Raw genomic sequence first — 71,400 nt, forward strand, 5'->3', positions numbered from 1 at the left:
GAATTTCGTTGTGTTGTGGCTTAATTTCGTTGTGTTGTGGCTTAATTTCGTTGTGTTGTGAGAATTTCGTTGTGTTGTGGCTTAATGTCGTTGTGTTGTGAGCTTATGTTTGCTTTTTTAATGTCGTTGTGTTGTGCACTACTGGGCCACTGTAGGTTAGGCTGTGGATTAACCACAAACTTTATATGATACCTAAGCTTTAATATTTAATGTTAAGGATATGTGCAAGATGCATAAAACTAGTGTTGTAGTAAATGCCTTATGTTTTTCTTGTAATTGTTCTTTTTGAGTACATAAAATTCTCTCAAGTTTTAATTGAATTAACTAGAATTTTTATTTTACTTGTTTGTTTGTTTGTTTACTCATAATCTTTCTCTGTGACTTAATTGTTTGTGAGAATTTTAGTGTACTTAGAGTTTAAAATAATTAAAAAAGATACATTTTATGTAACGATTTATAAATATATAAATATATATATGCAAATATTTAGAACTGCTACTTTCCAAATCAATAAGTAATTTATATCTATTACTCTGCTAGTATACTTTAAAATATATTATAGAATAGAAAGAGGTACAAAAAATAACAGCATTTGTCTATGTAAAAAAAAAAAAGATCAAAGTTTAGAAGATGTCGTAGATTTTTCTTAAATCTAACTAAGTCCTATCTCATCTGACCTAAATCTACCGGGGCCGTCTCCAATCGACGATCCCTAACGTCTCCAATCAACACTTGATAAATACCTATTTATCTAAACTATCTCACCTGCTGCGCAGCAGAAAATGACAGGCAGACTTCAGCAAATGCCCTTTGAGTTCTTTATTTACGGCCGGGAGAGTACTCGAGCAATTCTCAGAGAATCTCTCTCCAGAAAAAGAATACATCAGGTTTTATAGGACAAATACAGACACATCAAAATAAACTCAGCATGACTAAAATCACTAACATAACGTCACCTTTTATCAATATGATTGGTTCAATTTATAAAGCGAGCCCCTCACTTCTTTACCCTCTGTTACTGGCATATGCAAAATCATCAAAAACATTGTACAGGGTTAACAGTCAGTTGATTACTCAATATATATCATGACATAATGCAGGCTAAAAACGAAAGGTTAGTAAGACCTGTTCCGAAAAGAAGAAGTAGAATTTAGTTTGTTATTTTTGTTAGACCTAGAGGAGGAAGTTAGGTAAGTGTTTGTCATAATGTTAGACTCAAAAGAGAAGTCAGGTTAAAAGTTTAACAAGTTGAATTAAGGTTAGAATTTTAACACAGGTTAGATTCAGAAAAAATAGTTCACTATCTTATTTATTAAAAATCCACCACAAAGATCAAATACTTTTTGTACTTTTTTGACATTACTTAAATTGTTAAAAATATTAAAAGATTCATGAGAGGGACAAAAGCTTTTCCTTTCTCCACTAGATTGTATACTTTGTATTTTCAGCAAATGTTTATTCATTCTATCCGTGAGCCTTCAGCAAAATGTACTATTCCAATAAACAACAACATTTTGAACTGTTTAGCACTGTTATTGTTATAATAGATGCTGTTTAACATAAAAGCATGCTTTCCTGTTCCTAATAACACCCAGACTCAAGCACGAAATAGATGCAAATGCTCTTACCATAAGTAGTGTATAAAAAGAAAGCGTTATTTTATACTAAGAAATTCTGAATTATAATGCATTGAACAACTCCCATTTCTCAGTTCCTCAATGATCACAGTGCCCATAGTCCAGCATTTTTAAGGAGATCTCTTGGAAAAAAATATATAAGGGAGAAACAAAACCGATGAGAAAATCTAGAATCATTTCTGTGCTGATTAAGAGGCCTGTGCCTCAGTATGCAAATATAAAGTTTCGAGTGTGTACAAGACTGAGAGGGCTGACACGCTGTGAGATGCACAATGCATTTTCAATTCTTTAAAGAAATTTCACATGGGCCTCACATCGAGCCAAAGTAAACTCATTTATCCTTAGAACACAGTGTTTCTCTTAACAAAATATTTTTCTGTTTCATCCAATATGAGGATGTTTCCACATAGGCCTGTGCAGAGAACTGATGAAGACAAGTGGATAAAAAAGCAATGAAACGATTCAGCTTTTTAAAGTAAAATTAATTTCTACTAAAATCCCCATTTGATTGAAGCAGACAATGGCTTTATACCCATTCCCTCTCTGACTTCTGACCGGTTACCCCCTCCAGGCTAAACAAATTTAGCATGCCCGCAACATATTCAGTCATTTGCTACACTAAAATAAAATCACTGCTGTCCAAGGGAACAAGAGACTTGACAGGAGGAGAGATTTCACAGGCCTTTTGACATTAATGGCCCTTGGCTCTGTAAACTCCATATGAGCATAATTCTCTAAGGAATACAAACTCATTTGGGCTGTTGATTTAAATGCATAGTTCAGAGTGAAAAGGCAGTTTTTGTATTATGAAACATCCATTTTTTTTAGAAAGTGTTGTTGAAGGGATAGTTCAAAAATCTATCATCATTTATTCACTTCCATGTCATTGCAAACCTGTCTGACATTGACAAATTGTTCTACAGCTTTTCTGTCTATACAATGAAAGTCAGTTGACGTTTGGACCCAACTAACTTTTTGAGAAAAATTGGCATTACACTGCCCATTAATTAAAACAGGTAACTTTTACAACTTATATCAATGAAAATAGAAAAGAACAGTGATATAAAACGATGTTAAAAGCTCAAAAATTGTCCATGTTTATACTAAACAACGGGCAAAATACATACATTTAATTTGACGTCACTCATAACCAATCAATCACTTTTTATCTCTCGTTGCAGGCCTGGAGAATTATTCAAATACAGTTTTATTTAGGACAGAAATCAGCATATAAATGAAACACTGAAACATCTGGGAGATCAGAAGTTTGAACATCAACAACATGCATGTCATAACTCCCATGAAATAGGCACCTGATTCTGTCGTCTGTTCCCTTTGAGTTTGGCAGCCTGAAATATTTTTTAGACTCTCGTATTTGACCCAACTCAACCTTGAGTTTTGACGCTGCTAGAAAATGTACATTAAATCTGACTTATACTAATATCTTTGGCCAGGAGAAGCTCTTAAAGAGATTAGAGGGGGGTTTTTTTTTTAGAGCAGAGCGAATTCCTTCAAGCTGTCAGGAGTTTCTCCAGTTGTATTAAACCTTTTTATTAGGTCAAACTGACTCTGGATTTATTGATACAACGTGACACAATATGCATGACAATCCAAATTAGCTTTGTGATATTTGCCAGGATGCTTTAATCTTACTCTCAGGAAAAAATAAAACAGCACTGAAGTGTCCTTGTGTCTGTCTTTGCTCAGTATTACCAGAGACTGTGCCAAGCTCTTAGACTGCCAAGACCAAAAGAGCATACTTTCGCTGTTTGAGTCCACAGAGACCACACGAGAGTCAGTTATAGTATAGCCTCCGAAATTTAGTAGTCACTTAGTATTTTAACAAAACATGTAAAAGAAGATTCATACCAGGGTCATCATTTGCACTAAAAACATACTAGTAAGCTTACTAAAAAGCCATTAAAAAAGTCTAGTGTAGTCAAAAATAAACACTGGACCCTGGTAAATGTTATTCTATGGATATGTATCAAAATATCTTCTTTGTTCTAAAGAAGAAGAACAGGTTTGGAATGTAAATGGGTGAGTAAATGATAGCAAAACTGGCTGAACTAGCCCTTTATGCGTGGTGGAGGGTCTCAGAATCAGCTGTCACTGAGGGGGACCTGGTTTATTATAGTATTTACAAATTGATTCATCTACAGGAAATTACATCATTGGTATGCTCAACATTGTGTTAGCATGTTTGCCAGCATTTCTGCTGCTGTTCATTAGACTTAAGGCAGTAACTTAGGTTATTGGAGGGACAGTGCAGCCCATAAACAGAGATGGTCTTTATGTGCTCTCTTGAAACTGTCTAACATCCCCTACAGGAAACAGGGGGGAGCTGTGATTTTCACTGAATCATGAGAATGTATGCCTTTGAATCATCTGTTTGAAGGTCACATGTGTCCAGCACTTGTGTTTATTAAATAGCATCGTCTACGTTCCTGGGCCTCCATATGATTCATGTGGTCCTTGGCAGAGAGTCTTGAATGTCTCTTGTGCTCTTCCACCATTGGTGTGTATCTAGTGTGTTTAGGGCAGCTCCTGCTAAATTAATTAAACCATTAATGCAAGAATGCAAAATTAATGACAAAACAAATATATGAACAACTTACATCACTCTATAAGATGCCAGATTCAGCAGAGGAAAATTAAGGGACAAAGCTTCTTTACATGAAATATTCCATTTGAGATTCAAGATAAGCATTGATGCCAGCCTATAATTTACTAAGCCTGCAGCTATGTATGTCTACTTAAATAGTTGCTAAATACATTTGAGATTCACTTGCTGACACACGACTGCATTGCTGTTGAAAAGATAAATCAATTTTAATGTCGTACTTAAGTGTCACAGACCATTACACACATCTCAACTTAGCTTCTAGGCAAATTATAATAGTGGAAAATGTCTGTAAATAAATGTTTCAGAAGGAATGACTCACACTTTGCCATGCTTCGTATTTCAGATATTTTAATTAATGTAGGAACAAATTCAGTTGAAAAATGTGTACCAATGAAATTAAGTAGAAAAAATGTCTTTGCATTTCTCCATTTCCAAAAATACAACTGAAAGGGCAAAAAGCATATAAATAAAGTGCAGTATCTGTGTAGCAAGAAGCAACATCCAATTTTAGCGCCTTCATCTGGTTTAAAAGGTGTCTGAGTACCACATGAATTCGGCATACTTTCGGTTTACATTCTAGTATGTATTTTAACCTATATTTTGAAGCTAAATGACAAATTGAGTCCCATTAAATATAGGACAAATTGATTCCTGTATTGATTTAATAGAGAATGCAACCCTGTTTTGTTAAATACAGACTCAAATTCTCTCATGAATTCTTTAAAAAGTCAGGAAAATAAAAGAGGTAGCTGAAGATAAATTTTTATCATGATTCATGATGCCAAAAAAATAACTGCAGAACACATTATAATGGTTTGTTGTACAAATGACAAAAATTTTTATTTATATATATATATATATATATATATATATATATATATATATATATGTATACAGTACAGACCAAAAGTTTAGAAACATTACTATTTTTAATGTTTTTGAAAGAAGTTTCTTCTGCTCATCAAGCCTGCATTTATGTGATCAAAAATACAGAAAAAGACAGTAGCTAATATTGTGAAATATTATTACAACTTAAAATAATACTTTTCTATTTGAATATACTTTAAAAAAAAAAATTTATTCCTGTGATGCAAAGCTGAATTTTCAGCATCATTACTCCAGCCTTCAGTGTCACATGTAACATCCAGTCTATCACATGATCCTTTAGAAATCATTCCAATATTCTGATTTATTATGAGTGTTGGAAACAGTTCTGCTGTCTAATATATTTGATGAATAAAAGGTTAAAAAGAACTGCATTTATTCAAAATATAAAAAAAATTCTAATAAAATATATTCTAATAATATATTTTCTTTACTATCACTTTTTATTAATTTAACACATCCTTGCTGAATAAAAGTAATGATTTTATTAAAAAAAAAGAAAGAAAAAAAATTACTGACCAGTAGTGTATATTGTTATTACAAAATATTTATATTTTAAAAACATAGCTTCTTTTTTTTTTTTTTTTTTACTTTTTATTCATCAAAGTATCCTAAAAAAATTTCACATGTTCTGAAAAAATATTAAGCAGCAGAACTGTTTCCAACTTTGATAATGAATCATCATATTAGAATAATTTCTAAAGGATCATGTGATAATGATCCTAAAAATTCAGCTTTGCATCATGGAAATAAATGATAATTTAAAATATAATACATTTAAATACAATTATTTTAAATTGTAATGATATATCACAATATTATTTTTTTTTTCTGTATTTTTGATCAAATAAATGTAGGCTTGATGAGCAGAAGAAATTTCTTTCAAAAACATTATATATATATATATATATATATATATATATATTCCAGAAGAATCATCTAATATTGCGTAATTCAGATCTTTTGAGATACTGATGCACTTCCCAAAATATGGAGTTTCTTATTAGAAGGCATTTTGCTCTTTTACTGCAGGCTTGCTGGTGCACATATAGACAAAACTGCTTGAGATAATAGGAGGGGGTTTCATAGGGCAAACAGCTACAGCTAGAGTAAAAATAGGCCTTACATGATTCGAAGAAACGAGTCCCTGTGCCAAACCACAGGTCAGAGCAATCACTCAAGTTAGCTGTCAGAGTGATTAAAAGATGAAGAGAGATATGATCCTGTATCTGCTGGCCAGGCTGACTGCACCTGATAAGAGATCAGTGCATGTGACAAAACTGGCCAATAGGGTTATGTTCATTAATTGTAGGGTTTTTATTATTTTTTAAGATGTTTGGAAAACACCAACCACTGTTTCAGCATATGACACAGTTTAAAAGGTTCGATTAATCAAAAATGAAATGAGAATATATACTCACCCTTGTGTCATTGCAAATATTTGTGACTTTCTCTCTTCTGCAGAACAGAAAGGAATATATTTTGAGAAATGTCTTTTTTGTCCATGCAATGGAAAGTTGTTTGGAACTATCATTCTTCAAAATATTGTGTTGCAGCAGAAGAAAGAAATTCATACAGGTTTGAAATGACACGAGGATCGTTAAAATAGATAATTCACCAAAAATTTAACTGTTGTTTTCAAATCCATGGGACAGACGTTCTTTCAATATGTTACACGGGATGTTTATACTTTTCCATAATGAAAATGAATTGTCACCAGGGGCTGTTAAGCTCCAAAAATGATGAAAAGCCCCATAAAAGCACCATAGGTTAATTATGTTTGCATAAATACTTGCCAAATATATGTCTCAACAGGTTTGAGGTCAAAGATGCCAAAAATGTTATTGATTTTCATGTAAAGTGAACTTAACTATGAATAAATGCATATTTAAAATTTAGTGTGGAAGAGGATTTTTTTCAGTTAATAATGAATACTTAGAAATGTAATGCCATTTTACATGTCCTTTTTGACCTTTTTGGATCGTGACAGCCCCTGGTCATCATTAACTTCCACTGTGTAAAAAGAGCATGAAGATGTTCTGTTTAACATTTCCTTTTATGTTTGACAGAAGACAGTCAGTCATATAGGTTGGAACAACATAAGGATTAATATAATTTTGGGGTGAACGACTGTATTCCTTTAATGAACATTCTGAATAACACCTGGGTAACCCTTTGATTGAATCAACATATTCTGCATTTATTATAAAAATAACACATGATAACAGCATCACATGCTAACAGATGAGAAACAGCCACAGCGAATTAAAATTATAAATCTTGTTTTATGTCTTTAACAGATTTCACTTGTTCACTTGGGAAGTTGTGGCCTAGTGGTTAGAGAGAGTGACTCCTTTTTGTGGGTTCAATTCTTGGGCTGGCAATACCATGACTGAGGTGCCCTTGAGCAAGGCACTGAACCCCCAACTGCTCCCTGGGTGCCACAGCATAAATGATGTCCACTGCTCCAGGTGTGTGTGATCACTTTGGATGGGTTAAATGCAGAGCACAAATTTTGAGTATGGGTCGCCATACTTGGCTGTGTGTCATGTCACTTTCATCTATTGTTTGTCATTCTGAGATGGAGCTCTGTTCCCGATCAATAAAAGTTCATACAGAGTGAACTGTTGGCACGCTTGAAGTGAAAAGATAAGAAAATATATATATTTGGAAAAACATTCATTAATTTCCTTGCTTGAAATCTCATGACATCACAGATGGCATCAAAGACATATCTTGATATCACAAACCCACCATGCAAGCACCTTTTTGTAAGGTGGACGTGTTGAAATTACTGGCTGTTTACTAGATTACATCTACAGCAGCTAAAATTACTCAAATGGTTTCTATGTTGTATTTATAGCTTCAGCCTCCACAGTGAGCAGCTTCTCCTGATGAACAAATGTGCAAAGCTCGCAACAGTGATAAAATAGCAACCTGCACAGTAAGCAGTGTGGCTTATGAGCATGTGTAATTCATATTAATGTATCTCAGGTGCATTATGAACTACCTGTGTCTTATGTGCCATATTGGGATGAGGTTTATCTCCTTGGCCTTATTAAGCCAAAACAGAGCCTGGATTTATACCACCTGCAGAATGCTGACTTTGAGGTTTTTTTCCAGTTCAAAGCACTTTTTTTCAGTTCAATGGCCTTATTTCTGTAGGTTTAGTCATATATGACCTTATACAGAAAAGAAACCAAAATAAATTCATGCAAAAGTGACAACTACTCAATGCTTTAAATAAATTATATTTAATTGATGTTTCATAAGAAATACTGTTCATTACATCTATATAGTTTCCCCCTACATTTTTTAGTTTTACCCATATATAACATATATATATATATATATATATATATATATATATATATATATATACATACATATATAACATAATAGCAACCCGAGGCCTGAAAGCCTAACGTAATAGACAGTTACTTTTATCACTTTTAGAGATTCTATTTTAAAGCCCCACGACTCTTGTTCAACACTAAAACCGTCGCTGTGCCACACACTGGTTGAAAATGTCACTGTCTTATTGATGATATCCCTGAAGCTTTTACATTAATTGGCTCGTTTACGACCGCAGTGAGTGGGGGACGATGGACATTGTGTCTAGAATCTGGAAAGCTCCCAGATCGAACATTGCATTAAACCAGGGCACTCAGCCCAGTTAAGCAGCTCTGAAAGAAATTCAATGTCTTTACACTAATAGCAGTTCAACAAAACACTTTCAAATAAAAGATGAACTAAATCTACTGCAAAATTTTAACTTACTTTAAAAAATAGAGTTAGACCTTAAACATGTTGCTAATGAAGACATCACTGTTGCCAGTGAGTTTCCATGTAGCATGATTCCCAGCAGAGTACCACTAGTTCCTCACTATACTCTTAAATAATTTCAAGAAACAATCAATGTAGTCTACTGAATGTGTCAAAGAGTGTTGAAAACTCCATCTGATATTACTTCCTGTTAATATATCACACTGGAAATGGAACGTCAAGCACACTGCATTGCTAAATACAGTAATCTACGTCATGTTATCTGACATATACAGCACATTTTAACAAATGTGGCATACTAATAGATATACGCATACATATACAAATGTATACTCTGGCAACCGCTCTAGCAACCACCCCAAGTAACCTAGCAACCACATAGCAACATCCTAACAACCACCCCGATTACCCTAGCAACCTACCCTGTGTACCCTAGCAACAGTCCTAGCAACCATCGTGGGTACCCTAGCCACCGCCCTAGCAACTGCCTAGAAACACCTTAGCAAATGAGGACAGAGTTCCCTTTCGATACTTCACTCATACTGCGTATGGGGAAAAGCTCCTTTTTTCCTCGATATTGAAGCCTTTTTTCAATAACGCAGTGCAACTGTACTGCCATTGGTTTAATCTGTAAACTTTTTTTAACCAATGACAGCGCTGTGTAGCTGCACGAGCCTGTGGCGAGTGGGCCCCCCCTGAAGAGCCGATGCGCAGCAGGCTGGTCCCCCACCAGCGCTCTGCACCATTCTTCCCTGAGGTTCATGACGAGCTGACCAAGTCGTGGCGCGCCCCCTACTCGGCCCGCCTTCGCACTTCCTCTGCAGCTCTCACCTCTGTAGACGGCTCTCTGGAGAAGGGCTATGAGCAACTGCCGCCCCTAGACGAGGCCGTGGCTGCTCCCCCCCCCCCCCTTCAGTTCGCCTGAAGACCCCCGCGTTTCCGCGGGCCGATTCCCACTTTGGTAGAGCCGGACGACGCTCAGGTCCTCCGCACCTAAGTGATGATGTTGTTAAGGAAGGGAGCTATAGAAATAGTTCCTCCCTCAGAAAGCGGTTCGGGGTACTACAGCCGTTATTTCCTTGTCTCCAAGAAAGATGGCGGTCTCAGACCCATCTTAGACCTCAGACTCCTGAACCTCTCCCTCATGAAACAGATGTTCAGGATGTTGATATTGAAGCAGATCCTCACGCAGATTTGCCCCGAGGACTGGTTCTTCTCGCTGGACCTGAAAGACGCTTACTTTCACATCCAGATAGCCCCCCATCAGAGGCATTTCTTGAGATTCGCGTTCGAGGGTGTGGCTTACCAATATAAACTCCTTCCCTTTGGGCTGTCTCTAGCTCCTCGCACTTTCATGAAGTGCATGAACGAGGTGCTTTCCCCTCTAAGACAGATGGGAATCCGCGTTCTGAACTATCTCAACAACTGGCCCATTCTAGCCCAGTCGCAAACTGAGGTAGACCACCACAGATCTGTGCTCCTGAGCCACTTGCTCAGGAGTGCCTAGGACTCAGGGTCAATTTTGCCAAGAGCTCACTGGTCCCCAGCCAACGCATTACGTTCCTGGGAGCAGTTTTCGACTCAGTCCATATGAGGGCGGTCATATCACCAGAGCGCGCTCTGGTACTTCAGCAGCTCACGGCCTCCGTCAGGAACAAAGTCTGTTTCCCTCTGAAGTTCTTTCAGAGGATGCTAGGGCTGATAGCTTCCGCATCCCCAGTTTTGCAGCTCGGCCTCCTACGAATGCGGCCCCTGCAATACTGGCTGAAACTCCGGGGTCCCAAATCATGATTGGCGGCACGGCCGCTTTCGCATCAGGGTCAACCAGAGCCTTGGATGATCCCTGTTTGGTTCAGTCGTGAAGTACCCCTACAGGCGGTTTCCAGAAGGATGGTTCTCTCAACAGATCGTCCAACATGGGTTGTGGCGCTCTGTGCGAGGGCAGACCAGCCTTCGGCTCATGGCCGCACGAGGAGAGCCATCTCAATATCAAGTGCATCGAGATGCTGGCAGTAGAATGAGCCCTTCAATCCTTTCAGGCAATCCGGAAAGGGCACCACGTCCTAGTCCAGTTGGACAGCATGACAGTGGTGTCCTACATAAATCACCAAGGCGGCCTTTCGTCCAGCCGCCTCTGCACACTGGCAAAGTGCCTCTTGGAATGGGAACTACCCAGGTTGCCATCGCTCAAGGCAACACATATACCTGGCAAGATGAATCTGGAAGCAGACATGCTTTCGCGGAGCAATGTCCCTTCGGACGAGTGGATGCTCCATCCCCAGACGGTTCTCAAAATCTGGGAGATTTTCGGGAAGGCAGAGGTCGACCTCTTCGCCTCAGAAAGCAACTCTCATTGCCCAACTTATTTTTGAAGGACACAGATGTGCTGGCCCACGACTGGCCCAGCCTCCTTCTTTACGCTTTTCCCCTGATCGCTCTGATCCCTCAGGTCATCAGACGAGTCTGGGAAGACAGGCACAGAGTACTCCTGGTGGCCCCACTCTGGAGGAGCCAAGTTTGGTCCTCGGAGCTATTCAGGCTTTCCATGAAAGCCCCATGGCCGATCCCCCTGAGGCGGGACCTCCTCTCTCAGGCGAACAGGACAATCGGGCATCCGCAGCCAGAACTCTGTGGACATCTGTGGGGCGGCCGGCTGGTCCTCGCCGTCCACTTTTGTCAGATTCTCTAACCTGGACATCCCGACCTTGCACGCTCTGGTTCTTTCGGTTTGATACGACGGCCTTTATCAGACTCCGTCTTAATGCCACCTCCAGGAAGCTAGCTCCCTCTTAGTAGCGTCAAGGGTTCGACGGCTCCGGCCCCTCACTTATCCCCCTGGACCCCAAGGTGTTCAAGATAAGTCTTGTCGTTCCCTACCATGGCACGGCACGGTTGAATTCGTTCCCCATACGCAGTATGAGTGAAGTATCGAAAGGGAACGTACTCGGTTACGAACATAACCTCGGTTCCCTGAGATACGGAACGAGTACTGCGTTTTATGCTGTGCCACGAGGCTGCGGCTTCAGTGATTTCCACTGGCGATTTTCCTGCTTATATAGCCATTCGCCCCGCCCATTTTGGCAGGCTTTGGCGCGCTGCATCGCCACAGGCTCGCGCAGCTACGCAGCGCTGTCATTGGTTTAAAAACGTTTACAGATTAAACCAATGGCAGTGCAGTTGCATGGCTTTATTGAAAAAAGGCTTCAGTATCGAGGAAAAAAGGAGCTTTTCCCCATACGCAGTACTCGTTCCGTATCTCAGGGAACCAAGGTTACGTTCATAACTGAGTACGTTTTGCCTGCAAGCACCACTCACATTTTCTTCAGGAAATGTACATTCATATATATATATATATATATATATATATATATATATATATATATATATATATAGATAGATAGATATATATATAGATATATAGATATAGATATATAGATATATATACTATCAAAATTTAGAATATTAAGAATTTGGATTATTTGGAATTTCACTACCAAGCAGCAAAAACTACTTTGAATATTGATGATAATAATAATAACCATTTTTCATAACTGAGCACCAATAATAATTTAACACCAAATCGGCATATTAGAAGGATCATGTGACACTGAAGACTGGAGTATTGGCTACTGAAATTCAGCTTTGCCATCACAGGAATCAATGAAATTTTACAAATTAACATAGAAAACTGTTATTTGAAATTGTAATAATGTTTCTTAGTCTGTTACTTTCTTTCAGGTGATGTTCATTGTAATTTCCTTTGCTGATTTTTTCAGAGGCCTTGGGCAACTTGTTAATTTAATGTATGGCTGCAATATCCCGAGATAGTGAAGTTCACATCACCATTCCATGTAATTAATTTTCAGAGCACCTATAAATGGTGACTTTGTTTTACAAAGGTTTTTCATAAATGAGGCACTACTTTGCATGTGAATATGCAGGAACTGGAAATATCTCAGCACACAGAGCAGTTTGCGTTGGGATGAATCACGTGTCTAGTGATCTCCGTAATAACTGACTTCCCTGTAGCAATATCGCACACAAGGGAAATGAAAGTCGTTTCAGTGATTCTAGGATGTTCACTATAAATAATGCAATAATCCTCAGTTAATTAATAATTCAGACTATCGAATTGCAAAGTCAAGCAAAAAGCAGACATACAACAACTTTCTCAGCACAAAGACCCTTCTTGCATCTGGAAATATGCTGATTGTGTGTTAATAATGGAAACATTAACAAACAGGTTGCTGTGGAATATTAAAAAGCATTTCTGAAAATAAATAATGGCTGAAGAAAATTTCTGTAACATTTCACTATATTCTATTTATTACTTTATACACACTACCGTTCAAAAAGTTACAATAATAATAATAATAATACTTTTATTAAGAAAACACGCATTAAATTGATTAAAAGTGACAGTAAATATTTTTTTGTTACAAAACATTCATATTTCAAATAAAGGCTGTTCTTTTGAAAGTTTATTCATTAAAGAATCCTGAATTTTTTTTTTTTTATAAATCAGCATATCAGCTGCTTTCCAATCACAGGAATAAAGTACATTTTAAAGTATATTAAAATAGAAAACAGTTATTTGAAATTGTAACATCATTTCAGAATATGACTGTTTTTACTGTATCTATAATCAAATAAATGCAGCCTTGGTGAGCTTAAGAGACTTCTTTTAAAAACATTTTTAAAAATTGTACTGACCACAACGGTTGTGAATACATATATTACTTATACGTTACTTATTACTTATATAATACATATATATATATATACAACCCGAATTCCGGAAAAGTTGGGATGTTTTTTAAATTTTAATAAAATGAAAACTAAAGGAATTTCAAATCACATGAGCCAATATTTTATTCACAATAGAACATAGATAACGTAGCAAATGTTTAAACTGAGAAATTTTACACTTTTATCCACTTAATTAGCTCATTTAAAATTTAATGCCTGCTACAGGTCTCAAAAAAGTTGGCACGGGGGCAACAAATGGCTAAAAAAGCAAGCAGTTTTGAAAAGATTCAGCTGGGAGAACATCTAGTGATTAATTAAGTTAATTGATATCAGGTCTGTAACATGATTAGCTATAAAAGCTTTGTCTTAGAGAAGCAGAGTCTCTCAGAAGTAAAGATGGGCAGAGGCTCTCCAATCTGTGAAAGACTGCGTAAAAAAATTGTGGAAAACTTTAAAAACAATGTTCCTCAACGTCAAATTGCAAAGGCTTTGCAAATCTCATCATCTACAGTGCATAACATCATCAAAAGATTCAGAGAAACTGGAGAAATCTCTGTGCGTAAGGGACAAGGCCGGAGACCTTTATTGGATGCCCGTGGTCTTCGGGCTCTCAGACGACACTGCATCACTCATCGGCATGATTGTGTCAATGACATTACTAAATGGGCCCAGGAATACTTTCAGAAACCACTGTCGGTAAACACAATCCGCCGTGCCATCAGCAGATGCCAACTAAAGCTCTATCATGCAAAAAGGAAGCCATATGTGAACATGGTCCAGAAGCGCCGTCGTGTCCTGTGGGCCAAGGCTCATTTAAAATGGACTATTTCAAAGTGGAATAGTGTTTTATGGTCAGACGAGTCCAAATTTGACATTCTTGTTGGAAATCACGGACGCCGTGTCCTCTGGGCTAAAGAGGAGGGAGACCTTCCAGCATGTTATCAGCGTTCAGTTCAAAAGCCAGCATCTTTGATGGTATGGGGGTGCATAAGTGCATACGGTATGGGCAGCTTGCATGTTTTGGAAGGCTCTGTGAATGCTGAAAGGTATATAAAGGTTTTAGAGCAACATATGCTTCCCTCCAAACAACGTCTATTTCAGGGAAGGCCTTGTTTATTTCAGCAGGACAATGCAAAACCACATACTGCAGCTATAACAACAGCATGGCTTCGTCGTAGAAGAGTCCGGGTGCTAACCTGGCCTGCCTGCAGTCCAGATCTTTCACCTATAGAGAACATTTGGCGCATCATTAAACGAAAAATACGTCAAAGACGACCACGAACTCTTCAGCAGCTGGAAATCTATATAAGGCAAGAATGGGACCAAATTCCAACAGCAAAACTCCAGCAACTCATAGCCTCAATGCCCAGACGTCTTCAAACTGTTTTGAAAAGAAAAGGAGATGCTACACCATGGTAAACATGCCCCGTCCCAACTATTTTGAGACCTGTAGCAGAAATCAAAATTGAAATGAGCTCATTTTGTGCATAAAATTGTAAACTTTCTCAGTTTAAACATTTGCTATGTTATCTATGTTCTATTGTGAATAAAATATTGGCTCATGTGATTTGAAAGTCTTTTAGTTTTCATTTTATTAAAATTTTAAAAACGTCCCAACTTTTCTGGAATTCGGGTTGTATATATATATACATATATATATTATTTAATGGGACTTTGATTTAGTTAGTTTATAATTTCTCATTGAAACATACACTCACCTAAAGGATTATTAGGAACACCTGTTCAATTTCTCATTAATGCAATTATCTAATCAACCAATCACATGGCAGTTGCTTCAATGCATTTAGGGGTGTGGTCCTGGTCAAGACAATCTCCTGAACTCCAAACTGAATGTCAGAATGGGAAAGAAAGGTGATTTAAGCAATTTTGAGCGTGACATGGTTGTTGGTGCCAGATGGGCCGGTCTGAGTATTTAACAATCTGCTCAGTTACTGGGATTTTCACGCACAACCATTTCTAGGGTTTACAAATAATGGTGTGAAAAGGGAAAAACATCCAGTATGTGGCAGTCCTGTTGGCGAAAATGCCTTGTTGGTGCTAGAGGTCAGAGGAGAATGGGCCGACTGATTCAAGCTGATAGAGGAGCAACTTTGAATTAAATAACTTACAACCGAGGCATGCAGCAAAGCATTTGTGAAGCCTCAACACACACAACCTTGAGGCGGATGGGCTACAACAGCAGAAGACCCCACCGGGTACCACTCATCTCCACTACAAATAGGAAAAAGAGACTACAATTTGAACGAGCTCACCAAAATTGGACAGTTGAAGACTGGGAAAATGTTGCCTGGTCTGATGAGTCTCGATTTCTGTTGAGACATTCAGATGGTAGAGTCAGAATTTAACATGGATCCATCATGCCTTGTTACCACTGTGCAGGCTGGTGGTGGTGGTGTAATGGTGTGGGGGATGTTTTCTTAACACTTTAGGCCCCTTAGTGCCAATTGGGCATCGTTTAAATGCCACGACCTACCTGAGCATTGTTTCAGACCATGTCCATCCCTTTATGACCACCATGTACCCATCTTCTGATGGCTACTTCCAGCAGGATAATGCACCATGTCACAAAGCTCGAATCATTTCAAATTGGTTTCTTGAACATGACAATGAGTTCACTGTACTAAAATGGCCCCCACAGTCAACAGATCTCAACCCAATAGAGCATCTTTTGGATGTGGTGGAACGGGAGCTTCGTGCCCTGGATGTGCATCCCACAAATCTCCATCAACTGCAAGATGCTATCCTATAAATATGGGCCAACATTTCTAAAGAATGCTTTCGGAACCTTGTTGAATTAATGCCATGTAGAATTAAGGCAGTTCTGAAGGTGAAAGGGGGTCAAACACAGTATTAGTATGGTGTTTCTAATAAACCTTTAGGTGTATAATACTGTTAGACACTCAATAAAGGATTTATTGTATCATATTGTACCACATAGTGAGATGACTCAAAGATTACTTCATGAATGCACAGCCCAGTATGATAATCCAATGAAATGGCAATGTAGTAAACCCCAGGCTTTCTGTCTCTCTACAAAACTGAGTTCAGACAGAAGAGGTCAGATTATGCTGAAGCTCAGAAAAAGACGTGTTGGTTATCATGCATCTCTACCTTCCTGCCACCTGCCTGCTTCATTCCCATGCTGCCACGCAGATGGGGATTAGCTATACCTGCTGACTGAGATTAAGCATATGAGAACAATTTCTACAAAAACATGACATAAACAGTATTCTATATTAATCACCATGCTTATCAAAAAATAAATCTGAGAAAGGGTATTAGCAACATAGTGACGCTTTTTACAAGACTTGTGTAACTCGGTGAGGACAAACAGGGTCAACTTAAGAAATGCAGGCAAGGTTGAGGTACAGCTGGGGTTCTTTATCAAATACACAACCATTTCAAAGTTTGGAGTGTGATTTTTAAAATGTTTTTGAAAGAAGCCTATTATGCATTTATATGATACAGTGAAAACAGCAATATTGTGAAATATTATTACAATTTAAAAATAACTGTTTTCTATTTTATTACATTTAAAATGTAATTTATTCCTTTGATGTCAAATCTGACTTTTAAGCAGTCATTACTCCAGTCTTCAGTGTCACATGATCCTTCAGAAATCATTCTAATATACTGTTTTGTTGTTGTTGTTTTTCATACATAAACATTTGCAGTGCAGTTTTGGACCCCACTGACTTTCATTGTACAGACAAAACCGTTGAAACATTTTTAATGAGACCAGTAACATAATTACCACGCATTAAGAAAATAAATAGGCTCAATTTTCATGAATGGTTTTATGCCAACATCAATAAAGTGATTAAGGAAAAGACCTTAGCAGGTTAGTGTTTTTTTTTTTAAGGCAATGCCCGGCTACAGCCCAGGCAGTTTAGATAATCAATGTTTCTTGAAGAAAGGGGCATTACTGGAGCTTCTGTGCTCTGCACAGTTTGATGTCTGTATCATTGACTGTGAACACGTGTGATAATCTCTCATTAACTGGGTGTCTATGGAACTGAATGTTGCTGTGCTCAGTGATGATATGCAGTGAATTACATGTGTGCATATAGCTCAGTAATTGACTCCTGTTTCCAATAAGGAGGGTAGGCTGTATTTTGTCAACTGGCCCAGACAATATATTAAAATAATAATAAATAAATTGTCTTGTCTACAGAATAAAACATTTTGCATACAACCTTGGAGTCCCCTTCAGATCTGGGCTGAAATTAAGGGGTGGTGTAGTTTGTGCACCACCACAGGGTGCAACAATTGACTAGGACAAGCCTCATGTCGACTTTGGTCCAATTTCAACTAACAGCTATAGGAAATCGATTGTCACTCTACAATACAAAGTTCAGCATTTGCCACTGCCTAAAGATTAAAGTGGCCTTCAATTATCAGATAAACCAGAAACAATTAGCATAATGTAAGTTTACCTTTAGATACTGTATATGAGCCACGAATTTATCCACCTTGTTAACAATGCAAAATTAGTCTTTTGGAGATAATGAGAATAAATGAGAAGCAGGTAGTTTCTATGTATGTTATGTATGTTAAATTCTGCATAATATTCCCTAAAGCATTATGTATTGTTTTGGTGTGATTGCTAATACATTGCTATGTAGTTATGGTGTTCTGGTGGTTGGTTGCTTATGTTATGTTACACTCTGGATAGCCTTTGATAATGTTTGCTGCCAGAATGCTGCTGTTCATAAATCCTATACTTCGATTAGCACCTTCATAGATTCAGTTCTGATAGGAATTGTGTTCACGTTGACATACAGAAAAGGAATGTATACATTAACCCATTAACTTGTCAAAGTACACTCTTACAAATGAACGTTGAAACAATTGTTTTTCGCAACAAAGCCTTAGAAGAACCATTTTTGGTTCTCCAAAGAACTATTTGTTCTTTGTTTTTTCTTAGTGTGAAGAACATGTTTCCACAAACCTTTTGAGCAATGGAAACGTTCCATTGATGTTAAGGTTTCTTTGTGGAACATACCTACCAGATACTAGCTAGTTAACACAGAATGTAGCATGGCATAGCATACACAACAGGGCAATGCAAAGCTCTCATCTAATGATCCCTTTCTACATATTTGTCAGGATTTTAACCTGTTGAAGCTCTACTCTTTTGGAAATGTTCTTTGGGAGCAGTAATTTGTGTTCCTCCACATTTATAATTCACCCCCATAGTTTACTACTCTCAATTGCCCTGCGTCTGCTACCCTTTTAGAGCTTCTGTCAACTCTGAACCATGTCCTTCATCCATCTGCACTCAGATTCACTTAGCACTACAAATGTGAGAGCAGTAATCAATGTTACCAAGCGAGGAAAAGGGTTGCAGTGTTTTAATGCATTAAGTTTGGAGTGCCTCCACAAGCTCATGAAGCTACTGAAAACCCACCAGTTTTTGAGTTAGTTCGCATTTTAAATCAATGCTAGCTGCTTTTGATTAAACTTCCTTAGGACCTTAATCACATTTGTATGTGGAGAAAAGACCAACCCAAGAGGCTCTTCAGGAAAACCCTAAGTAAGGATTATAATTTTAATCATTATTTTGGGCAAATACTGCACTTGACTTTATTTTTATTTTTTAATCATTCTGCTACCCTTGTAGGTCTCTACGTTTAACCTTCACAATGATCTATGGCGGTATGTGTCAATATAAAACAAATACATGAAATATGTTGAAATTTTCCACAACATTCAGTGGGAAATGTGGAAAGTCGTTCCATTAAACACTTCTAATTGCTTGGTTTGACATATCTTTGGTCTCCATCAGTCAGCTCTGATGGTTTTTTTTTCCAGGGATCTCCTCATTTTTCTCAACGAATGACTGGATCCACAGGTGGGTTTGCATGATAAAGAGAATAAATTTTTTGATGCCCGTAGCTACTGCTATTTCAGCACGATAACAAGTGAGAGAAGGTATATTGTCATTGTCTGTTAATGGGGCATTTACTGTGATTAAAGTGACATTGAAACATTTCCAACCTTTGGTAAAGATTTGATTGGTAAAAGTAATCCCGAATTTACAGTATTTGTGGGAAACAAACCATTTCTCTTAGGCACACAATGTAAGAAACTTCAGAGTGGATTGGTTTGCACACCACAGGAGAAAGATGCGGGTATATTAACTTAAACCACATGCTGGTTAAAGCAAGAATAATGTTTTATCTTTATAAACAAAAAGTCTGTTATCACTTTCACACTTGCATAAAATATTCCTAGTGGTGTCTTACAGTCAAGGTGTAAACTTTTTTTTAAAAGTGTCATATGATTTGCTATGAAAAGTTATTTTGTCTAATATATTTCATGTTGTGTTTCCACAATATGATGTTAAAAGCATGCTGCATAATTAAACTTGCATAAATAGAACTGATGGAACGTAAAACACAAAATTCAAGCAAAATGTTTTTACAAGTCTATACATAAATTCATTTCCAAAAAGGGCAGTCGAAGTAGAATCAATATTACAAACACATATGCTGTGAAATCACTTGCATGAGAATACACTGATCAAAACTGTAAATGAAGCAGTTACTAATAAAATTGAGATTTTACGTTTTCACACACACCTCGAATAAACAGCACTACATATGAGCATGAAGAAGAGGCAAAGTTGGACATGCACAGCAATGTAATATAGATAAGGATCTGCTGACCCCTGCTGACAACCCAACAAATTTGTTCCGAATACCTAGACAGTTAAACTGCATTCTGAGGAAAAAAAATTCTGACAAAACTGCACGTATATTAATAAACCAACAGTTTTGAAAAGCATAGTGTCATAAATCAAGTTGTACAAGGTTAACATTTTCTTGAAGCTATTTACACAAAATAACAAAACAACTAACATTTATGAGCTTTGCTAGACAACTATACTTATGACTTTGAAACAATCTACAAATATATATATATATATATATATAGCTGAATATTTCAAAGTAATTGATGGAAGCCACAGTAATGTCAGTCAGCTCTGAGTGTCATTTGACTGTGGTAAATCAGCACTGCAGGCTCCTGACAGAGGTTTTGAATGCTATACATATGTCCTGTAACAAGAAAACAAAAAAAACAGTTATTAGTATTGAGTAAAAAGTAAAACCAAATGTCATTCAACCTGATCCAAGTTCTCACTCACCAGAGGGTATCATAAACACTTGTCCAGAATTGTAGACTGACTTTACACCATCGAAATCAACACGAACACAACTTGAGATAATGCTGAAAACCTTAATAAATAGAAACTCAATAAAGTTAATATATAATCTAAATAAATGCAGTAGAGTGTACAGTGTAGTCCATTATTATTTATCAAACATGCCAGCCTGGGATGATGAAAACATCATACAGGCAAAAGAGACAATAAAACAAATAACTGACATGTAACCTTCTCATGAACTTGTTTTTACAATTATATCTCAAAACAACCAAAACTCAGGTAACATGCAATTAACAGAGATAAAAAGACCCTTTCTACTCACAGAAACCCTATCAAGGTCCACCTGTGAGGGTTTCTTCATGAACGACCCCAGCAGAATCTTTCCATGTGAGAAAAAGTGGCTCTGGAGGTCAACCATGTGGCCCATTGCTCGGCCTCCATGGGAGTGCCAGTGGAAGTCATCAGGACTAATAACTCTCCCATCTAGAAAGGAGAACAAAAACACGGTTCATGAATAAGCTATATAAAACAAGTCACAAGAAGGCAAATGACCTTTTTTTCCAGCACTGAAAATAAGCAACATTTTCAACCCCCTACTGACACCTTGGCAATTGAATCGCCATTGGCTAGTAATTTTTTTTTGTTTACTCGCCAGACTGATATATATATTTTTTTAAACTGTGCCATTTTACAAACATTAAAAATGGCAGTTTTTAAATATCTCTTAACTCTTAACATCAGTCAGTCAAGCATTATAACATGATAATCAAATATTATTTAATAATAGAACTTAGAATTAAAACTTGATAACCATGTATTAATGCATATTAGTCATTTTAACTGAACTGACTGGTGGTGGTGCTTTTTGGTCATTCAGTGTTATCGGAGGAAAACTGGGAAAAAACGAACAAAAATACTGATAAGATAATAATGATATGAATTATACTAATAAGAACAATATAATAAGCACTAAGGATTAATGAACTGCTGGATTCATGAATATTAATCAGGTTGTGCGTTCGCTCGAACTGATTTGCTGAAATCAAAACAGGGACGACAATACGTGGGCGCCAGCCAATGAAATTGTCTATTGTACATTAGCCCCGCCCACTACAGGAAAACCCGGCAGTTCTTAAACGCTGAGGAATTCCAAAGAACGCTGTTATTTTGACAAGAAAATACAACAATGAATATCGCTTAAATGTAGCGCGTCAATTCTCTCTCTCACTCTCTCTGCGTGTGTGTGAGAGAAAGTGACGGCAGGGTGTGCGCCTCCAAACTAGAGTTTACGGTAAGTCAAATAGGTGCACTTTTGCATCCATTCAGATGAACTAAAAAAATATCACAGATCGCTTGACGGAGAGTGAAACTCTATAGCGCTCAGTCAGAGAGTGTTCTGCGAGTGAAAATATATGTGTGCTAAATTTATACTTAGCCTCCAACTCACACACTGGCGAGTAAAATTTGAGAATTTACATTGGCTAATAATTTAGTCGCCAGAGAGAAGATTTAGTCGCATTTGCGAGTGATTTACTCGCAATGTAAGTTAGAGGGTTGACTTTGGCATTTTACAACATTTTTTGTTTACAGTTTATATATCTGCAGTACTTGTTTCTGTTTCTCTTATTGAATACTGAATATATCACCTCCTGCTGATATTAACAGTTATTTCATAGCAGGGGCAAAACATATGTGCTAGTTGGTCTGGTCACTGGCTTTAAGTCTTCATGGTACGTTTATGCATAACTTTTTAGTTCAGACTCATGCAACACGAGGTGACAGTCAAGACTTTGACAACACTAGCACTTTGTCAATTTGGTGAGTGACGGCCTTTAAAGATTTAGGCCCTGAATAGATTTAGTGGCAAGATCTCCTTTCTTGTCACTATTGTGCCTATGAATAAGTCATTTAACAAAAAGCTGTTCAGGCAGAGTGTCTCATAACATGGCTACACCGGATACGTAAAAGACTTGCTTGTTGGTTTAATGCATTTGTGACTGTAATGTCATACCTTTAGAGGCTGGGGGCCACAGGTGAGAGAACCACTCATGTAAGTTGTTCCAATCCTCTTCCTCCAGGACAATAGGCTGCAGTGGAGGCCCACAGAGATCACACTGCGCCAACACCCGTGGAGCCTGTCCCTCATGCGCTGTCACTCTCGTTGACAGAATCACTTTAGACGATGGCAAGTCTGAAGAAACACAGTTACAGTTACAAATATGCTGGTAAAGCTGCCATTTGTGCTTCTGTGGCAATTTCCACCTGATTTGGTTTACAATATTTTGCACATGACTACTTACCAGTATCATCATCCTCTTCATCATGCCGCTGAAGCTCAAGCATTGATGACGGCCCACTTCTGAAAGCAACGTCACTACACAAACAGAATTTTAAACAGTGACTATCTGCATTGTTTATTTTTATCTTAATGGTCTGGTGCAGGGGTTAGACACAGGTAATAAAATGACATATAAATTATATAATATAAATAAAAATTATTGTTTTCTTTACATTTAATTATTTAGTAGACTCTTTTATCCAAAGCGACTTAAATGAGAACAATAGAAGCAATCAGACCAACAAGTGGGCAAGTTTCAGTAAGGTCAGGTGCTGACGAAAAATATATGTCTTTAGATGTATTTTTGAAAATTGCTAAAGACTCTTTTAAATTTAAAGAAAATTGAGATAGGCAGGTCATTCCACCTGCTGGGAACAGTCCAGGAAAAGATCAGTGAGTGATTTTGTGCATCTTCTAAAATGTTTATTTGTTGCTCAAGAAACATTTCTTATTGTCACAGTTAATATTGTATCAACTCAAATACAATATTAAATGTGACAATAAGAAATGTGTATTCTGTTCATCTTTGATTAATAGAAGGATAAGAGAACAAAGAGTATTTATTTGTATTATAAATCTTTCATAACATTATAAATGTGTCTACTGTCACTTTTGAGTAATGTGTCCTGAATTTAAAATCTGTTTTTTTTCTTATAATTCCTGCATTATGTGTGTGTATATATATATATATATATATATATATTTATTTATATATACACATACATAAAAATAAAAATACGTTACAAGATTGTTCTTTTTGTATCAATGTGATAAATGAGTTTGGTCAAAAGTTATCAAACAGTAGTCTGATTATATTACCTAAAATGTGTAATATAATGGATCATGTTACTATCTAAAATTTTTGTCATGTTATTTGGAATCAGTAACTACAATTTTTGTAACAGTGACTAAAATTTCTAAGTATATGTTATATAAAATAGTAAATATATCAAACTACAAACATTTTTTATATTTTATAAATGTGACCTTTGACCACAAAACCAGTCTTAAGTGTCAATTTTTTTAAATTGAGATTTATACATCTAAAAGCTAAATAATTAAGCTTTACATTGATGTATGGTTTATTAGGATCGGACAATATTTGACCGAGATACAACTATTTGAAAATCTAGAATCTGAGGGTGCAGAAAAATCTAAATATTGAGAAAATCGCCTTTAAAGTTGTCCAAATGAAGTTCTTAGCAATGTATAAAATTTATTTTTGATTAAGTTATTTGAATTAAGTTTTGATATATTTATGGTAGAAATTTTACTAAAAATCTCCTCCGAACATGATATTTACTTAATATACTAAATTATTTTTGGCATAAAAGAAAAATAGATAATATTGAACCATACAAAGTGTTTTCAGTGATTGCTAAAAATATACCCCAGTGACTTAAGACTTAAGTTTTTGTGGTCCAGGGTCACAAATTACTATGGATACAAAAAATCTTGTATAAAATCATACTATATATTAAAAAATATATAGTACGTATTACAAGATAAACTGCAGATAGTGTATTTTCAGTATTTACACTCATTTGTTTAGGCCAGGCATCTGCCTTTAAAAAAATCAACTTACACATCAGATAACCTGTTGGGTCCACTGGATAGTCGGACACTTGTTTTGTTTCTGGTCCCTGACGGCTCCACAGTAACACCACTGGTAAAACCAAAGGAGGCACAACCATTTCCCTGAAGCTGATCATCATTTTGGCCCGTACTCTCACTCGAGTGATCTGACTGGTCCTCAAGAGAGTGAAGGAGGGTTCTGCGTCCCTGTTTCCTGCACCTTAGTACACTTTTAACCGTGTTTTCAGGTTTTTGAGAAGCAAAAATGGCATTCATTGAAGCTAAAGATCGTTTGATTGACTTTGGTGTGTTGGTATTGTTTCTTTTTAGGTTCCTAGTATGATTCTTTGTTTTTTGTAATTTCATTGAATTTCCGTCCTTATTCAACGCACCATGAAGAGGAGTATTTGTTAGTTCAGACTTTTGTGGAGGAGGCCTGTGAGGTGTAGGATGCCCATCAGCTGGTTCCTGGGACTGCGGCGCCTCCCACCAATTGGAAGGAGCTTTTCTTTGTCTTTTCTGTGAAATTTTGTCTGGTACAGAAGTGTCTGGTTTTCTAAGAGAAGATGAAGTCTGTTTCTGTGCAGAACCAGTTTCACGTGAGTAGACCCAGTCAAACACTCTCTTCTCACCTGTTTTATTAATAGGAAGAAACAGTATGTAAAAAAAACCTTAAATCAACAGAAGTAAAAACAGTATGGGAATAAGTTTACCTGATAGGATGTTGTGCTGACTGTTAGGACTACATAATTCTGGACTAATGTTTGCATCATTCTCATTCAGACAAGCTCCCACTTCCTCTCCTGGTGATGCCGTTTGAGGTTGAGTGGCTGCTGATTTTGGTTTCCTTCGGCTAACTGTTTTCTTAGCAGTCTTCTGCTCAGCTCCAGTGTTATGTCCATCGTCACCTGCTATTGCCTTTTTAGCACTGTTCAACAAGTTGTGAGTTTTCAGTTTTTTCTGATTCCCCTGGGCAGGCCTGATAGACACCGTTTCCTCTGAATCAACAGCAGCTGCTTGCTTTGTTGATGCTTTAGTACTGGCTCTCCTCTTTTGTGCCATACTCAACACTTGCTTTGGCTGAGGCTCTGTGGTACTTTCATTCGGGCTAGTAAGCCACCACTCTCCTGGAGATCTCCTCTTCCTCCTGCCACACGTAGGACTGTCTGAAGAAATGTCAGATGCTATTGATGGTGGATCCTTTGGTTTTGGTTCCACCCTTTTTGTCTCTTTTCTCTTCTGTTTTTTGCCTGGATCCACGGCGTCATCTTTGTGTGAAGATTGTTTATTCACAGCTACAGTACAAAAATAAAACAGAAAGGATTGTACATTTTCATCCGCTCTGCACTGATGATTGTTAAGGATGTCAGGTCAGGAGTGTTATATGTCTGTATAACCAAAATAATAAAATTATGCTTAGTGTAATTACCAGTGAAATGCATAATGCAAATGTAAATGCCAAAGGAACTAACCTGTCGTTTGTTCCTCCTCTTGCTCATTGAGGGGAGGTGAAGGTTCATGCTCTTGCTCCTCACAGGAAGGATCTATCTGTTCCAACTCTATTTGTTGTTCAGAAGTTATTTTCTTTGTCTTAGGGGCAGTTTCTTCTTTTTCATCATTCTTTCGTTTTTTGTTGGATTTGGTGGAGTGATGATCCGCTGCAGTGTCTTTACTGGATTTCTCCTTAGCTTTTGGCCCTGGTCTCTCCTGTTTAGATGACTTTGAGGATTTCTTTGTGGCTCTAGACTCAGTAACTGGGATTTTTTGGCTACCACCTGTATTTGTTTCATCTTTGTCAGAAAGCTCAGCTAGCTCAGGTGCCTTTCTGTTCGCACGTTTCTTTCCTGTAACCATCACACATAGAAATATTTCAAATATAATCACAGATAACCTTTAAATATATCCTATACTTTTTCATTTATGAATGTATTATAAAAGTAATATGTAGTAATACAGTGCTCTCAAAATGTAAAGGTATGAATTTTAATTGTGTCACACAATATACTGCCACTTTCTGCCGGATCGGGTATCGGTCAGACGAGACCGATCAGATATTGTGCATATACTAATCTGTGTTTGTTCAACCCCACGAAAGGCACAAAAACATTAAAAAGCACTATAAAGTTTTTGTGCACTATATTTCAAGTTTTCTGAGACCATTCCATAGCTTAATGTAAGGTGCAGATGAATATTTATGTAGTTATATTCAAGTTCTGGTAAACTCTTCTCTCCACTCTGGCTGTCTGTCATCCTCCATTCAGCATTCAAACTGTGTGTCACGTTTGGTTACGACAGAAGACGACAAAACTTATCTATCATATGTTGCTGCCTCATTACTGTGCTATAAATGTTAAAGAAATGTATTTAATTTATTGCATATATTCATATATAATTATATTTGTTTATTTATATTTATATATTTATTATAATATTATATATTTATATTTACTTATTTTATATTTACTTGTTTTTCATGAATGTATATTACAATACAAAGAACAATGTGTAACATTTTACAAGATTACACCTATTTACTTTTATTTTTCCCCCCATTAAATAATGTTAGATTTTATCAAATTATTATGAACACTGAGGTACAGAAAAAAGAAAAAGAAAAAAAAAAGGGAAAAAAAAAACCTCTGGAATCGGATCAGTATCGTCCGATACTCAGATTTTTGTTATCAGATCGCGATCGTTTCTGAAAAAGGTATCGTGCCACCCCTACATTATACATCCACTAAAAATTATTTTGGGAATAATTTATAAAAAAGAAGGGTACAATTAGAAAAGAAAGATAATAATAATGTTCAAAAAATTTTGGGGGCACATCAGTAAGACCATTTTTTTTTTTTTAAGAAATTCATTTTTTAGCAAGCATGCATTACTTTCCATTTATCAAAGAATCCTGAAAAAAAAGTATTTCACAAAAGCATATCAATTGTTTTTTAAACATTTTTAATAATAAAAAATGTATCTTGAGCACCAAATCAGTATATTAGAATGATTTCTGAAAGACGATGTGATACTGAAGACTGGAATAATGGCTGCTTAAAATTCAGCTTGGACCTCACAGGAATAATTTATTCCTTAAATTATATTAAAACAGAAAACAATTATTTCAAATTGTAATATTTCACAATTACTGTTTTACTATATTTTTAACAAAATAAATGCAGCATTAGTGAGGAAAAGAGACTTCTTTTTAAAACATAAAAACATATATATCTTATGGACCATAGGCTAAACTTTTAAATGGTAGTGTTAAGTCTAAAGAAGCACTAGCATAATTTGTTTGCAGATGTGACTTCGTTTTGTATTTTGTTATGAAAAGCAACTGAATGTTTAAGTCTGCCTTAGATGTCCAAAATATTTTCGTCACTGCATGTAATGATGAAAAAAAAAAAAATGTATACACCTTGAATAATACAATCGTGATTTACCTGTTGGCAATGTTTGGTGTCTCTGTACAGTTTGAGAAGCGGTCTGGTCAGAAACTCTGTCCTCCAGCATTTCAGGTACAAGGTCTGCTACATCCTCAAGACTATTATGAGTTACAGAGTCTTTGACGCTCTTTTTTGAGGCTTTTCCAAGTTTTCCTTTTGGTTTTTGTTTACCAGACTCAGTTTGTGCTGTGTTTCTTTTATCATCCTTCCCATGGTGATCTGTTGTATCAGTTTCACTCTGTGAGAGCTGATCTGTAGAGTGCGGTTCTGTAAGTACATTCTCCTTTGCGATGTCTGTTGGGACAGGTCTTTTATTCCTGCTGACCTCCACCTTGCGAGGAATGACAAAAAGAACAGGAGCCTCATCATCTAGGATCATGAAATCCTCCTCTAAATCTGCAGGTGGAGGAGCTGAAACTGCTGCTTGTTTCCTGGAACTTATCAATGAAAAAAAGTGTTAGGAAAAGCTAAAATTTTATACGTGGTTTAAGATCAGAACGTCATATTTAGACTCACCATGGGGATTTAGGCATCAAGGCCTGTTTAAGCTTGTGGTGGAAAGACAATTCTTTGCCTGGATCCTCCACCACTTGATTCTCGCCTTGCTCTGCCTCCTGAAGTTTTGTTTCACTCTTCTGAACCAAAACAGGAGAAAGTTGACTTGGATCTTTATTCCTTAATAATAAAAAAGAGAAGATTTAATGAGAACATTTTACATACAGCACACAGAGAAAATGAAATGAATATGACAGTGGGCAAATGCATAAAGCACAGCATAATTTGAAATCACACTTGGAACAAAAATGCACACTTCACAAGAAGTTTGTGAGGTCTGTGAAATTAAATGTTCATTAGTCATTAAAATATTTGTTTAAATGATGCATGCGTATTTGCTGACAGAAAAAGAGAAAGTATGATGTTTGCCTTTCTATTACTAATAATATAAAAGCAAATGTTATAATATTTTTGTATACATTAATTCCTCTGTTTAACCGATCTATATGATTATTAGACAGACTTCTATCCATATTAGACAGAACAGTTAACAAAGACAGTAAACAAGAGGAAGAGGCGCTGCCTCTCTCAACGCCGTCAAAATAAATGTCTTGCATCGAACACATCGGCCAAGCAGAAAAACATATCAGACGATACCGATATTTGAAAATGCCAAATATCAGCCAATATACCGCCAAGGCACATATATCGGTCGACCACTAATTTGAATATGCAATGGATTATCAAAATTAAGACAACACAAAGAACATAATATTTTCATTAAATTATTATAATTAACATAATTTGAGGAAAAAGAATAAAGTTATCGTTTAATGTCGAAAACCAACAAATAAAATGAGCAGCACTTTTTTTGGTTGCATAAACATTAAAATACTAATATTAACCCTTATGCGTTGTTGGGGACGTTTTCGTCCACTAGGGGGTAAAGTTGAGTCTTATTTAGGCCACAACTTTCTCTGTGTTTGAGCTAATGGAATGATTTTTGGTGACAAATCTTATTTTGACCGATATTTTGAAATTTTTCATAAACTCAACGGTAAACTGTAGCCAAATTCACTACCCTTTCGGTATGTTCGTGGATGAAAACATCCACTAAATTAAACTGCTGTAAAAATGTATCAGATAAATATTTTTTTTAAATTTTTTTTCATAAATCTATTAATCAACCTCAGTCCTGATCAAAACTACCAAATGTTTAAAAAAAGTCCAAGATTTTAACTCTTTAATTATCAAGTTCATAAATGATGTCACTGATTTGAGAAAAAAAAAAAAACAATATAATATGCTGTTATACTCCATATAGTTTCACATACAAGTCAGAAACTAAGCTTTTTTTGCACAGGCCTATCTAAAGGGTTATTGGTCCAACCTAGTGATCAACTGTAAAAATAACAAATGTTACCTCTTCCCAACAGGGAAAACAACCAACAATCAAGAATCTCACACACACACAAACACTATAATTTGCTGTTATACTCCATATAACTCCATATACAAGCCAGAAACTAAGCCTTTTTTTGCACAGGCCTATCTAAAGGGTTAATGGTCCCATCTAGTGATCAACTGTAAAAATAACAAATTTTACCTCTTCCCAACAGGGAAAACAACCAACAATCAAGAATCTCACACACACACAAGCACTATAATTTGCTGTTATACTCCATATAACTCCATATACAAGCCAGAAACTAAGCCTTTTTTTGCACAGGCCTATCTAAAGGGTTGATGGTCCCATCTAGTGATCAACTGTAAAAATAACAAATTTTACCTCTTCCCAAAAGGGAAAACCACAAACAATCAAGAATGCATGATTATATGCTGTCATGGCTTTGCAATCAAAAAATGTCGTTATAATGGAAGTCAATGGGGCAAAAACAGCCACCAGCAACAAATTAGGGAGAAAAAATTTTAATCTAATGCTGCACAAAAACAAAAAATGCATCAAAGCCAATGTTGCTACTAATCTTTGACATGCCCAAGACGGTTATAAAAAGTAAAAAAAAAAATCAGCCACAATTACTTTTATATTGAAAAGAAGTCATTTTGTGTGTTTTTCCCCCCCAAATCAGTGACATCATTTATGAACTTGGCAATTAAAGAGTTAAAATCTTGGATTTTTTTAAAAACATTTGGTAGTTTTGATCAGGACTGAAGTTGATTAACAGATTTATGCAAAAAAAAATTGCAAAAAAATATGAATCTGATACATTTTTACAGCAGTTTAATTGAGTGGATGTTTTTATCCCGAACATAACGAAAGGGTAGTGAATTTGAATAATCCACAAGGGTTAAAAAGCATAGATTTTAGACTATCAAAAAAACCTTGATTTGGTGACTTTCAACAATTAAAATTTAAAAAAAAAAAAATTTTTAATTCAAGTTTTGAGATTTTGTTTAGGTTTTATAGGCTTTTTGGTATATTTGGCCACGCCCCTTTTCTAAATAACCCCGTTATAGCTAACCAAAGGACAAAATTATTATTATTTTTATTATTATTGATCTAGAGAGTCCAGAGAACTGTGCTGCAGTGGTTTAATTGAGATTGGGCGAAAAACCTAGGACTAGTTCGAAAAAGTAGGTTTTTAACATAACCCATAGTCCCAGAGTCAAAGTTCATTCATACATTTTTTTCATTTAATTTCATTTAGCACTCTGCCTTCATTCATGTTTTCACACAAAACGAAACCTATGCTGCATGTTGCACCTGCATGAGACTGTTAATTTAGCTTAATGCCGAACAGAATTTATTTCAGGTTTAACCACATATTTATATAGATTTATCCTTACTATATTATTCAGTCAAGAACAAATTTGAGCAGAACGATTCTTTTGTTCTTTAATATTAACAAAACAGACAGCAAGCTGCTCTCACTGTCAGACCAAATGCACGGTTCTGACACACACAACAGATTTTCTAAGTTTATGTTCATTTATAACTTTTTTTTTACCTTAGTTAAGACTGTGCAAAATGTGCATTTTGACTTTTTTGTGTGTATTTGGCCATTTCAGCAAGAAAGAAAAGTGAACTCATCTCTGTAATGGTGCCCTGTCAGAAACAAAGCTCCCTGTGTGCAAGCACACAACACTCAAGGACCGAATTTAATTCTCTTTCGCGATTTCTTGCACTTAAACAGTTTAAAAATGTTTGAATGCTTAAATTTGCAAAACTGTGACGAGCTTAATTCAGGATTTAATTTGTGACATGGTAGCTCTTTTTTTATCTTTTTCGAGCACAATGTGCAGAAGCACCTGGTTCTCTCAATTTCTTACACCAGCTACCAAAAGGCTTGCCGTCTCTGCCTATTCTTTTCTATCCACGCCCAGCACCATTTATTTTTTAAATCCTTTATCAATTAGGATATCTTTCTCAGGCTTCATAATCTTACTTTCCATCCTGCAGACTGTCTCCGCTCATCTCCAGCATCTATGCATAGAAGGACTCGGTTGCAGCTGGATCTCAACCACACCTTTTCAAAGACACGCCCATTCTACTTCTGATTGACTAGTAATGTTAGTTTGGTTGAGAGTGAAAGCGTTATTCCTCTCATACCATTGGTAGTCGAACTCATGAACTCGAACATGACTCAACAAGTTTGTTTTAAATGTAGTACTATCTTTTTTTTCTGCAGCCAAACAACATGCTGGAGATCTTTAAGCCCTGTGAGAAATCTGCAATTCTAAATAGAAACAACAATTCAGTTGAAGCATTACAATGATAGTCTTCCTTAGTTTCTGGAGGTGAAGACTGTGTGGCTTGCTCTGAAATTTTTGTGGTTTTTGCAGGCTTCATTAAACATTCAAATTAAAACTAAGTAAAAGTAATAAAAAGTGTTTTTATTTAAAAAAAAAAAAAAGATGTGTGATTATGTATTAAATCATATTAATATTAATTATTGAAAATATATTAAATATTGATGTACAACACTTTTGTTATACATTAATAACTGACCTTGATAAGGAACAAGCATTTGATTTAGTAGTTTTTCTAAACTCAAGCCTTTCCGGTGGTGATGCCAGAGACCCGCTATCCCTTCAGAGCAGAGAAAATAAGTGAACAGTTAGGCAATGAAACAAAAACCATAACAGTTATCAGACTCTTTTTATTCTTACCCATAGAGGGATTCCTTGACCGGTTCTGACTGCTGAGGGCAGGACGCCTTGCTTAAGTCTCCACCAATGGGTTCGTCATCCTCAACGAAGAGAAGAGGATCAGTCACAGATCTGACTCCATCCACCGTTTCATCCCTCTCTGTTGCCAAAGCAATAGGGCTGGACGTCTTTATGGGAGCAATTTCTTTAAATGGACTCTCTTTGTTAGGATTGAAAGAAATATAACAATTATTACAAATGATAAACAGGTGATGAGATATGCTGAATAATTAGCTGTACTACAGGGCTCAAAGGTAGAGATGCACAGTATTATCAGAACATAATTGGAATCTTAATGATAATGGTTTAAAATGTAAACATGTATATTTAGGGGGCGCTGTTGGCCTACTTGTAATAAAATGAAAGTAAAATACTCAAAATAACATTAAGAAAGATTAATCATGCCTATGTTTTAATTTAAAGGTCAGAATCTATAGCTTACATTAATAAAAGATTACAAAAAAGGATACTTGTAAATTAAATAATTAAAATTTAATTAATTTTTACAAATGTTAAAGGGGTCATATGATGCAATTTCAGGTTTTCAAGTTTGTGAATAGATACGATCCCTAAAGTTGCAAAGACTAGAGTCTCAAACCCAAAGAGATATTCTTTATAAAAGTTAAGACTTGTCCACGCCCTCCTAAAATGCCTCGTTTAAACACGCCTCAACATCTCTAAGCACCCTCAAATAAAAGTGAAAGCACCCGCAGATGAAAAATTATTAATAGCACACATAAACGAGATTTTGCCGAAAATAAAACAGAGACGGATTTCACACTCTTGCCTATAATAGGATAGCCTACACAAAATAAATAAATTAATAAAATTAAACAAATATATATATATTAAATAAATTATTTCATTATGCTTTCATGTTTAATGCATTGTAGTTGTCCACTTATTGCGCGCGCACTGCGCAGACACCAGGGAAAAGCAAAAACATTCAAAATACCTCAGCTGATAAAAAATCATGTCGACAAGACGCGCTGTGTTCTGTGACCTTTTTTTTCCACTGCCCAGGGACAAGCATGTGAAGAGTCAGTGGCTACAGTTCATATTTACTAACACAGAAGTTTAGCCCGAACCTCGCGTCATTTTAATGACGTTTCTCCAACATAATGTTCTCAACATAAATGCTTTCAAGTCTGGATTCGCAAGCCGTTAGAAGGAAGGTATATATTTGGAATATGAATATATTTGGATTAGCTTCTTACTCCTCCTCCGAATCACAACCTGTAAGTATTATTATTAATAATTGTAGCATGCTCAATAAGTATTTTGTGTAACGTTATGTGTGTTGTGTAACGTTAAGCTAGCGCAGCTTCTTGGTCTTTTGCTGTCAATTGTTTTGAACTGCTTGTCGTTGTTATTGGAGTTGTCATAAAGAATATAGCAGCAATACCTTGGTGTAATAACGTTACTGCAGCAGTGCTTTATCAATATGTTTATGCATAACGCTAACAATGAATGACTGATTGGGTGTTGATGTGTAGTCATGGTTGTCATATTGTACAGACCCGGCAGTCAGCGCTAGTGCATTATGGGTAATTGTTTGTTGGGAGTTGATTTATGCGTTATTACAGCAATATGGTTGGGGTTTGTGTTAGTAAAGTAACGTGTGTTTATGTTCAAGTTAGGTTGGATGTTCTTGGTACATTCTCTGCCTTGTTATGTAAAACTGTGTCTCTCACCGTCATGGAGAGAGACGTGTGTAAGGCAGTGACTTTTGGCCATTCTAGGAGTGTTCAATTGAAGTTGAAGCTGGTTACAACAAGGTATCACCACAGTATAGGTAGGCTATGTGTGGCATGTTTTAATGTTTTGCAAAGTGAAGATTGCTGCTTGTTTACATGCTATTCTATAATTTACTGCCAGATCGTATATTGTTTAACATTACAGCAATTACAGTAGTATTGTTGTATACAACATCCCCAATTTTGAGATACTATGTTTCAGACTGATGACTGAGCTATTTCCTACGATTATGTAAGCAGCACCCTCACTATATTCAGAAGCACCCTCAGTGATTTGGTTCTAGAACCGGGCCTGTACTCACAGTCTGTAAGTATGTTTACTAATAATTTGCCACTGATGATTCAAACGTGAGTTTTGAGAAGTGTAGAGCAGAAGTTCTCGCCCCAACCTGCTCTGCACATTTTGTGTTTCTCTTATGGCTACAGACATTTTTGCTATTTGAAACGTTAAGTGTCCTGTAAAGTGGACATCACAGGATATTCCGCCATGATTCCAGTTCAAAGCACTGGATAGCTGGCCAATCAGAGCACACCTCGCTTTTCAGGCCGATTTGTAAAAAACAACACGTTTCAGAAAGGCAGGGCATAGAGGAGAAACAATAATGTATATTATGGAAAATAATGGTTTTTTTTTTAACCTTAAACAACAAACAGATTTCATTACACCAAATACACAACATAATGCTCTTTTTAGAAACATCATATGACCCCTTTAAATCTACAAATAAAATGTTAAGGTTAACACTGAATTTGTCTGGGGGGAAAATACAGTGACTGATTAACAGTTTATTTATAGTTATTTTCAGCTTTTAATGTACTCTCACTACAAGACATCCATTATTGTTTATTTAATTCAAACAAGTAAATTTGTAAAACTGAAATTTAAAATAATTAGTTTGTAATCTCTGTACGAGAGACTTCTTGTTTCCAAACAAAAGGAAATATATATTGATTTCAGCATAGACTATTGGCGAAAATTTGTGAAAAATATGTGCATATTGGAAATCTGCAGAAATCCAATTTCGTGCAGCCCTACTCTAAAGTCTTTAATATAAAGTATGTCTCATGTCTCACATGTCTCAAAATATATCGATATATCGTACACACTCAACATACCGCCCAGCCCTACTCAAAAGTAATGTTTGTTCTGCTTTCATGGTCAGGCGAGTAGTTCAGTATTTATACTTGCCTTGTCTATACAAATTCTACATTAACTTCATTTAATTGTATAATTTTATATTTGCATAGAATTTTAATTTACAATTAAATTTTTGCATTTATTTTTTATAGTTAAAAATCAAATACTATGCTTTCTTTAAAAGAAAATTTGCAATAATAGCTGGTAATTATACAGAATACAAATGAAATAATGTATGATGTGATGTAGGTTCACCTTTATCAATCATTGCATCCTCTTGAATGCCATTTTCTTTGATTAAAGCATCCTTGGGCACCTGACAATCAGAGTCATCTGATTAACAATTAACATCACATGGTGGAACGAAGAAAGAATAGATTGATTACTAATGTTTCACTCCATGTGTACCTGTTTAGACGATGCCTTCATCTTTTCTGGATCAGAAGAACTTTCTTTTTTTCCACTTTTCTTCTGACTATTCACACCAGTGCTTTTGGGCAAGGGAGAAAGCAGAGGCAAACCCAGCTCAGAGTCAGCATCTATCATTAACAACAACATGGGATATGGTTGCACACAATGAATGGCATGTAAAGGTGACAATGAAATGGATGTTTTAAGCAATTTGATGAATGTAAGAATTGAATTACCAATGTCATCGAAGAGATTGTCAATGTCACGCAGGTTCAAAACATTATCGATCTTGAATTCAGAATTGATTCTAAAAACAGCAGCAACAGATGATTACTCTAATTTGAGCTAGTTAAGATATTAGCCAATACAATAGTTTGTTTTGAAAGTGGAACATTACTTACATTTCATGTCCTTGATAATAATGCAGTTTCTTTTTGGCTTTGACCTGAAATAATCGATTCATAAAATTCATTTGAAGAATAACAAATACATGAAAAAATAGCACACATATAAAATAAATAAAACTCATAAACATTTATCACATAATTCACAAATATATATAAATGTATATATTTGTGAATTATGTGGGTAATCTTTTTCTTTCTGAAAATCTCTTATTTTCACACTGCCTTTGGCATTTGGTTGAACAAAAAATGCTGCTAAGCTAAACTGTAATATTGCAAAATATAATTACAATTTGCAATAACAGTTTTGTATCTTAATATATTGTAAAATGCCATTTATTCCTGTAATGACTTATTCCTGAATCTTCAGCATGACACTTTAGAAATCATCCTAATAATATGATTTGATGCTCAAGAAACATTTCATATTATTATCAATGTTAAAACAGTTGTGCTACTAAATATTTATTCCATCAAGATTCCTTGATGAATAGAAAGTTCATAAGAACATCACATGTAATGGAAATCACAAATAATACGTTTATGTTAATGTAACAAACAATGTGATGATGTGTTGCTATATTACTGAACTGTCACTTCACTTCTACTTTCGTGTCGTAAACACTAGCTGTGTCTCAAAACACAGTAAGTTGACTATTCAGATAGAATTTTGAGCGCCTATGACGCCCAAATAATGCTGTCTAGGTAGGGAGCTCACTAGGTTTTGAGCGCATCCACTGACCGACTGGCTAACGTTACGCCACAAACGGTGGCTACACGCACCTATGGTTTTGTTCTTCACAGTAATACCCAAAACCACTGACCTGGGACATCGTGTCCAGCCCTGGATAAAGTAAATGTGTTTCCTCTAATGAAGCTCATAAACCCGCAGAAAGTCCGGTTCTCTGTTGCAAACCCAACATTCCCGTGACTCGTAACGTTAACGCTGACAGCTATTCGGCGCTTATGTTACACTCTTCTTCGTTTAGGCAGTTTGAAGGTCTTGGTGCGTTTGCGATAAGTTTTACTTTCAAAACAATAGCTAAATTAAGTATTACAATGTTAATATCCCACAGAAAACATTAATATCTTTCATAGAGTCCGTCACTGTATTTGGCCCACAACAACAACAACACAAATTATCCCGCTCATTTTTGTTCCTGTGCGGGAGAAAGACGTACCGTGCAATGCTGCCACCTAGAGCTGCGGAGGGCTTCACTCACAGCCACACTACAGCAGTAAACGTCAACTGCAAGGGGTTACCTTCAAATTATTTAAAAAAAAAAAATTCACAATTACATGCTTAAAAATAACATGATAAAAATATAAATAAATGATAAAAAATTATATTAAATATATTACTTAAAATAAAGACTTATTTTAAATTAACTTGATGTACTAAAAAATTATTCAAAATATTAATACACATTGCTACTAAAACAACTGATAGTATCATATTTCTAAGACTACATTTTAAATAAATGTTTAAATTTCTTGCAATTGACTACAAATATTAATTTTCCTTTTGTATCCAATACAGTTTAATTTTATATAAAATTGATAACTTTCATTTAATAAAATGAAGACTCACTTTTTTTAAATAAGAGTTGTAGATTTTGTATTATTCATAATTTTAAACCATAATATACTGCAAATATTTATTTTACAAATCAATACACTGCTCATTCATTTGATTGATATATTGATATAATGGGATTGTGATCATAACCCTATCTTCAAACACCCCAAGTTGGGGTCGAGCCATGAGCATCTTAACTTCCCCACTAAAATTTTACAAAAAATGTAAACCCTAGTGAGTTTTCTGATTTTATAGCTGCAGAAGAATGGTACACCCCTGCCCTGATAAGAGTAATTCAGTTTGTGTAAGTTTTTGTAAAATTGTAATGGTGTCTCACCAATATCCGAATGCACCAGACCGGATTTGTGATATTTGTTTAACCAGGCTCCATATTGTTTGAGCCCCTGACAGGAGAACATTATCAGCAAATAGTTTATAAAGGCAACCAAGGCAATGAAAACGAACGCAGCAATCATCACCATTTAAGTCATATTCATTTTTTTCTTAATAAATAGTCTGGGTTGTCCTAAGAGTAATGTTGTGGCAATATTCTAATATCCTTTCAGTTTTTAAGGGTAGTGTACTCCCACATGACTTGCGTCAGCACTGGTCAATGCACTGATTTCGAAAAAATGAAGCATCAGCTCCAGTTTATCCCGTTGTTTATCCCAGCGTTTACCTCACGTCACTTCACAAGCTCCGACCTTGCGCCATAGCTCGTGACCGGAAGAGAAGATGGAGAGAGAGGGAGGGGAGGTTAACGTTTTTGATTAAAGATTACGAGGGTACATGAATAAAAAATAAATAAATAAGAAGAAAAGAAGAATGAAGTGAACGGATAAATTATTTATAAGAAACCCTACAGTATTCCATAAAAGAAAAATCGATTTTGATTTAATGATGACTTTAAGTATACTTCAAGGGCAATAGTTTGTTTACCAAGTTCAAGATGTTCTTTAGGCTACCAAACCACATAAAGGCAAACAAACAAATACATAAATAAAAATAATAACAATAATGTAAGCAATTTTGTCAATTATTGCTTACATTGTGGTTATTATTATTATTTATGTATTTATTTGGTTTTTATATATATAATCGCGTTAAAAAAATTCCATTACAACCATCCACGCCCTAACCTGTTACTTGTGTGGCAATACGAGGATCAAACCATTTTGCGGGGGAATATGAACAGAGAAAAATTTCCTTAAGAAAGATCAATATTTTATGCTTAAACTTACACATTTAGCCTATCATGTTTAGACATATGTTCAAGCACAACAGCCGGGCAGCTCTTGTCTGTTTATACACTACAACACTTTTTGGTGTGTTCCACGAAAATGGTCTGTTCTAACGACTCGTGATCACCAGACAGACAGGGCTAGCCTACAGGAGCAGGAGGCAAACTAAACTTCACTTGTAGCTAAAAGACGTTATTGTGTAGCCCATTTCTGGTAACTCTCTGTGTTTAAAATGCCTTTACGTTGTGGCGGAACATCTGATGCGAAAGATGCAAATGAAGAGGTTCAGAAAATATGCGACGAGGTTGGTATTTTTACATTGCTGATAAACAGAAGTAACGTTAGTGATGTATCATGTAACTACAGACTGACGTTTCCCGTTTTTCCTCAGATAAAGTCTCATGCCGAGGATAAAGCTGAGCGCAAGTTTGATGTTTTCACCGCCAGATCTTTCAAAACACAAGTTGTTGCGGGGACGAATTACTTCGTTAAGGTACGATAAAAACACAGTGATATTATAAATGTTAATATCCTGAATATGACTGAATTCTGAAATATATCAATGTGTCTGAAAATGTCTGTAAAAGCAATCCACATATAATACTTAACGTCTATAAAGTTTTTAAACGCATTGTTGTAAATGATCTGTTTTAGGTGCATGTAGGTGGGGACGACTACATTCATCTACGCATCTATAAAACTTTACCCCATGCTGGAGAAAAACTGGAGCTGCATGGCGTACAGACATCCAAGGCTCATCATGATCCAATTGAATACTTCTGAAGCAAACTCATAAATACTGCTCATGCATTTGTGTTTCCATTTTTATACAGTAAATGTTTTCATTAACACCTGGCAATACATGTTATAACCCAATCATTACATTTGATGACCTTAAAACTAAATTTATTGACTAGTGGGATCATGGGTAAACACTACCAATGAAAGTCACTGTGAATTAGGTAATCCTTTAAATACATGTTTCCATTATGTGTTTGGCATAGCTGTAAAATAACTTTAATAATAAACTAATTTTTATTTTTTTATTAATGATACTGATGCAGTAAACAGTTATTTTATACCTAACTGCCAATAATGTAGATTATTCACATTAAATGGATGGATGCAGCTTTAAATTTGTGTTTTTTATCTTTAAGTTACATTTTACTTGCTGTTCAAGTTATCATAAAAGTGCTGGATTATGTGAGCTAGGTATTTATCAAAGGTGCTTTAACCCAGGGTTTGACAGAGTGGGGTCCTGGGACCCTGTGGGGCAGCAATGGAATTCTAGAGGGTGCATGGGAGAGTTTTTTAGAAATACATTGTAAAAGATTTTAATAAATAGAAAAATGTTAATAAAATAGGTATAAGGGTAAAATAAATTATATTTGAGAAAACATTTATATTTAAGTACATTTTAAGATCTAATGCTTTTAAGAGTATAGTACTAAAATAATACAATTATTTATTTTTTACAGAAAATTATACAGAATTTATAAATGGGTCTAAGTTTCAGGATGGTCTCTTACATAATGATCATCATATTTTGGGATCATAGCATCTAAAAGACTGAAAACTCAATATCATCTCATGGCAATTCATACTTATTTTTTGTTTAGGTGTATTAGTGGCTAATTTGTATGAATTTATCATTTGTATGCTTTTTGTATGATCTGCTCATGCCCCAGTGATGGTTATGTAGGGGTTGGCCTTCATGCATACTTTTGTCTAAAAATCATACAATTCATATCGTACAAATTCATACGAAATCGCCAACTTGAGAAATAGTTATGTTTTCCCATCACACCAGGTTGGAAATCCCCAGCTTTAACCTTTGACACAGGTGGCCACGTCAGTGTCTGAGAACAGATCAATAATCTTAAAGTCTCCGACTTCACGTCAAATTTACATCAATCAAAATGCAATAAAATCACAGACTAAGTTTCAGCAATTGGAAAACATTTCATGGTTTATAAAATACTTTTGTACACTATTTATACAAAAAGGTTTACAGGACTTGGACAACAGTAGTGTTTCTTCACTGTAGAAACACAAAGCCACAGAGCATAATGATGGAGGAGGATTTGTGGTGTGAGTGGTAATGTCTAGGCTCAGCTCCAGGTGTTTTCCTCAGAACAACTTTGTGGTTTTATGTAGACAACGGAAGGAATATTCACTTGAGCTTGGGAGGGATGTAGTGAACTCGGCACCTTTCGTTGAAAACCTGGGGAAAAACGTGATCATTAAGAAATATTTCAAAACCACTCGTAATCAATAGGAGGCACTCAATAACTCACCTTCAGACTCTGGTCATTGACCACTTCTTCAACATTTAGCTCAGACTGCATGAGTTTTAACTGTAGGGAAATTAAGAAAAATGATACAGAAATCAAACAAGATTACAACCATTTGTAACCCAAGTACATACTGTATATATAAAGGCATTACCTTAGTTTGCTCTTTCCTGAGTTGCTTGATAACTGACAAGTTGTCACTATCTTTTGCCCTCTTTTCACGTAACTGCCCAACGATAGCAGAGGTTTCTGTAATACATGACTTTATAGCCTTATCTCTAGAAAGATGAGCTTCCATGAGCTGAAAGGCAAAGGCAGTAGAGAAAAATGGCTTGTAATTAAAACATCACAGTAAACGACAGTACACTAAAACCAGTCATACATCAAGAACAAAAATAGGGGGTCTCTAATAATCATTTTAGATTATAAAATAAAAAGTACTCTTTACGGTGATACATACAGATTCATAAAGTTCTTTGCAGGTCTGTGTGGCGTCCACTTTGCCTGAAAAGGATGCAGTGGGCACAGTGGTATTGAGGGCATGGACAATTCTGTCATCTATGTTGCGCATCACTTTTAACACCTCCTACAGGTCAAAAAGAGAGATGTACAGTATATCAATGTAAATAAAATAATAAAAATAAATAAGAGCCATAAATAAGACCACAGGGAGACGCCAAAAGACCACTAAACCTGCTGACTTAACCTGATTGTACATGCAACTTTATGGATCCATTCAGAATAACTAAACCACTGACCAGCGCATAATCTAAAACTCAGTACCACCTGCAACATGTCAGAAGTGCCGGTGTTGTTCCCAATTTTGTCCCCTGCCAAATTTCACAAGGATTGGACAGCAGAAGACTGGTGCAAAGTTATTTTCTCTGATGAAACTCCCTTCTGACTATTTAGGACATCTGGAAAATTGATTGATTGGAGAAGAAAAGGTAAACGCTACCATGAATCCTGTGACGTGCCAACAGTGAAGCATCCTGAGACCATCCATGTGTGGGGTTGCTTTTCAACAAAAGGAGTTGGCTCTCTCATAATTCTGCCTAAATACACTGCCATGAATAACGAATGGTATCAAAACGTCCTGCAAGAGTGACTTCTTCCAACGATCCATGAGCAATCTGAAGATGATCCGTGCATTTTCCAGCATGCTGGAGCACCATGTCACAAAAAGCAAGAGTGATAAAGAAGAGGTTTGAAGATCATTACATTGAAATTTTGGATCTGTGGCAATCTAACCCCCCAGATCTAAATCCCATAGAAGAACCTGTGGTCAGTCCTCGAAAGGCGAGTGGACAAGCAGAAGCTCACAAATTGTGATCAACTCTAAGAACTAACAAGGCAAGAATGGATCACCATCAGTCAGGATTTGTCCCAGAAGCTAATATCCAGCATGCCAAGTGAACTGCAGAGGTTATGAAGAACAAGAGTAAATATTGACTCATATATATTTTTTTGCCAATAAAAGCCTTTAAAACTTATGAAATGCTCATCATAAGTATCACCGGCCCACTCCAAACACTGCACATGACATTTAAAAAGTGTACAGTAAAACTACATGTACATAGGTAGCTGACATTTCAAGCAGAGTACTGCAGTTTGACAAAATCGGTTTCAAACTACATTTTCTAATTATTGTGTAATTACTATGCATGCGTATTTATGAGTTTAAATTAAGAGGGACACTAGGATTACCTAAGAAATAATGTACTTCAAAAAACTTAAAGGATCTAATGAAAAAAAATATATTTCTGTATTTTGTATTGTGTATAAATGATAGCTCGTCTAATGCATGCATTTATATTTATAAGCAACAGCACAGTTGCTTAATCGCTCATGTTTGCTTTGCTGCTCATTGAACTTCACTACTGCATGTAACAGTCCACGAGGGTCAGCCATTTGCACAGCATTCGCGTTAACATCACAGCTACGTGCTTAAAACAATCAGTGTGCGTTTGTAAATCCTGTATAATTTTATCCTGACCGCTGACAACTTAGCACGTTTTACCTGAAACATTGAAAAGTCTTCACAGTTCAGAACTCCACCGGGCGCCGCCATAGTGGACTGAAGAGGTCCTGCGCGCTGAGGGTGTCTGAAAACTGCCTGAGTTACATTTACTACAAAATCTGTTTTTCTGGACACTTACTAAACAACGTTACATGCAGTTATTGAGTATTAGCGCATGCTTATATTATCGTGAATAAAAATTAACAGAGATTGTGAAACATAATTATTTCTCAAGATAAAAAGGACCCAGATTAAACGTGAGCGTGTAAAATCCAACAGGTGATTTATGCGAAATGTATTACAGGAATGCAAATATTATGTATTATATTTAACTTTACTTTTAGCTATACCATTTACAACTGCATGCGTGTTACGCTGACTTTATATAAAGGAAGTCCTTAACAGGCGGCTGCTCAGTGCTCAGGGTCCTTCAGTCAGTGTTTCGGCAACTCTGCTTTCGTAAAAGAACACGAGCTGACTGACTTTAGTTTGAGGAACTGAACCTGGCATTGTCATTTGGATACCATTTCATAGCTTAAAATTGTCATTTTCTTTCATCATATTTTTCTTCAGGAGTCATGACCTTCAACATGATCAGGGGGCCTCGCGCTGTCTTTGGCACTTTAATAGGTCAGTATTTTCCGTGTGATATTTGTTTTAAACGCTGTCAGACAGCAAGATAATGAGCTCTGACACTGGGCACAGCTGGCATTCTTCAAACACTTATCCACATACAACTAGCAGTGAAAAAATTATTATAAATAAATTGTGACGCAGTTTAATTTTTCGAGATTGGCATGATTAGATTCATAATATTGCTTAAAGTTTGTGTGCATGTATTTAATAACTTTTGATTAATGTTTTTATCTAGTAACGTTACGATTTTACAACAATATCTGATCTCTCTCTTACAAAAATGTAATTTCCAGTAAAATAAAAGTTATTTTGTAGAGATTTCATAAGCTCATGTTATTAATGTCTTAAGCCGGTAATTTACGTGGTATAGTTTAGTATGTCATCAAAATGGAAATTACATTACACACACACACACACACACACACACACACATACATATATATATATATATATATATATATAAAACAAAACAAGCAAGAATATGTATGTACCATACCAAAGGTACTATAGTTAAATTCCTTGCCAACTACAACACTCACAACTGAATTTATTATATATATATATATATATATATATATATATATATATATATATATATATATATATATATATATATATATATATATATATATATATATATATATATATAGTGTGTGTGATAATATTATAAAAATAATATTACTAAAAGCAGTGGTAATGTGGGATTGATCTGTATGTCATCAAATATATATATATATATATATATATATATATATATATATATGTATGTATATGTATGTCATAGTCATGAAAATAAAGAAAACTCTTTGAATGAGAAGGTGTGTCCAAACTTTCGGTCTGTACTGTATATATATAATATATGTATGTATGTTACGTTCGCACTTTCTAGTCTAGGAGAAAGAAAGAAGCATAAAAAAGTTGCAGGAAGAAAGTGATAGAACTCCTGTCTCCAGATGTGTGTGTGTGTGTGTGTGTGTGTGTGTGTGTGTGTGTGTATATATACACACACATATATATTACTGTATTTTGGTGGAATAGATGTGGTGTTTTTGCGGGAACAGTTAAGTATAACTTGCACATAGTTTTTTTTCCCCCTAACAAATGTCAAACATTCAAATTATTAAGTAATTAATAAATATTAAACAGCTGCTCAAATGATAAATCAAAGGTTTAAATGCAATGTCATTTCCTCATCTGGGGGGAAAATAAAACAAAACAACAAAAACGTTTTAAACTTGTATCAGTGCAAATGTAACCGGAAAAAGCACATTTGTGTTGTATAAACATCATCATCATACAGTGGAAATGTATCACCATGACAAACTTAAAGGGACAGTTCAGCTAAAAATGTTCCACTAAGGAATGAAAGTCAAACTATTTTAAAACAACACAAGGGGGAGTAAATGAGAGAATTTTCACTTTAGGCTGAACTATACCTTTAATTTCCTCCTAAAGGGCAGGTGAGGAGAGGTGTGATGACCACAGGGAGCAGACGACTGTGCAGCAAGCCTCAAGAGGGGGTATCCGCACCCAACCAGGGTCAGCACTCAAATATCCATTCAGTTCTACCTACCTGCATTAGAAGGCGGAGCATATGCCATGACACAGCACCTGGCATGACACAGCACTTTTACATGCTAATTTAATTGCAGAATTCCAGCACATTCTGTTCTATAGAAGGTTTTCAATTCAAAGAAGGAATTTAAAAGCAAGAATAAACATGCACGTAACAGTGTAATTAAGTTCCTGTTTTGACTGTTCTACAAGGATCAGATTGTACAAAATGGACTAACTTCACCTTGTGCTTCCTCTCTCCTTGTTGCTTTTAGCACCAGGGCTTGGGTTTAAAGTACCAGGCTACCGCCCATCAGAATGGGATAAAAAGATGTTGGTGTGGTCCGGGCGATTCAAAACCGCAGAACAGATTCCAGAGTTTGCGTCGTAAGTGGGCTATTCCTGTTTACATTGATAGAAGCCCCCAGCTCCAGGCATAATTCTGAGCATATAGTTGGTATATGAAGTCAAGTGGCTGAAGTTCTGCCAGTGTATTGGTGGAACACAACAGGCGTCTGCTGTGAGGATCAAACGAGATTTACTCGCCGTGTACTGTCAGGTAATTAGTGTAATTCATGGTATCTGGAGGGAGATCAGAGTGGACTCTGTGATGTTAGATGCAAAAAAGAGCAGGCAAGTCCTGTGTGACCTGCCATACATAGTTAATTTTTTTATGAGGAAAAAAAAAAAACACTGATTCATTTAAATGATCCAGATTCTTAAAATTCTTTAAACAATTACTATGCAGTTACTTTTAGTTGCTGTTTCAAAACATGTCACAGCAAAGGAAATCAAATTTTAAATGTATTGTTTTTTTAAGTTCTCAGTCTGCTTTGAAAAAAACCTTGAAATAATGTCAAGAAGCATCTTTCAATTAAGTTGTCATATATGCAAAAACAATTTGTATTGGATCAGTGATGATCGATTCAAATACAAATGACTGATGAACTGGTTCTTTTTAGTTAATCAGAAGCACACAGCGCTACTAGTGAAGCCCGATTCAAGAAGAAATGACTCTGAGCTAGTTCTTTTAACCATTAATTCAAAAATATGATGTACCTGTTTGAATTAGTATTGGCACTGAAATCGAATATGAAAATACAGGTCAATACCTTTCCATATCTTCATGGACTTACTTTTTAATGAAATAGTGTTTTCTATACTTATGAAAATACCGTGCTGTTTTCAGATTTGAGATGATTGATGCTGCCAGGAACAGACTGCGTGTGAAGGCCTGCTATGTCATGATGGCAATGACCATCCTGGCATGCCTCATCATGTCTGTCACTGGCAAACGGGTAATAAAAAGTGTGCTGCTGTATAAATTAAAAGCTGTCTTAGCTTGTGTAAATACATGGTTGTCATATCCTTTAACCACTATCTTCAATAACAGGCGGCGAGTCGGAATGACAACCTGACCAATCGTAACATGGAGAAGAAGGCTCGATGGAGAGAAGAGGCACAGAAAGAAAAGGAGGCAGCCATTGCACTTGCAGAGAAAGCCCAGTGAGATGCTTCCATCACAGCTCACAAGGCCCATGTCTCAGTGTCACCTGGGATCATACAACAGCCAGTTATTTAATGTTAAACGCCACACACCATGGGAACTCCGGTGGACTTCCTTTGCATAGTAAACTGATTTTTTAGAGAAGTATATAAAATAAAGATTTTAGATCTTCCTTGTTATTTTTTTTGTATGTATACATATATTAAGAAAAAATAAAATGGTGTCCCACTGATATTTCTGATAAGTCTTATTGTTAACTTGTTTTGTAGCTTGTATTTAATAGTAATAATGTTAAAACTATATGAGCTCTACATTGACTTTATAATGCTTCATTTAAATTGTAGTATTTACATATTTAAAAAAAGTATTTATTTAGGCACAGCTTTACACTTCACAAGATGTAAGCTGAGTTTTATCAGTTGTTTGGACTCTCATTCTGACGGCACCCATTCACTGCAGAGGTTCCACTGGTGAGCATGTGATGTAATGCTAAATTTCTCCAAATCTGTTCTGATGAACAAACTCTGCATCTTGGATGACCTGAGGGTGATTATGTTTTCAGCACATTTTCATTTTTGAGTGAATTATTCCTTTAAGGTTCTCCTAAAGCTTATGTTTGTCTGTGCTTGATTAAAATGATCAACCAGAAGTAAAATAGCATAGCTAATAGCACTAAATTGCATAGAAAAAAAGATAAAAATCTTAATGAGTGGATGTTCAAAAGATTGAGTGTACATGAATAAATGCATAATGGTGCAAAATTTTGTGAATGATGAATGAGTCTCTAACAGATCTCTTAATTAAATCACTTGACCACAAGCTTCATGAAACAGCATTTATGCAAATGGCGTAACAGAGAACAGTTACACAATCTCAATACGACAGCAGTATTGAACACAAAGAGCTGGTCATCTCTTGGGAAGAATCTGACATTGAAATAAGAAAACTTGAGTAAACAATCATATCTTCAGCTAATACCCAGGAAATCTTGAGTTTAAATGTGTTGATAAATTCTTTTAAAGTCCATTTGTTTGTCATTTTCCACCTCCATTTTTTAAAATGAGGATTATGGCACCTTCGGTATTTAGAGATTCTAACCCTCGTAAAAATACAATAAAAACCGAACAACAAAAAAGAACAACTTTCTGCTCTGTATTTTTCCGTATTCCGTTCTAGTCACTTGGTGTGTCTGAATGTGTGTCCGCATTCAGCATGATTAGACATTAATATTTAAGTGTCTCACACACACACGTCAGGAAGCTAAAGCCTTTTCAGCTCAATTTTCAACAGCTTGTTAAAATATGTTGGAAGCTTTGAAAGGGTTGGAGTTTTTTCAGCCAGGATGAGGCAGCTCTCTTAAATACTTAGTGTTTTCTGTAAGTACATCCCGTAATGCAGGTACACACCATTCCTCTTCACCTCAATATCCTGAGAAGCTTTTTGGGGGCCTTAAACAGACTACAGAGGTTCGAATCTAAACAAAGGGTGTCTTTTCTGAACGTAAAGTGCCAATGAAGATGATGCTCATGTGAAATTGTCTTCTTGAAGTATCAAATGGTCTAATGCACAGGATACAGGACCTGTCTTTTTGTCTGTCCAGCAGTCTCGGTGAGCAGGAAGACTCCAACTCCCAGAATTCCAAAGGTGCAAATGTGTAACCCTAAAAGGAGAGGCGGAGCCTATACAGTTCAGTCACTGTCGGAATACATGTTCAACGCTAGTCAAAGTAAGAGACCGTCTGACTGGCATTATCAGTCAGAAAGCCCGGACCCCTCAGTACGGCTTTGAGTTGTGTGGGTCAAACGAGAAGGTAAAAGTGCCTTGTATTTAGCAGACATCCGTTTGAGTTTTCTGCTGCACATTGACTGCAACTTTTTTTGGGTGGGGGTATTTTAGAGACATGCAAACACAGTCACACGGTCAGTCCAGTGTTTTACAACAGATGGAAAGCAGATCCCTTGTCAAAGTCCATATTGCAGTCATGTCACACAAGCTGTGCTTTCCCAGCATCTGTTTAGTCATCGCTGAATGCAGTTTTCCTGAATCTGGATGAGGGACTGATGGGATATGTCTGCTTTGAAAGGCTGAATGACAGTTTAATGAAGGAAGTGGGATATTTAAGTCAAAAGATCTACTGGTCACGTTTTCTGCATCAGGAGAGGAAGTTGCTATCGTTCTGGACCGGGCCAGGGAAGTAGGACAAGAGGGGGGAAATGGGTTGACCGGCAACACACGCTCTTGTATATCACACCTTAATTAAAATGTTCATATGTTAAAACCTTTGCTCTGTTGGGTCAGGGGGTGTGGGGGTGGTGTGCTGTTCACCCTCCAGGGTGGATTGCTTTGAGAAGAAGGGGGAGGAGGAAAGTGTTAAAGTTGGAAACCCTCCATGGGAGCCTCACACTGCTGGAAAAGGAACTGCTGCTGCTGGAGGTCAACAGCAGGTGCCAGGGCCGGATCTTCATCCTCTGTGCTGAAGTAGCGCTCAATCAGGTCAAAAGCCTTCTGGTAGATCTCCTGGTTCTCATGGCCCTGCAGAAACTCCAATTTGTCCAACCCTGGTGGAAAGCAACAGAATTTTTTATCGTAAAAAATTTGTATCGTATCGTTTTACTTTTTGTTTATATTTTATGTTGTCATATTCATTAATTTTAGTCAGTTTTACTTTTGTACAACTTTAAGTTGTTGAGGGTAACATTTGAAGGAGTTTAAAATGTAAATCAAGCATTTTAAAACAAACGTTATCTCCTTGCGACAATCTGATCTCCTGAAATAAATGACGTTGTCAAGGTTAACATTTCTTAAGATTAGAAGGATTTAGTGTTGAAAGGTTGGGATGTAATGAAGGGTCTGAAAACCCCAGAGAACCAATTAAAGACATATGATCAGCCAAGGACAAATAAAAAAAGAAGACCTTTATTTATTTTTTTATTTTTTACCCCATTCAATAATGACATTATGACAACAATAAAATAAGTTATTAAGAGATATGTTATTACAATTTTTATACTGTATTATTTAAAATTATACAAATCAAAAAAAATATATATATTTTGATTGCTATAATACCACTGTACTGTAAAATTAAAAGAAATTATAATTTTATTTTACAGTAAAACAGTAGAATTAGAATACTAATATTCATGTCTTTCTAAATTCCTTTGCTTTCAAATATTAAAACAAAGCTTTTTAGGCAGAAGATTGCGTAGATTTTTTTTTTTGCTCTAATAAGTTTGTCCACAAGGTGGCATCACTGGCCCAAGTTGTTGTTTCAGTAAAAAAAAAAAAAAAAAAACCTTGGATAAGACAACTTAAACCGAAGGCCTGAATAGACAAGTGCTTTTTTTGATTACTTTTGGCACAGATACTGGTCAAGAATAAAACTTAATGCTTATGTGTTTGTGCACGCTATCAAATTTAAACTATATATAAAAAAACAAAAAAAAAACACTAGCTTGTGTGTCAGAAGCTTTAAAGGGTTAGTTCATCAAAAAATGAAAATTATGTCATTTAAAACATCATTAATGACATAATTTTCATTTTTGGGTGAACTATCCCTTTAAGACCCATATTGTACTTCAGTTTTCTTTTGTTGAAAACAAATTTATAGATGATTCTCACTGCATTCTTTCAGATATGGTGTTTGTTTGGAGCAGCATTTACTGGGAATCAAGCCACTCAGAGACTATTTGTTTTCCATGAATTTACGCAACTGGGTGGGTCATACTTCTCAGGTCAGAAAATATGGAAATCTATATAAATCACATCCCTGGACTTAGCAAGTGTGATGGCTAACATACCATATGCCTCCTCAATGAGGGCGCAGTAGGGGTTGATTCCTCCTCCTCTCTTAGCTTCCAGCTCACCCAGCCTTAGGATGTTCTCCAAGCCATTCAGAGCCACCTGTACAATCTTTGAATCCATCTGCGTCATTAGGTCACATAATGGCTTGATGCAACCAAGCTCAACAAGATGCCTGAGGAGAAGATTAAAGCATTGAAATATAAAGCTGTCTTGGTTGCTGAGGCAGGAAGTGATCTGATAACAAATTTTCACAAGAAATACGTGTTAATAGCAGGTTAAAGCAGTAATTTGTTTCACCTGATCTGCTCAGAAGAACCGCCAGATGTGGCGTTTGTGATGGCCCATGCTGCCTCCTTTTTTGTACGGAACTCTGCATTTTGCATAATATTTATCAATGGGGGCAGCAAGTCTGCATCTATCACCATCTACAAAGATCAAAACAAAGATTGCTAGAGAGAAACAGACATTTAGGGCATTTACAGACCTGCACGGTTATTTGATTTGTTTGATGTCGTTATGCAAGTTTGGTTGGGTTGCTTTCTCACCACAAGCAAACCACTCTAGAATAAATTTTTAATTGGCCAGTGACCACCTTGTCTCAGACCCATTGTTTACTCGAGTGCCATGTATATTATATGCCCAAATTAACCAAACGAAGGTGGAAAACATGCCAGGTTCCAAGACAAATGCTCCAAATGAGCCAGGTGTGAAAATGCAAACTGACATTTGTGTGTTAACTGTGTAAACATGCATGTACCTGTATTTGTGCACGGTTCCCGGCTGTGATATTGGAAATGGTCCAACATGCCTCTTTTTTAATGGACTCTTTCGGGCTACTCAACAGGTGAAGAAGACTTTGCAGGGCAGAGCAGTTAAGAATCACCTGTTCATGAGAAAACAAATGATGTTACGCCCAAAATATGTAACAGCTACAACATTACTGCAGAGGAGTAAAGAAACCTGAGTCTGTAAGTCATCTCCTGTGACTATGTTCCCCACGGCTCTTAAAGCAGGAGACACCACCTTATATTCTGCATGTCTGGAACACATGGAAACATGACCTCAGAAAACTGCTCTTACTCTTAAGGATTTTAAGTAGTGCCCAGAAAAATACAAAGTAAAGAAGCCATCTTAAAAGCCTAAGCCAGTGGATCTCAACCTGGGGGGGCTTGGGCCCACTAGGGGGCCTCGGCAAACTTTCAGGAAGGTCTCAAAATGGCTTTAAAATTACTTTAAATAAATCTAAATATCATTAAAATCAGTTAAAACAACAACAGAAAACTAGATTCTTTAATACTGTTTCTTATTTTAATTCAACGACTTGTTTTAAGGAACAAGTGTTTCCACATTCTTGGAAAACCTGGATATTAAAATAAGTGTAATTTCTAGGCGTATAACGTCATATACATGTACGAAATCTTTTAACTCTGTATTTGCATTTAAATATAATTTTTTATAGGTATGCCAAGCTCTAAAATATTTTTTGGTATCCAGAAATCACAAACATCTGGAAGAGTCATGGGGTCTTCAAATTTTTGTTGTCAATAACTGGAGCCTCAGAGAATCACTTGCTTAAGCTATTCATTATTCTTCTGTCTTACAGCAGCAGCTCCACTAGTCTGCGGCAGACTCCTGAGTCAATAACAGCCTGGATCTTCTCATTGGGACCATCAGATAGATAAGAAAGAGCCCAGCAAGCATCAGCCAAAATGTCGGTATCATTGACAAAGAGCAGCCAGGACAGAACGCTGAGGCACGGCGACACCTGCATTAAAAGACAAATACAACTTGAATCTCACTTTAAATTTAAAGGCGTGTTTAATCTTGTGAGTTAATTTGGTTTATTTAAATTACTTAACTATCAGGTTCATGTTGATTTATGCTGATTTAATAAAAGATGTTAATTAATCCATGTCATTGTAGTAGAAACAAAAATTCATATTTTGACTAAATTTTAAATTAACATGTTCTAGCTTGAGCAAACATGACCATGATGACGTGTACATGTTACCCACGCCAATACCACTGAGGTTTGTGGCTTGTGAAATGAAGTATGACTGTTGCTGTTTGTGTGCTTGCTTGTCATTTGCTTGGCACTTTTCATCTATAATGCTCTCCTCATTTACATACACTAATTCAGACGATTATTTTATTAATCCATTTATTTGATAAACACACCATTACTGAATAAAAGTATTAATTAAAAAAATAATAATCTTTTGAACTTTTGAACATTATAAGGCATTATTATCAGTTTTTTTTTGGCATTATTAGGTCATGTTGCAAGTGCGATATCAATAAGAATATAAAATCTAAATTTTAAGTCTAAGATTTTAAAATTCTCAACTACTGTATTAAAAATACTTAAAAAAAAAAAAAAATAAGGTCAATCTGTTTGAAATGCTACACAACATTATAATGTACAACATGAAAAATAGATATTCATTAAAAATTATATTCAACAGCATACATTAACAGGGTTTAAAATTAGCGTTAGATAATGGTAAGGGTAATCTAAATGAAAAAAAAGGGGAGGAAATTAGTTATTTTATATTAAATAACTAATTTAAATACCTAATAAATTAAATACCAAATATTTATGGTAATATATTTCAAAATACATATAAAGTAATTTTTAAAAACAGGCTTTAACGGATAATTTACCGATACTCTTCCATTTCTGTATATGTACTTTGGAACAATGTGTATTGTAAAAACCAGAGAACAAAAATTTGCACTGAACTACAATGAAACAGGAAGTGACTTTTACCTTGGCAAAATCTGGGGGTGGGTTTTTTCCTCTGCACAGATTAGACAGAGCCCAAACTGCGTTCCTCATCATAGTCAGACGGTTTTGTTTAGCCAATAACCTGTCATAAGAATCTGTATCATTAGAACAACTATTCAACAGTAAGGTTGTTCTAAAGCATATGGTTACATGACTTACAGTACTAGAGAGGGAAGAATATTGCAGTCCAGAACATAGTCCCTGCACTCAGTGCTGTCACCTGCAATATTGCCTAAAGCCCACACCGCCTGCAGTGGAAAAAGACAATTTCAAATCACAAATTTAGTCCCTTTTTTAATACTTACAGTATTTTCCGGATTTTAAGTCACACTTTTTTTCATAGTTTGGCTGGTCCTGCGACTTACAGTCAGGAGCGACTTATTTATCAAAATTAATTTAACATGAACCAAGAGAAATGAACCAAGAGAAAACATTACCGTCTACAGCCGCGAGAGGGCGCTCTATGCTGCTCAGTGCTCCTGTAGTCTACACTGAAAACATAGAGCGCCCTCTCGCGGCTGTAGATGGTAATGTTTTCTCTTGGTGCTAAATAAATGCGACTTATAGTCCAGTGCGACTTATATATGTTTTTTCCCTCGTCATGACGTATTTTTGGACTTATACATAGGTGCGACTTATAGTCCGAAAAATACTGTAACTGTTCCCATTTGTGCCCTTTCAGCGAGAGTTTACCTGTTCCTGTACATCCTCGAAATCAGAGCTGAGCATCTCAATAAAAATGGGAACCGCCCCAGCCTGGATGACAACCCGCGTCTGATGGGATGTTCCTGATGCAATGTTAGTCAGAACCCACGCTGCTTCAAACTGCACAGAAACAGGACGTCTGTCACCATACTGCAGAAAAGCATTCACTAATGCACCATTCCTGAGCCGAGAGGATTAAGTAACGATAGTGAGAAGACTTGCAGAACATTACAATAGTGTGAGCATGTGATGGGAGAAATTCGTGCCAGGTTGCTCGCTGTCTTACTGATGTGATCTTTACTGATGTCTGCAGGCTGTTCCTCTTTTTCTAGGCTGTATAGTTCATTTTGATATCACTTAGGGTGCTTTCACACTTGGTTCTCGTGCCTGGTCCGAACCAGAGTTTGATGGCTCCCCCACCCCCAGCTGAACTGCATTCATATTATTTTATTTAGGTCCGAACCGCGGTTCGTTTGCATCATCAAGCCAGCAGCTGTTTACCCCTTTGCTTAATAACGACGGTGCAGGAGAAGGCGGCAAATGCATAACATTACTCTTTACACTTTTATGTTTTTAAGTTTTTGTTTTGTTTACAAAGCTTCGGTACATAACGACACTTGCGTCAGTCTTACAAATGTACTGCAAATGCTCTAAAGAACGCTGAAGGCGATCAGAAATGAGATACACAGCTCTCTGCTTGCACCGCATCAGTCACGCTCGTCAGGAAAGTGAGTGAAACACACACAAACACACATTTTCATCAAATAATATGTAATTAATAGCGGTTCACTTCCGCGATTTGGTACGATTGTGTTCACATCAGCAGCAAACCATACCAGAGCTCCTATGACCCCAGACCACAATTTTTAAGCAGACTCGGGTACAGTTCGTGAGTGCTCACCCGAGTTCGGACGACAGCGTTCACATTACCTAAACGAACTGAATTCTGACGTCAATCGAACCCGGGTGCGCACCAAAAGTGCTAGTGTGAAAGCACTCTTAGATACAGCTTACTAGGCTCACCTGTAGCGTGCAGTTCTCTCTTCTTTTCAGGAACTCAACAAATCGTTCCACGACACCAGGGGTGGCAATGACCTCATCAATAGGGGGATTAGGCTCTAATGGAGGGTCAAAGATGTAATTAGCATCCTTTTATCATAAATAGGTTTATGCAAATGCATGAGTTTTGGGGTCTATCACCTTTAGATAAGAGCTTTCTGAAGCGCTGTGTTCCGATGAGCTGTTGTTCAGGGGAGCTGGAGAAGATCATCTGTATCATGTCCTCAGAAATAACACTTCCCTGTAATCCGATGGAAAGACAGAAAAGGTAATACTCTATTTTTTCATCAATAAGTAAAAGACTGTGATTAACTATTGTTTTATCTTTGTCACCGTGATTTGGTCCATGTTGTTGGCCTGTGATTCCAGGTATCCACTGTCCAGCATCCCATCATCCTCCAGTGTCCCATCCTCCTCCACTGTGGCCACATTTCTGCGCTTGAACAGCTGTAAGAACACATAAACTGTGCTCAATAAAAATACCAACATGTGCCACGTAACAGTCCTAATGTTGCATTTCTTTCAAACAAGTCATTTATTTATTACTGTTAAAACATTTTCTCCTGTAGAATCAACTAGAAGTAAGGCATTTGCAGGCTATTTCAAAAGCTGTAAATATTGTGCGGCTTTACATACAAGGCACTATTCTGTTTGTTCGAGCATTTTGTCCAATCTGATACAGTAACATTGTAGAACGAGTCAATCTTTCATTCGTTATCTGGCTCGGCGTTCATCTTCAGTTCTCTCTTCACAGCAGTTCAGTCAGTGTACGGTTTGAGTGTCAGCCACATTAAAAAAGTTAACAGCTTAAGTCATTTGTGGATTAATGCTTATTGGAGACGAGAACAGTTTAAAACTACTCAGTTCGATTTGGTGAACTGGTTCAAGAAGATCCGGTTACATCGAGTGATTCGTTCGCAAACCAGATCTCACTAAACTGCAGTGTTTTGAAATCTCACAACAGACACGGAAGAGAAGACAATGCTGAATAAAGTCGTAGTTTTTGCTATTTTTAGAACAAAATATATTTTTGATGTTTCAAAAAATTCTAACTGACCCTCTGATGTCACATGGACTACTTTGATGATGTTTTTCTTACCTTTCTGGACATGGACAGTATACCGTACACACAGTTTCAATGGAGGGACAGAGCTCTAGGACTAAATCTAAAATATCTTAAACTGTGTTCCAAAGATGAACAGAGGTCTCACGGGTTTAGAACGACATGAGGGTGAGTTATTAATGACATAATTTTAATTTTTGGGTGAACTAACCCTTTAATAGACAACAAAAAAACCTGATAAATATACATTATCGTTCAAATATTTGGGTTAAGTAATATTTTTTAAATTAATCAAATGTGACCGTAAATACGTGGCGTAGTGAAGCTACAAATATATATACACTTATCTTTAAAATAAAATCAAGACACTACCTATGGTAGAATAACTAGATACAAAGCCAAGATCCACAAAGCCACTCCAGCTCTCTTACTTGTTCATCTTTCTTTTGTTTGCGAAGTTGCAGGCCTTCTTCCTCCCTCCTCCTCCTCATCTCATCTGTGTTGAGTGATTTGTTTTTATAGCTTTTGAGACGTGCATTGTCCTTCCCCTGACTCATGATGTTGCCTGCTGGAAAGACATGATCAAAGCAAGATGAGCTCAAGAGGAATCACCAAAACTCGTTAAAAAAAAAGAGTTGCTTGATCTCAGCTAGATGACATGCTTTGAAAGATCATTTAATGTCACTTGTTTCCATCAGCAGTGGACACACACCAATCATAATATAATGCCAGATAAGAATGAACAAACGCAGACCTGACAGAAGCAAAATATATATATATATATATATATATATATATATATATATATATATATATATATATATATATATACATACATACATACATACATACTAATGCAGTCTGTGCTGTAACCTACTCAAAGGACCTCGTCTGTCACTTAGCATAATAATTCAACAAAATCATTGTTTTATTGTACAGTAGGTTGCTGTGATTATCCAACTGGGAAAGTACGGTGATATCTAATAGTTATATTATTAACTCTATTCACCAGTGTTGTTTTCCCTTAAATGACAAAAGAACATGAAGAGAAACAGAGCCAGACTCATGGGCAGTGGCTCTTCAGCCCGCAGTGAAGGGGAGAGAGAGACCCATCCAACCGTCTCCACCTAAAAACACCGCACCAAACACACCAATCCAACCGTACATTGCGCCAAAGAACCGGAGAGGATCGATTTAAGTCAATAAAATGTCATTTTAGCTCCTCACATGGTAGTGATCATCGACTGAACAGCGGGTTTGTTGGTAATATCGTCTTAACACCAGACTCGCCTCCCCCTCCCAGATCTGCGCAGTAGCCTCTGTTAGCTCCCCTGCTAACCCACCCAACAAGGTTGTCCGAGTGCAGTTTTATAATTATGTTTAACATTTCTATCTTTTGAATTTATCATCATATAGAGGGTATAAAAGCATTCAAACACTAATAATCAACAGTGGCGCACTGACCTGTCAAAACGGTCTCCTTTATCCCTGCGTCGTTTAAGCTGCTACCGTTCAGCCTCCACCGGTACAGTGATACTGCGCATGCGCACTGGGAGAGAACATCGTGTGCGAAGCGCATGTCTGGTTCTCGGTGTTGCCAGTTATATATAATGGTGTTTCCATGTCCACTTTTTATAATAAACCTGGTTCATTTTTTTTAATAAGGGAGCTAATAAATATAGGTAGTCGCGGGGTGAGAGTTTTTTTGTGTAGACCTTACAAAACGTTTGCTCGCCTGGTGTAATCATCTTCCGATCATTCGTTTTTTAATTTAATCTTGAAATGTGACAAATGAAAAAAGGGCACCTTTTTAGTTTTTCATTTGTTCAAACAAAACGAAAAATAAAAAATTTGGCTTCTTTTTTGTGTTGAATTATTCGACCTCTACATGTGGGCGGGAAGGAAACGCCCCTCTCCTCTGATTGGTCAACCAAACATTTATTAGTCCTAAAAAAACATAATAAGTGTCCTCTGATGATTCTATGGATTCTTAACGTGTTTATTTCTACTACGTTTTATATATTTATCTTCATCAAACAGGCAGATTAACGAATGGCTTGACACAAACCGTATCGAGGCACAGCCTAGACAGAGCTTTCTTTTGTGTAGACAAATTCTGCAACCCGTGAAATATTCGTTAATTTCATAAATATTAATTTACATCGCACCTGCACTCACAACTACCTAATCGCCTACATCTTTGACACACCGCCTGAAATATTAGAGCTAAACGACTATTAAAATCCGTGAGGCAAAGCTGCACCATGCACTGAAGCGTGGGGAGAATGTTTTGTAGACAAGCACAGACCACCAGGGGCGGATCTAGAAAAATATTGATGGGGTGGCGAGAAGGGGGCAGGAATTTTTGAGGGGTGGCCACATATGGCAGACGTATATATACTGAATTTAGTCACATTTATCACAGTTTGATGATAAATAGTATATGTGCACACTACAAAAGGGCACAGGCTATCATTTACAAACTTAAATCTCATGCAATCAATGTATTGCATTTAAAACAGTTCATATAAGGAATAAGTGACCATACCCCATAAGCACCACCACACTCACTAAAGCATACAGTATGCATCGACATGTAATTAAGAGCACTATAAAAGGTTCATTGTTATCAATATGTCAATTTATTATAAGAAACACAAGACTTTAATAGCCAATGACATTTACAGATGGGGAGACTCAACTGATTTTCTACTGTTTAGTGTTAATCACCATCTAACTCAACGATTCAAAAGCTACATTTAGCCTTAGATGTTATATGAATATGGTCCCTGAAGTATTGGTTTTATTAGCTGACAATAATAATAAATGAATAAACATTATATTGTTTTTGAAAAATTTGGTGTTATTGTTTTGGCAAGTTTAAATTAAAACTATCAATGAAAATTTGTGTGATATTCCTTTAAAATAACGTTTTAGTATATCTTTTTTTTTAAGTATATTTTACTGTGCAATTTCTTACATAATTTCTTTGAGTTAGACCAAACTTTTACTTTGGTGAGTTGTAGACAGAGTTTCTGTGTTTTTTTAATAAACTATTATTATTAGCTAATAGGCCTACTTGACGTATAGCATACTCTACTGTGCAATAGTACTAGATTTCTGTTTGAATTTCTTCAAAGTTATACCGAAATTTTATTTTGACAGGTTGTCATAAAGACATTGCCGTTTCTGTCAGTCTGTGTATACGATACGAATGAATGACGATAGTTTTATCAAATGAAATGGTGAAATACTCTCATAGCGCGCTTGCGTGCACATGTGTAGCCTACATAATGCGTCAATATAGTGAAGAGCTGAAAACACCACGCGTGCTTTGTGTGTGTGTGTGTGTGTAGTAGAGCACACATTCCCAGAGATGTGTATAACAACGCCTACACCTTTAATATTCACAGACACTAGTCCATATCGAGATTTCATTAAATGTACAGCTCTACTTTTGATTTATTCATTAAAAAATGGCCGAATTCCGTTACGTTCTGCTTTATACAGCAAGTTCCATTTGTGACTGAATTCAGCGATTCAATCCGCTTTGCAAACACAGACGGGGTGAATTTATGAATGAAAGTGTGAAAGTTCTGACACAAAACGAAGTTGTTACTTATCCTTATGCTTTTTAAAAGTCGGTAATGTATCACGTAGTAGACTACACCACTGTAACGTTAGTTATTTATCATCTCAAAGTCGGTGCTTTCATTAAAGCTTCATTTCTTGATAGATAGATAATACATTTTTTACCTCTTTCCTCCTGTGTCTGGTTCCCTCGCTTCGCGCGCACTGAGAAAGTTTTCCAAACAAATCAGTCTCTTGCATATACTGTCTAGTCTCTTGCCGCTCTGGCGGCCTCTCGTGCTGCTGCATTCACTGCAGTCGGACATTGGAGATTCGCGCTCGTAAATTTTCAAATTGGCCATAACTTTTAATTCGTTTCTGCCAACTGGGGTGGCAGCAGGGGTGGAAAGGCTTTCTTTTACGGTGGCATTTGCCACCCCATGCCACCCCGGTAGATCCGCCCCTTAATTAAAGAAACTAAAGAAAGTTTCTTTAATTAATATTGAGTATTGGCCAGCTAACTGATGGCATACAAAATTGTTTTTTCAAACAACTAAACCAAAGTCACAGAACCATTGTATAAATGGCTCGCAGCAGGCACATAGAGTGGTGTATCATTCCTGAATTGATCAGTCTTTGAATAAACATTATTATAGACAACAATGCAATTACCAGATATTATAGACAACCACTTGATTTTATTCCTAAATTAATTAATTAAGCATTTTGAACAAATTGATTGAATAAAGGGATACTTTATTAACACACAGACTTACCGCCACCTAGTGGCGATATTAGTTTCATAATTCAGGTTTCATTTCATTTTAGTCATATTTCTGCATTAAAAATGTTGTATAAAACATTAATCCCATTTCATTATACATTTGTAATTGCTGTGTAGATGCACGTTCAGCTGTCAGATCAGCATTAAACTGTAAATAAATATCATATTGTCATATTATTCGAAGTTATTTGATGTAAGAATTTAACATTAAACATGACAAAAAAAAGGTTAAAAAAAGAATACGTAATATTATATTAATATATATGTGATGTGAAGGTAAATTACAAAAAGTAATTTCGTTACATGGGGAAGTTGTGGCCTAGTGGTTAGAGAGGTTGACTCCTAACCCTAAGGTTGTGGGTTCAAGTCTCAGGTTGAGACTCAGACTCAGGCTCAGACTCAGACTGAGGTGCCCTTGAGCAAGGCACTGAACCCCCAACTGCTCCCCAGCTGACAAAGCATAAATGGCTGCCCACTGCTCTTGGTGTGCGTAAGTGTTGGGTGTAACGCGACTGTAATAATATTACTTTTTTCAGTAACTGGTAGTGTAAGGCATTACTCGTCTGAAAATGGTAATATTATTACAGTTTTCCCGAGCTAGTTACTTGCGTTACATTTGCCAGTAGCACCTTCATCACACACAAGGCACACAACACAGAGAACAGAAGGGAAGGGGAGGAGGGCGTGAATGGAACAGTGATTGGTCTGGGTTTGGCACGAGGTATCATTTACCATCACCGATTGGTCGACACCCGGCAGCCAGCAGCAGAGCGGCACCCTCAAAGACAGATCGGGAAAAATGGAAGCGTCAACAACGGCAAGCTCTTTTTCAGAGGAAGGTTCCCAGCAACAGAAAGCTAGTTTCGACGGGTGGAGATTCAGTAATTATTTTGAATATGTTCAACGGAAGGAAAATAACTTGACGGTGAAGTGCACACTCTGCCCGGGGAGAAAGCTGGGTCTCCAGAGACCCCAGACAATAACATTTAATTTTGTAACAAGATAATAGTTTTTTTTTTTTACAAATGTAATTTTATTCTGTTTGTTAATGTTTTTACTCAACATATGTGCAGTTTTTGGAGAATTTATGATATCTTTTAAATTTCTATAAATAAATATTTATTTATTTATTTATAGAAATTTAAAAGATATAAATTCTCCAAAAACTGCACAAATTACAAAAAAACAGCATTTGATGTAAAATTCACTTTATAAAAGACCCAGATTTCTAACTTTCATTCATGGGGATAACATGGATCATTTTAAATGGTTTAGTTGTAACATTTATGCCCATTTTTTGGAAAATGAAGTTTTAAAATAAAATAAAAATCACTTTAACCACTAGATGGCTTTAGAGCTCCACTATATGCTATTTGACTACCTGAAAGATATCTTTTCACAAGTTGGATTCATATCTAAATATTATAAAGTCACAATTATAACAAAAATAAAATTTTAATTGAATAGGCCACACATTATATTTTTTTTCTTCTTCTTGCACTTCTCACATTCAGGGAGTATGAGCCCAAGCCAGCAATAGCAGCAGCATCCGAATCAGAGGACGAGGGATCAGGGGAGTATGAAGAAGTGTCATTTACCGATGTACAAGAAGTGCTCTCCACGGAACAAGAAGACCCAGGACACTTTACTCTCCCCCCTCACTTAAGATGTGCCTCGCACACACTTAATTTGATATCAACTGTTGATATTGAAAAATGGTTGACAGTGACAAACAAAACAATTTACAGAAGTGCCACTGCAAAGTGCTCTGCCCTCTGGACTAAGGCCAGCCGGTCTACAGTAGCTGCAGAGCTAGTGGAAAGCCTTTGTGGAAAAAAGCTCATGGTGCCTACAGTGACGGGATGGAACTCTTTCCACAATGCAGTTGCATGAATAACTGAGATATCCAGACCACAGTTGACAACTCTCTGCAGTCAGTTAGCTGTACGAGCCTTTTCCGAGCGAGAGTACAAATTCCTTGTAGAGTATTGCACAGTCACAAAACCGCTTACAAAAGCACAAGTACAGTTGTTTGTAGTTATTTGTGCTAGACAGTGCCAGTCTGTTGTTGGCGTAATAAAGACCCTAAAGAACACTCCTCCTTTGTATGTTCTCCCTCCATCTGATGCATCTCAGGTAATTATAGAGTAATTAAGAAAAAAATGTAACTAGTAATATAACTAGTTACTTTCTCCAGGGAGTAATAAAGTAAAGTAAGGCATTACTATTTTTGAGAGTAATATGTAATATATTACTTTTTTGAGTAACTAGCCCCAACACTGGTGTGCGTTCATGGTGTGTGTGTGCACTTTGAATGGATTACATGCAGAGCATGAATTCTGAGTATGGGTCAACATCCTTGGCTGTATGTCACATCATGTCACTTTATATAAGTTCCTCTTTTGTCTAAAATGCAGCATATTGTCTAACACAAAAGTTATAACTGCATGTTCTCATAAATTGTTAGTGGTCTGTGCTTCATTACAATACATTCTCCCTGTGCTGCAGCTTTATCACACAGATTTTGATAGTTAGCTATAATACAAATGGTGATGTGCCAAAGGACCAAAGGCTCTGCCTCGGTACGGTTTAGCCATTCATTAATCTGGCTTTTTGATGAAGAAAAAGAGATAAAAAACATAATAGAAATAAACATGTTAATAATCAATAGAAGTGGAGGACTATTATTGTGTTTGATTTATTTTTTTAGGACTATTATTATGTTATAATGTTAGGTTGACCAATCAGCAAATATTCAAGTTGCTTATTCATTTTTTTATCCCTGTCTATCTCTTAACATGTTTATTTCTGCTACATTTGATCTCTTTCTCTTCATCAAACAGCCAGATTAAAGAATGGCTTAACCGTACAGAGGCAGAGACTTTGGTCCTTTGGCACACCACCTGATCTATTATAGCTAACCAGGGCCTTTTCTAGCCAATTTGACGCCCTAGGCCAGATCCCTATTTGGCACTCCCCCAGATTATATTCTTTTCAGACACCAGTTTCTTGTCATATTCAAATTGGTTGTCATGGTAAAAACACTAATTTGTGGAAAATCAGCATTATGAGTTCGCCAGATCTGAATGCATTATTTGTAAACTGACTGTTAAGATAAACTTTTTGCACACTTTATTAGCTGTAATATAATTGTGTGGCCACTAGATGCCTGCATAGCCCTTAGTAACAATCCCTATTGCAAAGACATTGCACAAAATTTGCACATAAATCACACATAAATGTATTTGATTACATTTAGATTTGGATACAGATATGATCAATGGTTATTTTTTGCATTTATCTGTTTTTTGTTCAATTGTTTTATTGTTGTTGCTTGAAACATTGATTTTAAAGTATCAGTTATTGCATTATTATTTCAGTAAAACCTTTGTTTCCCCAAACTACATATAAAAGCCTGATCAGTGGCATAAAAGTAATCAATGCAGCTACTTAATCCTTAGCTACTTATTAAGGCATGCACTTTCCTTAAAATAATGTGACGCTCTTCCCTCTATGAGAATGAAGCTGTTCTCATTAAGTGCTGTTAGAAGTGATTTAACTGATTCAGCATTTCGGCACCTCCGTAAAAAACAAACATTAAAACAATGCATTGGTGCAAAAGTGCACACCTTTTGGACAAATCTCGAAACATGATTTATCAACTGCCACAAATACTGCTTAAACAAAATACTGATTTTGTGAAATTTATTTACTGTACCAATATTATTAATTAGCTTTTGAACTTAGCTTTATTGCATAAAAAAACCTTTTCTTCTCAAAGCACTTACAGACAGATAATCACAACCCTGCTCAAATGTTGCTATGTAGTGCCAGTATGAGCTTATTGGCGCCCCTTCATCTGGACAAAGGATGACCTTTATACGACAGATATGAAAAGAATTTACCTTCAGAGCCCATCTATTTATTTATTTTTATTTTATTAGTTTTGTTCATAGAGCTCTTTTTAGACATTTAGAAAATCACATGTTGTTTTCCCACTGGCATGGGACTATGTTTTAGTCAGAGTGCTTGTTTCAGTGATTGAATTTAATGTGACTTTGACATTATGATTTGAAAGTGAAATTGTCTATATCTGAACTCTGAAATAACACTTTAGACAATAGGCCAGTGTCATCAGTGTCAGAAATTAACTTCCCCATAAGTGGCAACTGATTAAAAGTTATTTATTTATTTATTTATTTATTTATTTATTACTATTATGTCTGTTTTTATTACTGTTATTATTTGTTTACCTTTTACCTTTTGTTTGTAATCTTTAATGTTTCTTAAACAGTAATTGATCTAATTCTTACATCAAATAAATCAGTGATGCTTTTAGATGTATTTACAGTTTGTTGATCTGACAGCTGAATGTGCATTTACACAGCAATTACACATTTATAATGAAATGAGAATAATGTTTTATACAACATTTTTAATTCAGAAAAATGAATAAAATGAAATGATACCTGAATTATGACAGTAATCTCGCCACTAGGTGGCGGTAAATCAGTGTGTTAATAAAGGAGCCTTTCAATCAATCAATTCGTTCAAAATGCTTAATTCATTCATTTGGGAATATTACACAAAAGTAAGCTCTGTCTAGGATGTGCCTCGATACGGTTTGTGTCAAGCCATTCGTTAATCTGGCTGTTGGATGAAGAGAAAAAGATCAAATGTAGGAGAAGTAAACATGTTAAGAATCCATAGAAGCGGGGACTCTTATTGTGTTTTTTTAGGACTAATAAATGTTTATCATTGGAGAGGGACGTTTCATTCCCGCCCAAATGTACAGGTAATGAGGTGTACTCTTCATACATTGAGTGTTTCTCTTTAATTACACACACACACACACACACACACACACACACACACACACACACACACACACACAAATCTATAAATATAATAGGTTCAACAAAAGATATACAGTAGTCGAAAATAAAGAAAAACTAGCTATATTTAAAGCAAATATTAACATATATTAAAGATTTAGTACAATACAGAGTATAACCATGTAAAGTTTTATACTATAAATTATTTATTGCACACATTTTTGGAAAACTAATAATCAACAATAATAGGGATTTGGCAACCTGAATGAAATAATGCGGTGCGCAACACTGCTTTTGTTGTTTTATCTCAGAAATCCCGAAACGCTGTAGCTAGATTGTAGACATCACATCAGATTTAGGTCTATTTAATTTAATACCCTCTTCATCCTTCCTGAAAATAGTCTATAGTTGTTCTTTAACGGTAACGTTAGAGGGCAGGAGATAAATAAGTAACCTAACAGACAGACCGACATTTCATTCGCACTGTCATTGTGACTGCAGTAATGATGGCATCTTTTCAGGTTTTACGTTGTTTGTGCGTGTTTACACTCAATAAACCGGTTTATCTCGGAAGAGCTATCTCAGCATGTGGACTGAAGACTTCCACCGTCAATCACGGACAACCTGATTCAGGTAGAGCTGCTAGCAGAAGAAATTATCTCTCAAAATAAGTGCATTTAATTGTTGAAGATATGATTGATCAACTTTGCAAAAGACGTTATAGCCTACCTTTTAAACTGCGAATTTCAGTGAAGTCTGCAATGTAAAGAAGGGTTAAGAAATTGTAGACTTTTTGGTCCGATTCCCAGCAATCCTTACTCGATGAATAACCACGAGATTCACGAAAAACACAAATCAAAGTATGCAACGTTTTAAGTAAATAAAAATGATTAAAATTATAATTGTTTGTTTGTATACATGTCTGAGTCCTATGTCTATTTACTGACTTTTTATTTACTGACTTATTAATTCATTCATTGACATTGTCATTCATTGACATAAGTGCAGGTCAAATATAAGTGACTCATAATATCATTTAAAAGCTGAAAGGAGCCATTTATTAACATATATATAAAAAATAAAGAGAACTATTTTAGTCAAGTCTGCTATGCAGGGAAAGGCTTGTCTATTTTGGACCTTGGTCCAATTCCCATTTATCTCTTGATATATCTTACTTGAATATATCACTTATCTTACTTGATATATCACCATGATATTCACAAATACATACATCATAGTGTGTGGTCTTTAAGTGAATTCATTCATTCATTCATTCATTGTCATTTATTTTATTTGTTTGTTGATTTGTTATTGATTTAGAGGAGGGATGGGGTAAAAGAATATAACTAATATTTATACATAGTTATAATACAGAAATACTGTTGAGAATATTGACATTTTTATTGATTCATTAATTGTATTCATTTGTCATTTTGTTTATAGATCAGGTCAAAATGCTATATTGAAAGGATCCATTTATTTACATATAAAAGATAAAGAGTCATATTTTAGTGAAGTCTAGGGTCATATTTATAGTATCAGTAAGGGCCATTTATTATATAGAAACTTTGGACTTTGGTCCAGTTCCCAGTTATCTCTACTTGATAATTAACCATGATATTCATCGAAAAGAAAGAAGAAAAAAAACACACAAGGCAATCTTTTAAGTGAACTATTTATTGAATATATTTATTTATTCACTGCTTCATGTTTTAAAGTGTGGTTTCCCACTAACCAAACACACAGCCATTATGTGTCTACTAAGCATTAGCAGGAGTTTTGTAAAATGCTGTTTTTATGTTGCATAATTTTTACTGGTATCAGTTAATGAACTTTATTTGCCAATAATAGAATAACCCTGATCTTGCGGTGGTATCATTTTGAACACAATTTGATTTTCACAATTTCAGTGTCAGCTGTGACATATGAACAGCTCAAAGCCATGCTGGCCAATCACAGCGTGCAGCTGTTTGATGTCAGGAATACAGATGAATTCCAGGCTGGCCGGATCCCTGATTCTGTCAACATTCCTTGTAAGCCACTACTCAAGTGAAGAATCTGTGTTTCTTGTTTCTGCATCCACACTCACTCTCAGTTTTTTTCATTTGTCTGTCAGTAGGACAGCTTGAGGAGTCACTGAAACTCCCACCACAACAGTTTCAACTGCAGTTTGGGGTGAAAGCCCCTGAAAAGGAAGATAATAACATAGTTTTCCATTGCCGAAGTGGAAAAAGGAGTCTGACTGCTCTTGAAATCGGTCATCGTCTGGGATTCTCTAAGTAGGCTACTGAAAACACACACACTGATCTCATTATAAACCCAGAACTCATATTTCGTGGATGATCCAATTCATTAAATATTCCTTGTTGTTAGAGGCACTTGTTTTCTTTATCTTTTTTAGGGCACGGCATTATGCTGGCGGATACATTGATTGGGAACAGCGTGAGAAGAAGTAAAAGGACTTACTGAGCATCATTTTAAATTAACTTCACATCACTGTTACAGTCATATTAATCTGGACCAATAATCTGGAAATAGAAAATACAATTAAATATTGACTGTTGAAACTGAAGAAAGTGAATTTTACAAAAATGTGAATTTTAATGACTCATCAGTTATTATATATGAAACGTTTAATTAAGATGTGATTTCATTGATATGTGAATATGAATTACTCAGTGTATTAGAGTCATTATTGATATAGTTTAATGACTCATTAATTACCGATATGATATGAATAATATCTGATTAAGTTAATTTTTAGAAAATTTATGGAGCAACCTTATTCCAGATAAATACTTATAAATTTCTACTTCAGATTGAACCAGACGGATCAAACTATTTCTTAAAAAAGATACTGGACTGTAAAAACCAATGTGAATATATATTTATAAATCTGCTTCAGCAAATAGGCTCTGGACCGTGATGAATTATTTGCTGAATATTGATCTGGACCAATAAATGTAATATACTATCAAATAAAATTATATTTACAAATGTGCTTAATTAAAATAATATTAAAAGAGAGTGCACATATTGTTCTGGACCAATTATCTGGAAATACTGTAGAAGATCAAATTAAATGATGACAGTTAAAACTAGCGAAACTGACCCTTTTTTCCCTACTTTGCCACTTGCAAAGACATGAATCTGAGTGACTTAGTGTAGTAGAGTCATCATTAATATAGTTTTAATGACTTATCAATTATAATAATAATAATAATAGAATTAATCTATTTCAGATAGATATTTGAAATAATTGCTCCTTCAGATTAAATCAGATAATAATAATTATATATATATATATATATATATATATATATATATAAAAGCACTGAGCTGTAAAACTAAATGTTTGTATATGCTTTACAAATATGCTTCATTAAAATATTTTTACAAAGGCACTGGATAGTGATTAATTCATCAGTGCATTTTAGTTTGTCGTTCTGCATTGCGTTATAACCACTAGGTGGCAGTAATGCAGTTAGGCAAAATAAGGCCAATAAGGGAGCGTTTTATGGCCAGCAAGCAGCGATTCACGGTCACAGGTGCTCGGATGCTCATTTCACTGCTGCCTGTTTGGATGTGGTCGGCTGCACCTTAGTAAATAGCTGTCAGACTGATACTGAACACAGATCAAGGCTGGCACATTTTTCATTGGAATGCAATCAAATCAACAGACCTTCCTTCATTCATCTTGGAGAGAATTATTTAAAATTTCATTTTATATAGCTCTGTTACTGTGGAATTATAGACCGTAGCCTATATAGTCCATCAGATGTAAGCTGCAGCTTTGGATGTATTGGATTTGGCACATGGTAGCTGTCTCGTCTGAGCCTGGGACTTGTTCTCTGAATGATGAGAACAGACTATGATAAATGTGACAGTGTCACTTTCACCCCAGCTGTAATGGGGTTCACATCTCTGAGCTGGTTTGTAAAATAAAAAACCCAAAACTAATTTCTTTGTTTACCACAGGGGACCTAAATATGCCCAGGGTGTTTATTTTCTGTCATTTATTATCCATATTCCAAATTTCTATTTCCTTTTATAGTCCCTCGTTTGCTCTTGTTTCTGATTTTCTGACCTCACATCTCACCAGTGTGAGAGAAACTGGGGCAAGTTGTCACAAGACAATGTACCTCAAAAATCAAAATTTGTTTTCTCTAGCAGTGCATTTGTATGTTGGTTCCCAACCAAGCTGAAAAACTTTGAAAAAACAGTTCAACATTAAGTAACCTTTAACATTTTACTGTTATTCATTCAATTATATCATTTCCTATTTCTATACAGTTTTTTATGTATTATTTCTTTGTAATTTTGTTTTCAGGCAGGTAATTGCAAGTTCCAGTGTGATAAATAACTTTATTTTGAGATTAATACATTTAAATGTATCTTTATTAGATATTTCTCTGACCTAATAATAGACGAGTTAATGGCAGCACATCTGGATGACAACATAAAAGGTTACTTAATGAACTGTTTTTTCAAAGTTTTTCAGCTTGGTTGGGAACCAACCAACATACAAATGCACTGCTAGAGAAAACAAATTTTGTCTAATTTGATTTTTGAGGTACAGCGTGTTTCAATGAACACCGTGGCTATCATTTTTCCAGGTTAATGACGGTGGAAATGTTTACTTTATGTGTGCATACGTAGAAACTTTCTTTCAATAATAAAGATGAAATATTCACCATAGTAAAAGGCGTGACAACTAGCCCCTGTCCAATAACCCCAATCCTCAATAAGATATGCATTTTAACGTGCTGTTATCAGGTCAGTTCTTGTGGCTCTTGTGCTGTTAACAGGTCAGTTCTTGTGGCTCTTGTGCTGTTAACAGGTCCGCTTGTCTGTCCGCGGTAAAGTTAGTTTTAGGTTTGATATTCGCTGGATATTCGCCTAGGCTTGCTTTAGGGACCGTCTGCGAATTTACCTCTCAGACAAAACGAAGTCCAATAATCAATACAAATTATGTTTCCAAAACCACAGAAAATGCCTTGTGGGCAAACTGACAGAAAATATTTAACCAATATATCGCTACAAACAATATCTCACTCACTGTATGTACAGTACACACAAGCTATTTTCTTTTAAAGTTTTTTAAGTTTTTTTAATGTTCCAAAGGTTGTAGGGCATTTGTAGTTGCAAGACTGACTGACTACAGGTGAAATTTTGCCAATGTCTCCCTTACTGTATGTACAGTACATAATTAGTCCAGGAAAACAATTACTGTAAATCACCATGAGGCTATTTTTATGTTCGAAAGGTTGTAGTAGATTTGTAGTTACAAGACTGACTTACTACGGGTGAAAGTTTGCCGATATATCCCTTACTGTATGTACAGTACATAATTAA

The 71,400-nt window shown here is 36.0% G+C and overlaps 6 protein-coding genes across 9 annotated transcripts; 3 read left to right on the forward strand and 3 right to left on the reverse strand.

Moving 5' to 3' along the window:
* Nucleotides 1–20,617: 20,617 nt before the first annotated feature.
* Nucleotides 20,618–37,792, reverse strand: LOC132123869 (uncharacterized). 2 transcript variants are annotated; one of them, XM_059534563.1, is made up of 17 exons: nt 37,431–37,792; nt 36,604–36,647; nt 36,439–36,509; nt 36,200–36,330; nt 36,047–36,107; nt 32,858–33,056; nt 32,697–32,777; nt 28,748–28,906; nt 28,229–28,668; nt 26,261–26,632; nt 25,502–26,083; nt 24,799–25,420; nt 23,176–23,249; nt 22,887–23,066; nt 21,198–21,358; nt 20,855–20,945; nt 20,618–20,765 (listed from the first exon to the last, which is right to left on the reverse strand). In XM_059534563.1, exons 1-17 carry the CDS (start codon nt 37,437–37,439, stop codon nt 20,683–20,685), a joined length of 3,360 nt encoding a protein of 1,119 aa, XP_059390546.1. In that variant the 5' UTR covers nt 37,440–37,792; the 3' UTR covers nt 20,618–20,682. The 2 variants fall into 2 exon arrangements, with proteins under 2 accessions (XP_059390546.1, XP_059390547.1); XM_059534564.1 differs by lacking the exons at nt 36,439–36,509; nt 36,604–36,647 and having other exon boundaries at nt 36,200–36,281; nt 37,431–37,791.
* A 1,760-nt stretch (nt 37,793–39,552) lies between these two features.
* On the forward strand, nt 39,553–40,281 carry LOC132123807 (cystatin-B-like). Its single transcript, XM_059534468.1, has 3 exons — nt 39,553–39,730; nt 39,818–39,919; nt 40,081–40,281. Exons 1-3 carry the CDS (start codon nt 39,659–39,661, stop codon nt 40,207–40,209), a joined length of 303 nt encoding a protein of 100 aa, XP_059390451.1. The 5' UTR covers nt 39,553–39,658; the 3' UTR covers nt 40,210–40,281.
* Nucleotides 40,282–41,377: 1,096 nt separating this feature from the next.
* LOC132123871 (protein MIX23-like) lies at nt 41,378–44,004 on the reverse strand. Its single transcript, XM_059534567.1, has 5 exons — nt 43,741–44,004; nt 42,181–42,306; nt 41,875–42,021; nt 41,724–41,783; nt 41,378–41,650 (listed from the first exon to the last, which is right to left on the reverse strand). Exons 1-5 carry the CDS (start codon nt 43,789–43,791, stop codon nt 41,600–41,602), a joined length of 435 nt encoding a protein of 144 aa, XP_059390550.1. The 5' UTR covers nt 43,792–44,004; the 3' UTR covers nt 41,378–41,599.
* A 172-nt stretch (nt 44,005–44,176) lies between these two features.
* LOC132123870 (protein FAM162B-like) lies at nt 44,177–47,669 on the forward strand. The gene is made up of 5 exons (XM_059534565.1): nt 44,177–44,370; nt 45,832–45,915; nt 46,206–46,317; nt 47,120–47,228; nt 47,324–47,669. Exons 1-5 carry the CDS (start codon nt 44,319–44,321, stop codon nt 47,438–47,440), a joined length of 474 nt encoding a protein of 157 aa, XP_059390548.1. The 5' UTR covers nt 44,177–44,318; the 3' UTR covers nt 47,441–47,669.
* A 589-nt stretch (nt 47,670–48,258) lies between these two features.
* Nucleotides 48,259–58,474, reverse strand: LOC132123872 (importin subunit alpha-5-like). Of its 3 annotated transcripts, none has more exons than XM_059534568.1 (14): nt 58,321–58,474; nt 57,288–57,424; nt 56,127–56,240; nt 55,935–56,034; nt 55,758–55,852; nt 54,723–54,854; nt 54,189–54,277; nt 54,012–54,111; nt 52,843–53,006; nt 52,202–52,280; nt 51,999–52,124; nt 51,539–51,666; nt 51,238–51,413; nt 48,259–49,995 (listed from the first exon to the last, which is right to left on the reverse strand). In XM_059534568.1, exons 1-14 carry the CDS (start codon nt 58,433–58,435, stop codon nt 49,808–49,810), a joined length of 1,743 nt encoding a protein of 580 aa, XP_059390551.1. In that variant the 5' UTR covers nt 58,436–58,474; the 3' UTR covers nt 48,259–49,807. The 3 variants fall into 3 exon arrangements, with proteins under 3 accessions (XP_059390551.1, XP_059390552.1, XP_059390553.1); XM_059534569.1 differs by having other exon boundaries at nt 57,288–57,421; nt 58,321–58,457; XM_059534570.1 differs by lacking the exon at nt 58,321–58,474 and adding an exon at nt 58,084–58,204.
* An 8,018-nt stretch (nt 58,475–66,492) lies between these two features.
* Nucleotides 66,493–68,807, forward strand: LOC132123989 (thiosulfate:glutathione sulfurtransferase-like). The gene is made up of 4 exons (XM_059534702.1): nt 66,493–66,678; nt 67,956–68,078; nt 68,162–68,324; nt 68,447–68,807. Exons 1-4 carry the CDS (start codon nt 66,549–66,551, stop codon nt 68,499–68,501), a joined length of 471 nt encoding a protein of 156 aa, XP_059390685.1. The 5' UTR covers nt 66,493–66,548; the 3' UTR covers nt 68,502–68,807.
* Nucleotides 68,808–71,400: the final 2,593 nt, after the last annotated feature.

The sequence above is a fragment of the Carassius carassius genome, chromosome 42 (assembly GCF_963082965.1).
Source record: "Carassius carassius chromosome 42, fCarCar2.1, whole genome shotgun sequence".
Taxonomy (NCBI): domain Eukaryota; kingdom Metazoa; phylum Chordata; class Actinopteri; order Cypriniformes; family Cyprinidae; genus Carassius; species Carassius carassius.

Coding starts and splice junctions, on each gene's coding strand:
- LOC132123869 (XM_059534563.1), bottom strand. Junction 28,669..28,747: donor TTGATGCCTAAATCCCCATG/GTGAGTCTAAAT, acceptor TTCATTGATAAG/TTCCAGGAAACAAGCAGCAG. Junction 20,766..20,854: donor AGTGTTTATGATACCCTCTG/GTGAGTGAGAAC, acceptor TTCTTGTTACAG/GACATATGTATAGCATTCAA.
- LOC132123807 (XM_059534468.1), top strand. CDS start 39,659: ATGCCTTTACGTTGTGGCGGAACATCTGATGCGAAAGATGCAAATGAA. Junction 39,731..39,817: donor TTCAGAAAATATGCGACGAG/GTTGGTATTTTT, acceptor GTTTTTCCTCAG/ATAAAGTCTCATGCCGAGGA. Junction 39,920..40,080: donor GGACGAATTACTTCGTTAAG/GTACGATAAAAA, acceptor GATCTGTTTTAG/GTGCATGTAGGTGGGGACGA.
- LOC132123871 (XM_059534567.1), bottom strand. CDS start 43,791: ATGGCGGCGCCCGGTGGAGTTCTGAACTGTGAAGACTTTTCAATGTTT. Junction 42,307..43,740: donor AAGACTTTTCAATGTTTCAG/GTAAAACGTGCT, acceptor TTTGACCTGTAG/GAGGTGTTAAAAGTGATGCG. Junction 41,651..41,723: donor TCAATGACCAGAGTCTGAAG/GTGAGTTATTGA, acceptor GTTTTTCCCCAG/GTTTTCAACGAAAGGTGCCG.
- LOC132123870 (XM_059534565.1), top strand. CDS start 44,319: ATGACCTTCAACATGATCAGGGGGCCTCGCGCTGTCTTTGGCACTTTA. Junction 44,371..45,831: donor TGTCTTTGGCACTTTAATAG/GTCAGTATTTTC, acceptor TTCCTCCTAAAG/GGCAGGTGAGGAGAGGTGTG. Junction 46,318..47,119: donor CAGATTCCAGAGTTTGCGTC/GTAAGTGGGCTA, acceptor TGCTGTTTTCAG/ATTTGAGATGATTGATGCTG.
- LOC132123872 (XM_059534568.1), bottom strand. CDS start 58,435: ATGCGCTTCGCACACGATGTTCTCTCCCAGTGCGCATGCGCAGTATCA. Junction 54,278..54,722: donor TCGAGGATGTACAGGAACAG/GTAAACTCTCGC, acceptor TTTCCACTGCAG/GCGGTGTGGGCTTTAGGCAA. Junction 49,996..51,237: donor CCTCATTGAGGAGGCATATG/GTATGTTAGCCA, acceptor GCTTTCCACCAG/GGTTGGACAAATTGGAGTTT.
- LOC132123989 (XM_059534702.1), top strand. CDS start 66,549: ATGATGGCATCTTTTCAGGTTTTACGTTGTTTGTGCGTGTTTACACTC. Junction 66,679..67,955: donor TCACGGACAACCTGATTCAG/GTAGAGCTGCTA, acceptor TCACAATTTCAG/TGTCAGCTGTGACATATGAA. Junction 68,079..68,161: donor TGATTCTGTCAACATTCCTT/GTAAGCCACTAC, acceptor TTTGTCTGTCAG/TAGGACAGCTTGAGGAGTCA.